The sequence below is a fragment of the Malus sylvestris genome, chromosome 15 (assembly GCF_916048215.2).
Source record: "Malus sylvestris chromosome 15, drMalSylv7.2, whole genome shotgun sequence".
NCBI lineage: Eukaryota > Viridiplantae > Streptophyta > Magnoliopsida > Rosales > Rosaceae > Malus > Malus sylvestris.
The window spans coordinates 48259131-48331219 of NC_062274.1; the positions used below are offsets into that span (position 1 = coordinate 48259131).

The 72089-nt window shown below is 38.4% G+C and overlaps 3 protein-coding genes across 3 annotated transcripts; 1 reads left to right on the top strand and 2 right to left on the bottom strand.

Moving 5' to 3' along the window:
• Positions 1-22783: 22783 nt before the first annotated feature.
• LOC126603047 (uncharacterized) lies at positions 22784-24444 on the top strand. Its single transcript, XM_050269810.1, has 6 exons — positions 22784-22834; positions 22908-23000; positions 23091-23234; positions 23305-23523; positions 23603-23736; positions 23886-24444. The coding sequence occupies exons 1-6, from the start codon at positions 22784-22786 to the stop codon at positions 24442-24444; spliced, it is 1200 nt and encodes a 399-aa protein (XP_050125767.1).
• Positions 24445-39552: 15108 nt separating this feature from the next.
• On the bottom strand, positions 39553-40840 carry LOC126603048 (uncharacterized). Its single transcript, XM_050269811.1, has 2 exons — positions 40474-40840; positions 39553-40395 (listed from the first exon to the last, which is right to left on the bottom strand). Exons 1-2 carry the CDS (start codon positions 40702-40704, stop codon positions 39553-39555), a joined length of 1074 nt encoding a protein of 357 aa, XP_050125768.1. The 5' UTR covers positions 40705-40840.
• Positions 40841-51041: 10201 nt separating this feature from the next.
• LOC126601780 (transcription factor bHLH93-like) lies at positions 51042-52949 on the bottom strand. The gene is made up of 4 exons (XM_050268536.1): positions 52182-52949; positions 51913-52080; positions 51537-51704; positions 51042-51366 (listed from the first exon to the last, which is right to left on the bottom strand). Exons 1-4 carry the CDS (start codon positions 52851-52853, stop codon positions 51280-51282), a joined length of 1095 nt encoding a protein of 364 aa, XP_050124493.1. The 5' UTR covers positions 52854-52949; the 3' UTR covers positions 51042-51279.
• Between the last annotated feature and the right edge of the window lie 19140 nt (positions 52950-72089).

Below are 72089 nucleotides of genomic sequence, written 5' to 3' on the forward strand. Positions count from 1 at the left end.
ACCTATTTGCTTGAACCCACCAAGTTGAATCATTGGCGGCTGAAGTGATAAGTCTCAAACAGGAGATTAGAGGGCTCAACCATGAGAATAAACAGTTGCACAGACTCACACATGACTATACTACAAACATAAAAAGGAAGCTTGACCAAATGCAAGAATCTGATGGTCAGATTTTACTGATCATCAGAGGTTTGTGGGTTTGTTCCAAAGGCATTTATTGCCTTCATCTTCTAGGGATGTACCACGTAATGAAGCTCCAAATGATGAACCTCTGATGCCTCATCTTTCTGGGGTTCTGTCCAGTACTGAGGCTCTGAATGATCACTCTCCGGTGCCTTCTCTTTCTAGGGCTCTGCTGACTGCTGAGACTTCTCCAGAGCAACCTTTGTGAAGGCTACCTTTTGTTTGTTTATTTTAACTCATGTATATGCACATATTTGTAACCTATTGGAGTTATCAATAAATAAGCTTTGTTTCATTTCAACGTATTGTGTTAAATACACCAAAGCCTTCTTCACTAAGTTCTTTGAATTTTTTATTTTATTGAAGCTTGTATGTTGAAGCTTTGTGAGTGAAGCATGTATGTTGAGGTAGTGCTCCCTTAATTTCCCGAGTGAGGAAAACTTTTCGATTGGAGACTTGAAAAATCCAAGTCACTGAGTGGTCGTGAGACTTCCGAGTATCACGGTGCAGTAGCATATGGTAGGAGCCCCCCAAGTCTCTGGTCGAGGGAGTTGACGAAGAAGGCATTTCCTTTCTAAGTGGTAGCCCAAAACTCCTCCTTCATATATACTTGTTATGAAAGTTGTTAGGCTCAAAGAAGAGGAAGCTTAGGCAAATTTTTTTTTTCGATTTTTTTTTTTTTGAATTTTCGAATTTCTGAATTTCCGAATTTTCGAATTTCCACATTCTGGAATTTTCGAATTTCCGCATTTTGGAATTTTCGAATTTTCGAAAAAATATATATATATATATTATAAACTTTGTAGGTGAAGCTTTGGTGTTGAAGCTTTGTAGTTGAAGCTTTGAGGTTGAAGCTTTGTTGGGTACCATGAATTGATTTTGCTTCACACTATCTTGATCAAGAGTGTGTGAGCTTTTGTAGGTGAAGCTTTTGTGTTGAAGCTTTGTAGGTAAAGCTTTTGTGGGTGAAGCTTTTGTGTGTGAAGCTTTGGAGTTGAAGCTTTTGTAGGTGAAGCTTCAGAGTTGAAGCTTTTGTTGGGTACCATGAATTGATTTTGCTTCACACTATCTTGATCAAGATAGTGTGAAGCTTTTGAGAATTTGTAGTTGCCCTCCATTTGTTAAAGCTTTTGTTGGTGAAGCTTTTGTTGGTGAGGCTTTTGTGGTGAAGCTTTTGAGTTGAAGCTTTGTAGGTAAAGCTTTGGAGTTGAAGCTTCTTTTGTAGGTGAAGCTTTAGAGTTGAAGCTTTTCTTGGGTAACATGAATTGATTTTGTTTCACACTATCTTGATCAAGATAGTGTGACGCTTTTGAGAATTTGTATTTGCCTTCCATTTGTTAAAACTTTTGTTGGTCAAGCTTTTGTGGTGAAGCTTTGTAGGTGAAGCTTTGTCGGGTATCATGAATTGATTTTGCTTCACACTATCTTGATCAAGATAGTGTGAAGCTTTTGAGAATTTGTAATTGTCCTCCATTGATGAAGCTTTGTTGAATTTCCCAATTTCCTTTGTTTTTTTTTTTTTTGGGAAACTAGAAATTTGAAATGTGGGAGAGACAACATATACAAATTTTACTTCCACACTGTTGAGCAAGAGATTGTGATACAAGCCACACCTTGTAGTAGTTGAAGGTTTGGATGAACCATATAAATTGAATTTGCTTCGAACAGGCTTGATCAAAAGTCTGTGAAGCTTTCCACGAGTTGTAGTTGCCCTTCATTGATGAAACTTTTGTTGGCACCATAAATTGGTTTTGCTTCACACTGTCTTGATCAAGAGTGTGTGAAGCTTTTGAGAATTGTGATTGAACTCCTTTGATGAAGCTCTTGTTAGCACCATAAATTGATTTTGCTTCACACTGTCTTGATTAAGAGTGTGTGAAGCTTTTGAGAATTGTGGTTGCCCTCCATTGATGAAGCTTTTGTTGGCACCATAAATTGGTTTTGCTTCACACTGTCTTGATCAAGAATGTGAAGCTTTTGAGAATTGTGGTTGAACTCCTTTGATGAAGCTCTTGTTGGCACCATAAATTGGTTTTGCTTCACACTGTCTTGATCAAGAGTGTGTGAAGCTTTTGAGAATTATGGTTGCCCTCCATTGATGAAGCTCTTGTTGGCACCATAAATTGGTTTTACTTCACACTGTGTTGATCAAGAGTGTGTGAAGCTTTTGAGAATTATGGTTGAACTCCTTTGATGAAGCTCTTATTGGCACCATAAATTGGTTTTGCTTCACACTGTGTTGATCAAGAGTGTGTGAAGCTTTTGAGAATTGTGGTTGAACTCCTTTGATGAAGCTCTTATTGGCACCATAAATTGGTTTTGCTTCACACTGTCTTGATTAAGAGTGTGTGAAGTTTTCTACGAGTTGTAGTGTTTGCATTGTTACAAAGGAGAAATGTCTGAAGCAGATGCAAAAGGGCTGAATAACTTGATCTTCGTATGCCATGCATTGAAGTTGTTGTTGGCTTGCAATAAGACTTTGTTGGTGATTATAAATCTTGTTGGGCATAAGTGCTTCCCTAGTTAAGTTGTCAAGCTTGAGGGTTTTTGATTATTTGTGAATGCTAGGAGTTCACATGTACAAGTTGTACCACTCGTCTTCTGGTAGGTGGAATGAATGGTGAGTTGCTTTCATCACTTGGTTGGTGGTACGAATGTGAGTTCCTTCATCACCTTTCATCACATTTCATCACCAGGTTGGTGACACGAAGATGAGTTCCTTATTCACTTGGTTAGTGGCATGAATGGCAAGTTACCAAATGATAATAGAGTACGGGTTGTACATTTCATCTCTTGGTTGGTGGCATAAGGGAGAGTACGGGTTGTACATTTCATCACCTGGTTGGTGGCATGAGTGGCAAGTTGCCAAATGATATTATAGTACGATTTGTACATTTCATCACCTAGTTGGTGGCATGAAGGAGAGTACGGGTTGTGCATTTCATCACTTGGTTGGTGAGAATAAGGGCAAGGTGTCCAGACACATTGTAGCAAGTGTTGAATGACACAAAGTATGTTGAACCCTTTCGAAGCACAGTTGACTTATTTATGAATGTGTTAGAATGTATGATTGAACGAATATATTGTGAAGCTGTTCGTTTATTTGTATAGTCTTATTGACATATACTTAGACTTTGTTTCATGTTGGAAGCATTCATGTTGAAGCTTTGAACCCAGGTGTTTCATTGCTAGGAATGTAAGAGGATTAGGACCGAGTTGTCTAAATCACCTCTTTATTGAATTCATGCCAAATAGTCTTCGTTACATAGGATGTTGAACGGCTGAAGCTTAACACTTGTACAATGTGAGTTTACTTGTAATAGTACTTCAAGTGATCAGCGTTCCATGGATGGCTAAGGGTTTTTCCATCGAAGCTTCTAAGCTTGTAAGAGCTAGGGCTACTGATGCCAACAACTTCCAACGGTCCATCCCAGTTTGGACTAAGTGTTCCTTCACTCGGGACTCTGTCGCAAAGTAATATTTTCTTCAATACCCAGTCCCCCACTTTGAAAGAACGAGGTTTGACCCTTGAGTCATAGTAGTTGGAGATGCGCTACTTGTAGGCGACATTCCTTAAGTGAGCCTGGTTTCTGTATTCCTCGACTTGATCTAAGTTGAGGGTAAGTTGTTTGTCATTTTCACTTTACATGTAGTTCTGGACTCGAAACGTTGCTTGCTCAAGCTTAACTGGGACAACTGCCTCTGTACCAAAGGCAAGTAAGAATGAGGTTTCTCCTGTTAATGTCCGATACGAAGTGCAGTATGACCAAAGAACTTGGGGTACAAATTCTGGCTAACAACCTTTAGCCTTGTCTAAGCTGGTTTTCAAAGTTCGCTTGATTATTTTGTTGATAGCTTTAACTTGTCTATTAGACTAGGGATGAGCTGGGGAGGTAAAACATAAGTTGATGTTGAACTTAGAGCAGAACATCATGAACTTATTGTAGTCAAACTGTCGCCCATTGTCAATGACTATCGTATTGGGAATGCCGAATCTACAAAGGATGTTCTTCCAAACGAAGTCTTCTATTTTTACCTCAGTAATGGTTGCCAAGGGTTCTACTACGGCCCACTTTGTGAAGTAGTCAACTGCAACGATTGCATAGCTAACCTTGCCCTTCCCTACAGGCATTGGGCCGATCAAATCAAGTCCCCATTGGGCCAAGGGAGTGAGGAATAGTTACGTAGCGTTGACACTTATCACATGAGCGGGATATTTTGATGGCATCTTGGTGGAATGTTAGCCAGTAAAGGCCTTGGCGAAAAGCCTTGTGTGCTAAGGATCGAGATCCAGCATGATCTCCGCAGACTCTTTCATGTTTTTTTCGAATGACAGTTTCCGCCTCTGTGGGCGTAAGGCATCTTAAGTATGGTAGGTTAAAACCCCGTTTGTAGAGTTGGTCATTAATGATCAAGTAACGGGTAGCTTTGTATCTAATATGCTTAGCTTGGACTTTATCAGTTGGGAGGGTACCATGCGCAAGGAATTTATAAATCGGGGTAATCCAACTATCCCTTTGTTGTAAGTTGCACACTTTTGCGGCCATGATGCTTGGTGTTGCCAATAATTCGACCTGAATTTTTCTCCCGATTTTATCTTCCACTGCTGAGGCGAGACGAGCCCAAGCGTCTGCATGACTGTTTGCCGCTCGAGGAATTTGGGTGATCTGGTAGTGGAAGTGCTTGAGCAACAATTGTGTTTGTGCCAAATATGCTGCCATGGAGCTATCCTTAGCGTCAAAGTTGTTGGTGACCTGATTAACCACTAATTGGGAGTCACTGAAGATATTAATTCGTTTAACCCCAAGGTGTTTGGCCAAATGTAAGCCTACTAGAAGAGCTTCATATTCGGCCTCATTATTCGATGCCTTGAATTTGAAACGAAGAGCATACTCCATTGCCACTTTGTCAGGAGTTATAAGGACTAGTCCTGCTCCACAACCCTATTAGTTGGACAAACCATCAACATATAGACAAAATGCTGGGGCTGTTGGTTCTATTTTCTAAGCTTTCGAGGGTAATGAAACCACTTCTTTAGGCGTAGAAACAATGTCAACAGGATATGCGAAGTCGGCGATGAAGTCTGCCACAGCTTGGCCCTTCTCAGCTAGCTTTTGTTGGTAGGAGATGTCAAACTCACCCAATGCTATCGCCCATTTAATCATTCTCCAAGAAGTGTCAGGACTTTGGAGTATCTTTCGAAGAGGATGATTGGTAAGCACGATGATGTAGTGTGCTTGGAAGTAAGGGTGAAGTTTTCGAGCAGACATGACCAATGCTAGAGCCAATTTCTCAATGTTTGAGTATCTTGTCTGCGCATCTGGTAAGGCCTTGCTAGCGTAGTAGACAGGTCGTTCGACATTACCATCCTATCGAATGAGAACGGAACTTGCTGCTGAAGCTGATACCGATAAATAGATAATGATAATGTCACCAACCTCAGGTTTGGAGAGCAGAGGGGCTTTACTCATGTAGTCCTTGAGGTTCTTGAATGCCTCGGCACATTCATCAGTCCATGTAATGTACTTTTTACTTCCCTTAAGTGCTTTGAAGAAATGAGCACATTTGTCTATGGCCTTAGAGATAAACCTAGTTAAGGCTGCCACATTGCCAGTAAGGCTCTGAATGTCTTTTGAAGTTACCAGTTCCTTCATGTCGAGGATTTCTTTGATCTTTTCAGGATTAGCCTTAATGCCTCGTTGGCTTATCATGAAACCTAAGAATTTGCTATAGCCTACGTCGAAGACACATTTGTTTGGGTTCAACCCCATTCGATACCTCTTCAGAATTGTGAAAGTTTCAGATAGGTTAGTGATGTGTTAGTCAACATGTTTGCTCTTGACTAGCATATCATCAACGTAAACTTCCATGCTCTTCCCAATCTGTTCAGCGAACATTGAATTGACTAGTTTCTGATAAGTCATTCCTGCATTCTTTAGGCTGAAAGGAATGACTTTATAGCAATATAGTCCCCTGTCCGTAGTGAAGGTTGTGTGTTCTTGGTTCGGAGGGTTCATGAAGATTTGGTTGTATCCTGAGTAAGCATCCATGAAGCTCAGGAGTTCACACCCTGCCGTAAAGTTTATAAGTCTGTCAATTAGAGGAAAAGGAAAGTTATCCTTCGAGCATCCTTTGTTTAGGTCGATGTAGTCGACACACATTCTCCACAAGACCATTTAGAGCATGAGACTTTCTTTGGTCGAATTTTTCTTAACAAGGACCACATTTGCTACCCATGTTGGGTAATTGACTTCGCGGACAAAGCCTATGCCTTTGAGTTTTTCAACTTCTGCCTTCATTGCTTCGTATCATTCAGCGTCATAAGATCTTTGTTTCTATCTCACCAACTTGGTCTTGGGGTCAATACTCAAGCGATGACATATGATATTGAGAGAGATGCCTGGCATGTCCTCGTAAGACCAGGCGAAGACCTCAATGTTCTCTTGCAAAAAAGAGATCAATGCCAACCGAATGGGTGGTGACAAGGTGGTGTCAATATTTACCACGCAATCTAGATAATCTTTTAAGATAGAAACCTTCTCCAACTCTTTAGCAGGTTGTGCTTGCTAGGTGAAAGAGTCGTCTCGAGGATCGTCGGGTTGACTGTTGCCACCATGAAGATCCAAGTTAACTTTGTCTGGGCTGGTCTTTATGACTTGGTCATGTATAGAAAGGGTTTTCTTGGGCACATGCAGGTGTTGTTGCTTGACTGAAGGGTTGTAACATGATCTCCTCTGATGTGACCATTGTCATAAGGAGTTGGAAATTTCATCGACAACATATGTATGGATACCATGGCCTTGAGATCATTGATGCATGTGCATCCGAAGATGACATTGTATGTCATTGGGCAATCAACTTGTAATACCCTGAAAATTTAAATATATGAATTATATATTCATAATTATGAATATGTGGAGAAAATCGAAAATAAATCGATTTATGATTATGAAGAATTTAATCGAGAAATTTTAAAGTTTTGTTTCCAGAAATTATAATAATCAACGTATTTGTATTATTGAGCTTTTATATGGTTTTTCAAGAATTTAAAATAAATTGTGCAAGTTTAGTTTTAAATTAAACTAGTTACGAGGTTTAAAGTTTGGACCTTAATTATTTAAAATACGTAGACCTTTAGAGATCAAAATTTATATTTTTGAATAGAGCTTGATCTCACGAACACGTAGGCGCAAACCGTTCGTGAAACGGAATTAGAACGAAGAAGTTATTAAGGTTTAAAGTTAGGGATAAAATTGTAAATTTATCATTTCTAGAATGTTCCAGATTTTTTGAGCCAAATCTAAAAGGCCACGTGTGTGGCCCAGATTAAAAGTAAGAAAAGTTAGGCGATGGAGATGGAAGATAAAGGAGAGAAAGGAGGGAGAGAGGAGCCAATCAGAAAAGGGGGAATGAGAGAGTGACCAATGAGAGAAGAGAGAAATGAGGGGAAAGGAGAGGAAGGAAGTGCACCGGATCCTTCAACCCGATTATACTTACGACCCGACCCGGTCATTCCCTCTCCCTCCGGCCACCTTAGACGACGGGAAGGGTGCCAAATTGATCCTTACTTCAAACTCAATCATTCCATCTTCCTAGTACACCTCAAAAATAATATATTTGGCCTTGAAATTAAGAAAAACGCACCGATGGGTGCGGCGGCCATTGCTCGGGATTCTCCAAAGTTTGAAATGTTTCCATCCAATTACTGCAACCAAAACTCTCCTTAAACCCAGGAACAAAGCCCATGATTTGGTGAGGGTGTCAGAGTGGTTTTGGAGTCAAATCAAGAACACCCAAAAATAAGGGTTCCGACGGTTCATGGACAATTTGAGGTGTTTCCCAGCCAAATTGGCTTTGGCCACAGGTATGGAAGTTGTTCTACTCATTAAGATCTACTTGGCTATAAAATTTGGAAATTTTTGGAAAAAGTTGAATTTTCCAGCGAGTCGGGACTGCCGACCACCACCCGCGACCGCGCGTGCTGCGGCGCTTGGCCAGTGGGCTGACTCTGCCATTTTTCATGCTAATTTTGATGTTTTGAATCCATATTTTGTATTCATATAGTGTGATGAAAATGTTTGGACCGAATTTGTGATTGTTGGTCACTAAAATGTTAAAGTTAATGAATTAGGAAGTGTATGTGAACTACGAAAGGCTTGATCCCGCTCAATGGTACGTAGGCAGTCTAACAGTGTTAGATGCAGCCTTAAATAATTGAGAATTTCATTGTAATTGAAAATTGTTCTTATTTTGAGAACATTGGTCAATTGAAAGAAAATGGAAATATCTTGAGTTTATAATTGGGTGGTTGATAAAATAGTAATGTTTATGAATCATATTGGAAATGAAGAAATTTTTATAAAGTATAGGAAATAAATTTTAGTACATAAATTTGGTAAGGTAACTATACGTTTTGATATTTAATTAATATTGATGGTTTCGTATGTGAAGGAGCTATTTAAATAAAGATTTGTGATTTAAAATTTGCTAAATAAAGTGGAGTTTAGTTTGGGCCTATCAGTAATAATAATATTATTTTTGGAATTAAAGAATTAATTCGGGGCGGGGTGTTACACAACTACTAGGAAGTTAGTAGTAATGGTAGCTGTGTAAGGGTCTGTACCAATGGTGAAAGGTAAGTGTATGCTCCCTAAAGGTTGCACGATATCACCGAAGAAGCTTATCAGAGGAGAAATCGAGCGATCGAGCAAGTGTTCAACTACATTAAGTGCCCTAAAAGCTTTAACAAACATGATATTTACCGAAGCCCTCGTGTCTACCAGGATTCGTCGTACTTCAAAGTTAGCTATGTGAGCTTCCACGATTAGTGGGTCGTTTGTGAGGGTAGATGATACCTTTTTCTTCCTCAGGGTAGAAACATATTGGATCCCAGTTAGGCTTTTAATACTTGCCTCCCCTGATGTCTTCCACGTGAAACACTTGGTGGCCAGGCCTTAAAGCTCGTTCGTTGTTTTTCATAGCCCTGTTGGAAGATTTAGATATGGGTGTGCTACCACTTGTGGAATATATCACATTCACCTGTCATTGGTTACGGTTACCCCTTGGAGGGTGAATGAGGAATTAATCAATTTTTCCTTCACGTGCCAAAGCTTTAATATGATCACGAAGGGTGATACACTTCTCGCCATCATGGCCGTTATGCTCGTGGTAGTAGCAAAACATGCCCGTGTTCTTTGTGGGTTTGTAATCCGGGTGCCTCAACTTTGGCTTTGGTATTAAATGTGTTATGCTGGGGTAAATGGCCACGCATGTGGCGTTCAAAGGTGTGTATGCCTCATACCTCGAGGTAAGGCCTGTCCTAATACATGCTTGACCTAATGTGTTGACTACTTGGGGTCGGGGATTATCGTGGTGATACCCTTGGTTATTGCGGTAGTGTCCCTTACTCTTTTTACTAAAATGAGACTCGTGAGGATGGAAATCTTTCCTTTTGCCCTGAGATTGATATGTTTGTTAACTTGGCAAAGTATTAAGTAAGGTAGGGGGAGGCACCGCTGCCGTTTGGAAGGTTGAGGTTTTCTCATTTGGGTGGGTCTGGCTTCCACTTTCCACTTGCTGATAGGGGATGGTTGTTGGGGGTTTCTCTTGATATGTCCTTGCCTCGGCGGAGGCATGGTTATAAGCATGCGCCATTACCTCAGAGTAAGTCTTCCAAGTGTTGGCATTGATCATGTACTTAAAGAAACAGTCACGTCAACCTGTCGTGAAGGCTTTGAAGGCAGTCTTGTCGTCTGCCTCGGCACAACGGGAATACTCATGGTTGAAAAATACATACGTAATGACTCGTCTGGCTTCTTGCGAATAGTATACAAGTCATCTGCAAAATGCAAGCGATCAGTCTGGAAAATGTGTTGAGAAACAAACAGTTTCCTCAATTCCTCAAATGAGTCTACCGTCTCAGGTGGAAGACGGTAATACCAGTTTAAAGCTTCGCCAGAGGTAGAGGGGAAGAGAAGACATCGCTCTTCGTCGGTGTGCATCCGGTATGCCATGGTGGACTCAAAGAGGTTAAGGTGTTCAATCGGGTCCTCTTTTCGAGTATAGAGTTGCAAGCCAAGCTTCTGTTTTGTCTTTGCTTGGATTGGGTGTTGAGGATCCTCCTTGTAAGAGGACCAGGCCTAGGTTGGTTCCAATCAGGTATCTCAGCTTGTCGTTCGGCCTTCAACTTGTTTACTTCCTTAAAGAGTTGTAGGACAAAAGGGTCCTGAGTGGAGTCATGTACCACTGGAGGTTTCTTTCGTAAATCTCCATCTTCTCTTGGAAGTAGGAAGGTTTGATCAAGAACATGTGATTTTTCCTTGGACTCGCAATACTAACTTCCAAGGTATGTCTGTCGGAACATCTTTAAGTCCCCTATACCTTCGTGTTTCTCTAGGACTTGTTGCCCCATCCCCAAATTAGTAGCTGGCCTGGGACATGGGAAGGGACCACGTCTTGCAGAGACCCTTGGGTCATTGATCTTCGAGCTTACATGGATGGGATTGTCTCAATGTTGCTTTAGGAAGTCTTGACAGTCGCGAAAGACGGCTTTCGATCCTTACACTCCTTCTGTAAGGAGGTGTCTTCCTCCACTCATCTTGCTTCTGGTTGAAGCAGCTGGGTTGAGAAAAGTCTCATGTTGGTCGCCATTTCGATGAGTAGCTCGCTCTTCAACAGGAATATCCATGTCGAGGGCAAATGACCCTCCATGTTGGAGGGCACCCAGTTGATGGTTGACTTCCACAAGGGTGATGAGCTCGTGTGTTTTAGTATATCTAACCTAGTGGAGCATCTCGAAGACCTTCTCATACTACTTTTAGAAGATCTCATTCTTCATCGTTATCTTGTTGTTCTGAGCCTCCAGCTCATCGACTTTAGCCTGAAAAGCAAACTTCTTTTGTTCATTCTTTCGTTGCTTCGCAACAGGTGCAAGAGAGGTGTCATTCTGTGTGTTATGGCTTCCTTCGCTCCCCATCTTGAAAATGGATGCCTGGTCAAAAGAGAGTGTACGAATCGTGGAAACCAGCTTAAAGAAGCTGAAGAGAATGGGAATAAGTGTCATTCCCACAGACGGCGCAAAATGTTGAGGCACAAAATCAGTGAGGACTTTGGTACAACAGAAAGTGTTAAGTTTATGACCTTCGCTAGTTTGCTCTGGTCACTAGTGTAGATAAGAATGTAAACGGATAGGGACAGGGAAGCAAACACAAGATGTACGTGGTTCACCCAGATTGGCTACGTCCACGGAGTAGAGGAGTTCTCATTAATTGCGAAGGGTTTACACAAGTACATAGGTTCAAGCTCTCCTTTAGTGAGTACTAGTGAATGATTTAGTACAAATGACATTCGAAAATATTGTGGGAGAATGGTCTCCTTTTATAGAAGAAAGTTTCTAGCTTTGTTCTGACATTGACACGTGTCGTGTTATGATTGGCTTCTGATGTTGACACGTGTCGCGCTACGATTGGCTTCTGATGTCGACATATGTCGCACTGTGATTGGTCTCCTGATTTGAGGGAAACTCTTCTGGGTCCTTGACAGTATAACGTTGACTGGTGCTCAGTAGTTTCGGGATTGGTCAAGTATGGTACAAACAATGCTCCCCTAAGTTCCCGAGTGGGGGAAACTCCTCGGTTGGGGACTTGCAAGATATCTTATATTGTATGTTAAATATGTATTATTGTATTTTTATTCTATATAAATTTAAAACATTTAAGTTTTATTTATTTATTTATTTTTATAGTATACTATAGGCAAAGAGTGAGATTAAAAAATTATAAAGCACATTAAAAATAAAAATATCAAGTAATTTAAAAATACCAAACTCACTAAAAAATTACAATAATTAATTTACTCGTATGAAAAATATGAAGAAAAAAAATGCAAACGCTCGTGATTGAATCCTCTACGCACTCTACGCTTTGAGGATGCGTACATCATTGTTTGAATTTTTAAAACCACACAAACCCTTATGAATAGTATTTTTAAGGGAGTTCAATAGACCTTTCTTACACGGCATGTTAACACGACCTGTAAACAACACGAAAATAATAGGTTTCAAGTCAATGTGATAACTAATCGGATCGTTATCTTGTCACACGATAAGAACCCAATAATAACAAGTCCTTAATTAATAGGTTTACACGTGGGTAACCTGTTTTGACACGTTAAGAAAAAAGTCTTTTGATGATTTTAATTTTTTAAACTATTAAAAAAACTTACAATAAAATACAATAGTCATAGTGTACATGTATATATTGTATAATATGTCTTATTGTATTATTTTTCTATATAAATTTAAAAAATTTAAGTTTTATTTATTTATTATTTATTTATTTTTATAGTATACTATAGGCAAAGAGTGAGATTAAAAAATTATAAAAAAAAAACATTAAAAATAAAAATATCAAGAAATTTAAAAATACCAAACACATTAAAAATAAAAATATCAAGTAAGTTAAAAATACCAAAAACATTTGAATGATTTTTAATGTTTGATTTTTTATGCTTAGTTTATGTGGAAGAGAGTGCTAATGTGGAAAGTATTAATGAAAACATTGTCAATATATCAAGCCAAAGTTCCAATACTATATCAACTGGTGATTGATAAAAAAAATTATTGTAAAAAACATGAAATGTTCCTACCATGAAGCGCAACTCCTTTTATTTTTGCATATCCTTGAACATTTGGTATTTTGTAATAATGTACTAAAGTTTTTTTCATTATGCTCTTATTTTGGGCATGTAATACTTGAAAGACAAATGATATTTTTATGTTTTGAAGTAATATTTATGTAACAACGTGGTATGCATATATTAATTTAGTATTATGTTTTGCATTTTTTGGGTCAAATTATGTTTTTCATTTTCATTAGTTATTGATTTAAAATATATTTTTTTAACGGATAATGGGTCGGGTCATATTACCCGTTTACTTAATGGGTGTTACACGACACGACAAGACCTGTTAAGATATCAGGTATGTCACGAAAATAACACGAACATGATCAAACACGAAACAGATGTCATGCCTAGAGTTTAAAATAAATAAAATTCATAATCATTAATGTACAAGTCTGAAAAATATGAAAACATATATAAACACTCATGATTGCATACTCTACATTTAGATGATGGTTACATGGTCGTTTAGATTTTTAAAACCCTCCAAATCTCATGAATAGTGTTTTTATTTGATTACAAAATTAAGAAAATAATTATTGTAGGATTGTGAAAAATGTAAATAAAAAAAATATACAACCACTCATAATAACAAGCTTTGCAACTTTTATGAAGGTGTCAACTCCAAAATCCAACACAATAATCCATAAACCTTAAATTAAATTTAATCATCCATTGTTGTTTACGCTTTATTACTCACCGAATTTCATTTTTTAAGATTTTACTTATTGATTTAAAATATATTTTCTTTAGTGGGTAATAGGTCCGGCCATATTACCTGATAATATTAACGGGTCGATTTAAGGTCGGGTCATATTACCCGTTTACTTTAATGAGTGTTACACAACACGACTTGTTAAGATATCGAGTATGTCACCAAAACTACACGAACTTGACACCAATGCCAGGTCTACTCTCAACCCCCATAATTTGAGCCACATCAAATTCATAAGTGAGAAAAATTTTATTTGAACTCATGTAACCTCTTTCTCTACACTCAACTTACTCTCTTCACCCATATTATTTTTTTTATTAAAGAGTTAATATATCTTTAAACCCAAATTTATTACCTAAACTACCATCTCAAATCCAATTCAAAATGTAAACTTATCTTTAGACCCATTCCTAAATAACATCTCTAATTGAATTTATTTTTTTCAAAGAGGCGACCTTTGCACCCCCTCTTCCCACTAGCATTTCCATGACTGCTTTTTTTTCTTTTTGCTACTAAACCCACATTTGCTTTTTTTTTTTTTTCTTCTTTCTACTGATGCGCATAAGCAACAAATCAAACAATTCATGCGCTTCTATTTATCAACAAGTAAGCAAGTTTATAATCTAAGAACATTGATAAGAAGTTTCTCCTTGGAATTTTTCCAATAACGAGGAGGATTGCAGAAGTGTTTCTAGCCAAGTTAGAGTCAGCTGATGCTGACCAAATAAATACTATCTTTCGCAATCTGTCCACCTATCCCATTGCTGATACTCTGTGATGACACATTCATTTGCTTAAAGTCTGGAGTAAGTCTGTCAATCATCCCATATACTTCGTCAGATTTAGGGGTGTAATTTGTCAAAAATAGTAAATTCATGGACCTCGTTGTCCACCTCGATGGAACTAGCCCCAGGAGGTTTCTGGACTCCGGTGCTCCTCATTTGCAACCTCACACTAGCAACATTGGCCCAATCACCAGCTGCAGCGTAGATATTTGACAACATGGAAAACCCTAAGATTTAAAAAACCAAAAAGATCCTGCAATTAAAAAAAAAAACCAAAAAGACCTGCAATTAAAAAAACTAGTGTTAAGGTGTAAAGATTATTAAGGTCCTTTTGATGTCTGCAAGTCTGCAAATGTGCTGCTTTGTGTTATAGGTAAACTAAAAATTCTTGTATAAGTCAAAAAATTGAAAGATCAAAAATCTTGGTTCTTGTATAAGTAGTATAGTTTCCTTTTATGTTGTGTTTTCATCTCGGAAAGAGAAATCTCATGAATAGATATCACCAGGTAGTTAGTTGTTAAAGTTGATGAGGTTGGGCAATCTTTATCGGCACCAAGAATCAAGTTAAATGTCTTTGCAGTATTAATCAAAAGTCCTTGCAATGGTGTTTTGGTGCGCAGGCAGACACCGACAGATCAAAACAAATACAATATAATATAAAAAGTATGAAATTTGACCCAAAGAAGAAGCAAACAAATAAAATATCCATAAATCGAGTCATACCTTAGTTGGAGGATTCAAAACTTCAAAATCATCATCCATCAATAGAAAATCTTGTTTTTCTCCATCAAACCTATTAGGGTTTTAGCTGGAATGAACGTAAGATAAACAAATGGTGATGCTGGAGTTTAATTATAATAGGTGGGTTTATTGATAAATTTGAGTTTTATTATTAATTTCATTTTGTACTTAATAGTAATTATGCAATAAAGTAAAATAGACAATTAACATTTAAAATTTAAATTAGGTGTAGAAATATGGGTTTATATAAAATGTCCCCTTTCATAATTTATAATCTGATCAAAACGCCTTGGAAGTTGACTTGCAGTTCAAGAGACGAGCAATTAACCCGCTGGGCTTACCCTACCAAGCCCTAAGTAACCAGTTCGAAGAAACGGGCTTTGTAACAATTTATTTTCATTTTTAGTTTTTATTAAGTTGTTTTTCTTTTCAAATTTATGTTTTTATATGACCTTAATTTCTTCTCAGTTCCCCACACCAGCTCCCTATTAGTATTGGAAATTAAAATTAAAAACTAAATGTAAAATAGTTATGTCGAAATGAGTTCTAACCCTTTACTTTCTAAGGAAAGAAGAAACAGATATATTTATTGTTGTTCTCTCTCTTCATTTTCCTAGCTATCAACACTAGAGGGGTGGGTTCTTGGCGGCAGGGGAGCAGCAGTTTTCAGGCGTCACTTCGGTGCCGCTCCTGGAGTTATTTGCTGTGAGGTATGGTTTGCAGGTGGCACAACAACAAGGTTTCAACAGAACGTGGTAGAGAGTGATTCCATGAAGGCTATTGCAGTGCTTAATGGGACCTGTCCGAACTCATCGGCTATAGGTATGATTGCGGAGAATGTGTTGCAGTTGGCTTCCACCTTTTCTATGGCGAGGTTTCTTCATGTCACGTTTATGTAATGGGGTTGCCCACCATCTTTCTAAGTTTGCTTTGTCTAGTAACAATAATTTAGTTTGGAATGAGGAGCCTCCTACTCTCATTCAAGAGCTCCTCTTCCAAGACATATGTAACTCTACATGAGTTTGATTAATCAATACAACGCTTTCCTTTTAGAAGAAAAAACAAACAACAGATCATATAAATAGAAGAGAAGGTTAAGCAAGGTCCTCCTTGAACTCTCTCTGCCTATGACCCCGTGCTCTATCACTCTCCCACAAAAAAGCCTACATCTGAGAGCCTCTGGCCGTTGGTCCTTTGCTCCGGCTTGGGGTCAACGCAGCCTAGTATCCACCCCACTCTAGCCCCTCATCCTCTTCCCCTTTCTTTCCCACCCTCTGATCCCTTTTCTCACCCACCCCAACCCTCCCCTCCCCCCCCCCCCCCCAACCCCCCCCAAAAAAAAAAAAAAAAAAAAAAAAAAAAAACCTTCCCTGGTCTCCACTCCTCTCTCCAAACCCCCTCTATTTTTTATTTTCCTTCCTTCCCTATCTTTCTAGGGATTTGCTTCCCAACTATATCCTTCTTCTCTCCTTCGCCAAGGTCCTCCTCTTCTTCCTTATTTTCTTTCCCTTTTCACTTCTGCTGACCCTGTATTTCTCTGTGTTCTTTCCTTACTTTACTTTCTAGCTTCCTTGAGCCTTGTCTCAACCTCCCTGAGCTTGTCTTAGATCTGGATTTTGAGCCCCTTTTTACCCTCGATGTTTCTCCCCATCGTCAATCCTCCACCGCCGACCTCTGTTACTCTGCCCGTTGCGTGTCTCCCTTCGGCGGCGCACCTTGGTGTTAGGTTCGCTTAGTACTATTTGGTAGGATTATGGGAGCACTTTTTCCAGGTGCCACGCTCACCCTCATTCTCCGTTCATATGGTTTGTTCATGGGTTCTTTCTCTTGGTAGTGGTGACGGATCAGCTATGGCGGCGCAACTGGCACAGTGGAGTGTGTACTCTTCCAGATCTAGGGTTTTTCTTGTTGTAGGCTTGCTCTTTTTGGGTTTTTCGTTTGTATTTACTTTTGACTTATTCTTGTATTTGGATTCTCTTTGGACTTTCAATTTCTTGTATTAGTTTTATTAATGGATTTTATTTGTTTGACCAAAAAAAAAAACAACAGATTATGTAAATGCAAATGAATCCTCCCTAAAGAAGCATAAAGAAGAATGCAGATTTAACAATTTAGAAAAAACATCAGCACTATAATTGCACACAATGACAATCACTTATTTTTTCAAGCTTTTAGGTAATAACAAGATAAGTTATCACCTATCTATCGGGCTATCACACACATATAGGCGACTCTTAAACTTAGATTATCCTATTCATCTTAAGCATTTAAATTAGAAAATGAGGGAAATACAAGTTTAGTTTTGGAAAATTGCACATTGCAAACCTATACACCTTTTGCACTTTTGCCATCTCTCTACTATAAAGGTTAAAACTGCAATTTGCTTTTAAGAAATAACGATATTCAAGAATAATAAATTTTAACAGTATATTAAAGACACATACAAAACATGAATTTCCACATAACTGTGAAAGTAACAATTCTTTTTTTGTTATCAAAAGATGATATTGTATTTCTTTAAAGGCTAAATGACTAGCTAGTACAAGGAAGGGATCGTTCCCCATCAAGGAGATCCCATATAACAATCGGAGGATCATCAATCCAAGTACAATCAACCCTTGAATGGAGCCCAAAACGAGTAAGCCTGTGAGCTACATTGTTGGCTTAACGACGAATGTAAGTAGCACTGACTTCAACGATCGACCACAGCAAAGTCTTGGCATCTTCTATAATAAGTCTCAAAGGAGACAAATCCATAGATGAACCATTCAAAGCTGTAATGAGCTGAAGCAAATCACTTTCAACAATAACATTATGAAAACCCCTTTCAACCGCCAATTCAAGCCTAGCACGAATAGCCAAAACCTCAACAAGCGTAAGAGAGAAAACATCAGTAAACATCTTGGAATGAGCCATAAGACAAAGGCCATCAGAGTCCCTTACCACAATCCCCACTCCACCCTGCTTGGAATTCATGGTCTAAACACCATCAACATTAATTTTGAGTCTCCCAGATGAAGGTTTGACCCATTTTGGCGTGATCAGTGGACCCTTAGAAGCAGTCGGAGTAAAATCAATGCTTAGGAATTCTTGCCACCAGTGGAATACCCGGTTTACAGCAACATGAGGCAGGGGATTAACAACATTACCCTAGAATTTTGAGTTTCTAGCAGTCCAAATAGCCTAAAACATCATAAGTACCCCGTCAACGTCTGCTTGCTTTAAATTTTGTGACAAAATGAGTGCCCATTCAAGCATAGAACCACCATCAACATGAAATGGTCGGACACCTAAAGGAGAACACAGCCAAAGGCATCGTGCAAAATGACAATCAAGCAAAAGATGAAAGGTGGTTTCAAGTTTAGCACCATAGAAAGTACATTAGGGTTCCACTAAGACCCTTTTGCTTTTCAAGTTTGCTCCCGTTGGGAAGATATTAGATATCAGACGCCAAGCCATCATTTTGACCTTAGGAGGTAAGCAAGTTTTCCATTGTTTATCCTAGAGCCCACCGAAAGAAAAAACCGAAGAGGAGGAATCTGACACTGAGGATGGGAGAATCTAAGTGCAGGTAATATAACAGTCATTTCTTGTCATAATGCCAAACAAGTTTATCTGTAGTGGGAAATTTACTCAATGGGAGAGATCAAACCATGGCCACTTCTTCCGACGATAATACTTAGTTTAAAAGGTCCCCATTCCACCTATACTCATCAGTAATAAAGTCCTAAACCACCAAGATAAAGATACCAAATGTTTTGGGAGAAAATACCTGGAACGAAGATGGTTAAGGAAGACAAGGATCCCCCCACATTGAGATAAACCGGCCATTCCCCACTTGCTATCGTGACCCCCGTTTGTTGATTCCCTAGCGGCACATATGCTTCTCCAAACGAACAAAGCATTACAGCGAACCTCCAAATCCTTAAAGGAGGAGTTCAGCAAATATTTTGCTTCAAGGAGCCTTGCAACAAGAGAAGTGGGGTTTTGAGATAATTCTCCAACCTTGCTTGGCTAGGAGACCAAAGTTAAAGGTATAGAGATTTCGGAACCCAAGACCACCTTCCGCTTTTGGCCGACACAATTTATCCCAAGACATGTAATGTATTCGCCTTTCATTCCCATTTCATTCCACCAAAATGAAGCCATGATTTGGTGTAGCTCATCACAGAAATACTTAAGCAGCAAGTAACAATACACCGAGTACAACAGAATAGCTTGGGCAACCACTTTCATCAATAGTTCCTTACCGGCGGCACTAAGACATTTTCCTTTCAACCCTTGTAATTTTTCCAAAGCCTTTCTTTAATGTAGCTAAAGCAGGCTCCATGGTTACGCCCCACGAAAGAGTCTTAGGTACTTCTCATGTCAGTCAACCATATTGACATAGAAGAGATCAACCAAGGCATTTTGGTTACAACGCTTTACATTTTGGCTGAAGCAAATTGCCTTTTTTTTTGTAGATTTACTTCTTGCTCCGATGCCAATTCATAGCTATGAAGAAAGGAGTTTAAAAAAAAGGTCGTACCCAGTGCACAAGGCTCCCGCTTTACGCAGGGTCTGGGAGAGGTGAATGTCGGGTAGCCTTACCCCCATTTATGGAGAGGCTGCTCCCAAGTCTCGAACCCGAGACCTACTGCTCATGGGCGAAGGCACTTACCATCGCACCAAGTGCGACCTCTACTCCTTAGGTGTAGGCCTTGAGGGCTTTTAGGGAGAGGTAAGGAAAGGAGTTTACAAAGAGAAATCGATACTACAGCAAGGTTGAACAGGGTAGCAGAGCTATTACAAGGGTTTGAGTGAAGGCTTGTCCCGAGAGGGATGGAGGCTTGGGCTGACTACAGCTTCGTTTTGAAGGCAAATCTGGCTTTGAGCAGAGTTTGTGCTTGCATTTGTTTGTTTGTTTGAGTGTCCTTAATCCTGACTTCTCTTTCTTCTTTTATAGACAACTCAGCTTGGCCTCTTGTAGCAGCAGCCTTGCCCGAATGCAACTTGAGAGACAGTGACTTATCAGCTATATTACTTGTTCTGCCATTATAAAGTACTTTATGGGCTGTATAGCTGGTTAGTCTATACCACTTGGCTTTTGGGTAGGAGAGCAAGTGGTCTTCATGAGCTGCACCAAGTCAGAAAAGCCCCTTTTCTGCTTTCTGGGTTTTGGCTGGGCTTAGGCCGGCTCTCCTTTAGGCATCGCTTTGGGCCAGCCCCTTTCCTGAGCCCAAAGTTCAAGTTTTGATCCAAACAGTGCCCCCTTCAATTGATATTTAGCCTAGAATTCCAGGCGCCAATATTGATTGAAAAGCTCCTTATTAAAACCCACGAATTCCTTGCAATCGAACCCTCCAACCCCCTGTGTTCACGGCAAGAAATCCCTCTGTAACTTAAACGTTTCCTAATTCTCCCAGCTATTTCTTTAAATCCTTCAGATTCTTTTTGGTATCCCCCTCTCAAACTTCATCAAATGGCTTCGGGATCTAGCCAAGCCCAACCATCCTACGTATCTGGCGAAGGAATCGTCACTCTGCGTCATCTACTCAACAGACTGCATCGCCCTCGAGCAGGCTTGCATTCCGAGCTCTTCTTTGAGGTGCATGGGGCACAATCATTGGGTCCCGCATGGATCTCTCGGGTCCCTTCAGTGGTAGAAAGCAACATGCCCAAGGATAATTGGTTTTCCCCAAATCCCTTTTCGGCTAGGTCGGGCATCTCCTCATCCAAATGGTCGTCATATCGTCGAGGCTTTCCTCTGATGAACGATCCTGCTTGGGCTCAATGGATTGATGAATTAGAGCCCATCTTTAAGCAGAAATGGATGAGTAATGGTATTTATGAATTAATCATGCTCTTGAAAATTTCCATTACGCCCAAGCTCGAATTGCTTGCTTCTGCCCTCCTTTTTCTGGAATTCGGGCACGAATACTTTCGACTTCTGCATGGGCCCCATGTCACCAACCATTCTTGACATGGCCCAGGTCTTCGGTTTAAGGCCATCGGGCAGGATAGTGGACGTTACTCAAGATTGGGTTCCTTCCTCCACCACTGGAAGCTCAGACTCATCCACTACTTTCCTTTCTTTGAACTATAACTCTGCTACTTTCAAGAGTTATGGGACCTCCTTCAAAGGCTTCATTCCTTTCGTAAAGGAAAATTTTGGGGCAAGCTCTCCTCGGGTTGATAAAGATCAAGAGCACATGTATTTCCTCTTATATTGGCTCAACAAACATATCTTCCCTAACAAGTCTAAAGGGGTGAGGGTTGAATAGATCCCCTTAGTAGAAGTTCTTCATAATTTCAATGATGTAGCTACAGGCCCATTCCTCCTTTCTCATCTTTATCATCTCCTTTTCGAAATGACTCAAGGCGAGCCATTTGAGACCAACTTGAATGGGCCTATCTGGATGATACAAATTTGGCTTCAATGGTACTTCCCAGAGTTTCGGGCTGCCAACTTGGAGTTCCCGGAGGGTGTGGCCCCTGCCCGAATCTTGGCTGAAGCTGCCCCTATAGACCACTCCACCTTTGCCTGCTTCTACTTCTTCAGAGTTTGTAGGACTCGATCAGATTTAGAATGGGGTGCGTCGGTCTTGAGGAGATACCCTTGGTTCTCTGACCAAGTCTTTCAAGATGCTCCTGGTGAAGATGCTACCCCTTCTTGTAGGGAGAAATTCATTAGCTGCATTCAACCGAGAGACCTGGCCTGGGGAGTTCGGGGTAATAGATATGACCGAGGTTTGGAGGTGTATCATCCTAACTTTTGTAGCAGGCAGTTAGGATTTAGGCAGGCTATTCCCGTCCCGTTCTTTGATTCTATCCATTGTGGCACTTCATTTCGACTACCAAATCCCTCTGAGGTGATCTTCCGAGCTGCCCGGCGCAGTCTTGACGTAATGAGTCAGGCCACCCGAAAGTCCATCATCCTCAACTTTGAATGTACCTCGCTCTTCTCTTCTCTTCTTGGTGGGAAGACAGATGGACCAAGAAGTATGGAGGAGACTTGAAAGAGACTCATAACCGCCTTTTCAGTCAACTTTCTCTTAAGTCATACCCCGACTCAGGCGAGCTTGAAAATTGGAAGGAGATGATCCAAGAGAAGAATCGGTCACTTCTGATAGGTACTTCTCTTTTTATCCTGATTATGTTTCCCTTCTGAAGTCCTTCTAACCTTAATTTTGCTTGCCCCCGCGGCCCTAGTGGATGTTGAATCAGAAACCATTGAGTCCAAGGATGACTCAGCTGATGCTGCAGTTCTCCATGGCGCTGCAGCAGAGGCTGAAAGACAAAAAGCTGGGGAAGGTGTGGATGTTTCGAAATCCTTTGGAGATTCAGAAGCTAAAGAAACACCCGAGGCAATTATTAAAGCACCCAAGCAAAAGAAAACGGCTGTGATCGACGCGTCAGACCCTGATCCTATACTTCTACCCAAAACCACACGACCAACTTTTACTAGAAAGAGTAAGAGAGCAAGAACTGTTGCTCCTCCTAAGTCATCAGCCCCATCTGCTCCAGTCCCCGAGGCAGGCAAAAAGAAGCAACAATCTTTAAGTAAGTTTCTGTTCTTCTTTACCAAACTGTTACCTTTCTCCTTTATCTAATTGCTTCTTGTTTTCTTTGAAAAACAGGATCTCAAGCATCTAAAAGACCAATCACTGCTTCTAAGGAGGAACCATTAAGAGTTGCCATGCTCAAAAAGGATGAAGAACTGCAAAATACCGTTATCAAAGAACTCGAGGTATGATTTATATTTTTTATCTGCACATCCCTTCTCGCTTTCACAGAACTCAAAATCTGATTATTCGAATCAGGCCGCAAGAGATGAAAAGCTTCTTCCGCCCGAGGCCTCCCCACCATTTGCCCAAGAAACCAGCCTTTCTCCTCCTCAAGTCAACCCTTCAGAGGTACCCTTTTCTTCCTTTTCAACCCTTAAGTAACTCTATAGTTTCTGGCCTTAATGCCTGAATCTTTCTTCTTCTTCTATCTGTTTTTAGGCTGGGGCATCTGCCTCCTTGCCTAGTCATGGCCCTCCTATGAAGTTTGTGATTTCTTCTCCTGCCCTGGATGCAACTCCTTCCTCTCAGTTTGACCCTTCTACAGAAGTTATGTTGCACTTCGTGGATGAGGGCAGTAACTTGGTGAGCCATTATTCCCAAATTGATTTCCTGAATTGAATTCCTAATTAACTCCTACTCATGTTTTCTGCAGCCTTCTCCGGTATATGAGCCACCTCTTCCATCAGTGGTATCAGATAATGAACCCATAGTCCCTGAGATTCCTGTAACCTCAGAGGTAATAGTCTCATGGGCGCATGCGTGCCCGATAGTTGATATTGATGAACCTCCATTTTCTCTTGCTGGTGGTGGAAAGTCTTCCCCTCAACGAGGATTTAATACTATTCCTGGTGAAACCCCAGGGCTAAGTCAGGTACATTTCTTCTCTCCAAAGCCTATTTTTGCCTCAAACTGTATTCTTGTCTTGACCTGGTCATTTTGGCTTTTCGCAGCAAGTTCTGAAAGAGACTTCCCCCCCTCGTTTGGTCCGTAAGTCAAAGTGCTCCCATCCTCATTTATCTTCTAGAGGTACAGAGATTCCCCCATCTGGAATTGAGAAGATCAGGCAGACAGAGATTGCCCCCCAGTGGGCATTGCTCGATTAGAAGGGGCTGCAGTGCAGGATCCTCCTCATTTTCCATCCCCAACCCCTACTAAGTTGCCCCAACTTTTTGAAGCACTTGGGCGGCTTGAGACGAGGTTGAGATCTTCAAGACATACTTCAACAACCTCCAGTTCTTCAGAGCAACAACGAGTCTTCCAAGAATGGGCGAGGAAGGACTTCAATGCATTATTCAGCCTCAAAACTCTTTGTGATTTAGAAAAGGTCACAATTGAGTCTTTCAAAACTGGTCGGCTATCAAAACCTCAACACGATGCCTTTCTCTCTTTCTTTGAGAATTTAAGGGCTCTTAGGGAGCAATACCAGATAGCTGATAGACAAGCTAATCGGGCAAGATGCTTTATGGAGAAAGAGTCAAGCATCTCCGCTCAAGTTGATCGGTTGATGGATGAAAGCTTGCGGACAAAAGAAAGGGTTAAAGTTGTTACTTCTGAAATTCAAAAGCTGGAGGAACAACTGGTTGCTCTTAAAGCTGAACAAGCAACTCTTCTGGATACCCTCGAAAACCAAATTGAGGGAGTAGAGAAGTCAAACTCGGAGTTAGAGCATACTAGGTCCCAACTTGTAAATAGCCATACCGTTTTGGCCGAACCTAGTAGGATATTTGCCATTATGCAGACATACCATTCTCGAATAGGGACCCTGAGTGAAGATGTTAATTTTTTAGAATAGGATGATTTGTAACCCTTTTCTTATTGGAATGAACATGTGTTTTGTCCCCTGCTCTGCTCTTGCTAATGTTTGAATTGACTTCGGGCAACTCTTCCCCCCCATGATTACTTTCTTCTTTCTTCTACTTCCCTCGTTAGCAACAATCTTAGGGCATGATCTTGATTCCTTGGTCCTCTTCATGGTACTTTTATTCATGCAGGGGTGTTAGGACAACCCGAGATCTTTTCTTTCCTCTGCTGTACCAACTGGTGACCCCGGCTCTTCTTTTTTAAATAAGGTTGATCATACTGATAGGAGCCTTCGGGAAAGGGTTTGTATCCACCATCATACCGGCTTGGGGCTTGTCAAGTAACAATTTTCCCTTCACTATCAGGTCTTGTATCCAATCTCTAAACTGGACACAATTGACTATGGAATGGTTGAAGGTATAGTGTAGCTTACAATACTTCTTCTCTCTGAGTTCTTCTGGTTTGGGCATCTTTTTGGTATTGTCGGGCAAAATTACTCTTGCCCGCACCAGTTCTTCATCGATCTCAGGTGCCTTGGCCAGATCAAACGAATAACTCTGGTATTTGGGTGGTTTCATGGGGACGAAACCACCATCGTTCATTACGATCTTCTGATCTTTGACAGGTTGGACTAGCCCTTTTACCGTCAGTGGTTTGAAATGTGGGGTCATTTCAGCGGCACATACGTCAATGTCTTCTTCATCATGGCCACCCTCATGCTCTGGCCTGGTTTCTCCTACTTCCACACGATGAATTGCAGCTTTGTTTTTGTAGAAGGGAGGGACCTTGGAAGTGTGCTTCACTTGTTGCTCTTCTTGCAACAGCCTCTCATACTTAGTGGCAGCAATTACCAATTCTTGCAGCTCGTTGAATTGTGTATCATAAAATCTCTTCCTCAAAGGTAATTTCAGAGCCCTTTGAGCAATTGATATGAGCTGCGCTTGGTTAACGGGGAATTGGCATCTCATCCTTGTTTTCCTTAACCTCATCATGAAGTCCTCAGTAGATTCATGATCGTATTGTTTGACTTCAACAAGGTCATTGATAGTCAATTCTGGCTCTATTCTGTAAAACTGTTCATGGAAAGCCATCTCCATTTGCCCCTAGTTGGCAATAGAGTTAGGGGATAATAGAGAGTACCACTGAGATGCTAAACCAGCCAATGAATTCCCAAACAACCTCAATTTATAATTTGGGTTGCCTTCATATGCCACACAATGATTGGAGAATTTGAAAATGTGGTCTCTGGAGGACACGCTACTGTCTTCACCTGTGAACGTTGGGAATGCAGGCATCTTGAAGTTGAGAGGGAATGGATTTAGCTCGTCAATATATTCAGGATAAGGCTTTTGGTAAGTGACCATGAACACTGGGCAGGTCCTCGGTTGAGCATTTTGAGCTACTGTCATTCTTAGCTCAGCCAATTCTTCCCTCCGCTGTTGAGTAGCTGAATTATCATTATGACCGATGAGAGCAGTGTCGATCTTTGGGCTCCGGTCGTTGCCCGTACCTGCTTCTCTCCTTGGTTCGGGCTTCCTCCAGTTAGTTCCCCCTCCCCTATTAGCCAACGGGGGTGGCCTTTAAGGTGGAGGTTTATCTGAAGTAGTGGTGCCTTCCTTTCTGCTAGTCTCCCCTATCATTACAGGCATTCCATACTTCGTTCTCTCTTGCTCGCTCTGCCTCCTATTATTAAATGATAATAAGGGGAAGTTGGGAGGCTCTTTTTCCAAAACTAGCTCTATCACAGGTTGACTCCCTTCAGGAACCACTTTATTCTTTCCCTTATCCTTTTCTTCTTCTAATAGTGGGAATAAGGGAATGATTGGTTCACTTCTCATGGTGACTTGGCTCATCCCACTTTCCTGAGCCCCTTTTGGAGTAGAAAACTCCAGATCAAGTCTTCTCTGTAGATTTCCTGTTAATGTACAGAGTCTACTCACTTCTCCCTTGGTTTCCAAGGAGATTCTTTCCATGCTTTTTAGTACTTAGATCATAGTAGCTTGTAGTTCACTAGTTCCCTTCCCTTCCGATCTCTCAGATGAAGTTGGGCTTTCTAGGACCACTTGTCCTGATGGGGAAGAAGGATCTCCTGATTGATCTGCCATTTGTAGGAGAAAAGGGTGAGAGAAACCTTTTGTCGGGCAAGATCACAAAGTGTATGATCCCACCGGGCGTGCCAAAACTATGTTCGCGTCAGGAATTTCCGTGAGGGACGTTTCCTGGCCGGCGAGCGCACAGCTCCCCAGGAGGTTGGCGCCGGTTGAGGGCTGCTGTCGGGCTTCTGCTTCACCATCGGGCTTTGTCGGGCAAGGCTCGTCGAGCACGGTCTATCGGGCAAGACTCGTCGGGCACTGCTTATCGGGCAAGGCTGGAAGAGAAGGACAGCGTTAACTTTGAGAGGTGCCTTTGTGGGGCCTTAGGTGTAGGCCTTGAGGGCTTTTAGGGAGAGGTAAGGAGAGGAGTTTACAAAGAGAAATCGATACTACAGCAAGGTTGAACAGGGTAGCAGAGCTATTACAAGGGTTTGAGTGAAGGCTTGTCCCTAGAGGGATTGAGGCTTGGGCTGACTACAGCTTCGTTTTGAAGGTAAATCTGGCTTTAAGCAGAGTTTGTGCTTGCATTTGTTTGTTTGTTTGAGTGTCCTTAATCCTGACTTCTCTTTCTTCTTTTTTAGACAACTCAGCTTGGCCTCTTGTAGCAGCAGCCTTGCTCGAATGCAACTTGAGAGACAGTGACTCATCAGCTATATTACTTGTTCTGCCATTATAAAGTACTTTATGGGATGTATAGCTGGTTAGTATATACCACTTGGCTTTTGGGTAGGTGAGCAAATGGTCTTCATGAGCCGTACCAAGTCAGAAAAGCCTATTTTCTGCTTTCTGGGTTTTGGCTGGGCTTAGGCCGGCTCTCCTTTAGGCATCCCTTTGGGCCAGCCCCTTTCCTGAGCCCAAAGTTCAAGTTTTGATCCAAACAGGTGTTGTTCGAAATGGTCATTCTTGGCACGAACGCATTTTGGTCTTGCGAGATAATATGGGGTAGCAAAATCTTAATCCTATAGGCCAGAACTTTGGAGATAACTTTGTACACCACATTGCAAAGACTAATGGGGCAAAGTTGAGACATATCGCGAGGGTCCTACTGCTTAGCAATTAGTGCCATGTGTGACAACCCGTTCCTAATTTTATGATTTTATTAAATTTTAAAAAGTGAATTGACAAAAATGCCCTTAAAAGAGAGATTATTGACTTTCATTATTGACAGTTATTTCGTGAGGCATATGAGCTTTATTTTATCTTATTCTTGAAGTACTTGACAGTACAGACACATGGGTACAAGCGAAATTGAATTCGGAGTTACAACGAAGATTTTATGAATTACGAAGCGTGATGGGCGTTTTGGTAAATTCATGTTTACGGGAGATATTTTTCTATATTGTCTTTTGTGACTTTGTGTTAAGTGCCAAGTGGGGCCCACACCACTCCTTCCCCACACTTTCATGTTTTCTCTCACTGTATCAACCTCTCACTTTCTCTCTAACTCTCTCAAATCACTCTCTCACTAACTATCATCTTTCTCACTCTCTCATTTCCCCTCATTATTTATGTCATCTCTCAAACTCACCATTCCCTCTTAACTTTTGTCTCTCTCTGTAAGTGCAGATTTCCACCCTAACACCATCAACCCTCACCATATTCTCTAGCCACCCATAATAAGTCACCATCTTCACTTTTTTTTTTTTGTGAAAACACAAAGGAATCCAAGGCCACACCTTGGACCCTCCGTCTTAGCTTCCTATCTCCTTCACTGCACAGACACAGGTAAGGTGACACCGTCGCCCTTTTACACGGCAACATTCCACAATCCACAATCAAGGTAATCATTAGGACCTTAAACCTCAAATCCTTCTTATTTTGAACTCCCAGTGATGTTTTTAACCTTAAATATGAGATTTAGGGGTGATCTAATGCAGAAAGCATCTCAAGGAAGGATTTCCCCAGATTTCTGGAAAATGAACCATGGTCGTCAAGCCATATTTAGGCCATTTTTCTAGCCAACTCCAACTATAACTCAGTAAGACTTTGGTATAGATCTATTCCCTGCATTTCCTAGTTCATTTAGGTCTTTGAATCATTGATTTTTGTTAAGTATCGAGCTAGAAATGGGCTTTGGAAGTCAGACAAAAAACTTGCAAAACCAGGGCCTTCGAGAGGAAGACAAGTATGCTAGTACTCGCGCGCGCATGAGGGTGCGTGTGGGCTCCCCTGTCCTTGGTGCCTAGCTACCTGTGCAGCCACCTTGTGGTGGTGCGTAGAGGAACTTGAGGTGCCTCCTTAGGTTTCTCGATGTACCAAACTTAAAGCCGCCCTACGTTTTTTGAAATTCGATTGTTTTAAAATAATTCTTTTATTAGCCAAACTTTGTACAAAAATATGTATTTACATTAGTACGTTATGTATTTATGTAAATGGTTTCATTTTTAGGTGAAATGAATCGCAAGGATTTTCAGTGCCGGCAAGGCGGGTTCGACCCGACGACATGATTTGTGAATGGGTCTTTGTTTTTAAATATTATATTTTATTTAGTTTCCATATATGCTTAATAAATAATTTTCTACGTTATACCTTGATTAGACCAATGTTTTAAGAATCAGCATATTGACAGAATTTATGAAATTATGCTACATCCTGCAGAATGCATAAGTATGCGTATTATTATGGGATGCCTTAATCATATTTGTGGACATGAATAGTATTTTGTCGACTAGAATTATCAATTTAATTTTGCATGATCATATATACTTTATCTACTCATCTTTTACTACACTAGTGTTAGTATTCACCCAGGCCAAGGCTAGTCTTCACGTATATGTTCACATCACATCGTACACTCACTTGTGATTCATTGTAAGTGTCAGCCATGTCCTAGATTGCTATAGGCAATTAGGACTCGTATGTAATGCACATAGCACCAGTTTTCAAGTGGTTGTAGTACTAGAGCATAAATCATTTCTTTACACCCAATCATGTTCATGTTAGAATACCTCTGCATGAACTCGTGTGTCAGCATCTATCGATGAACATTGAATATGATATGTTTGTTTATATATATTGTGACTATTGAGTGTTATGTGTTTATTTACAAATTATTATGAAGTATGGCGTTGTTAGGATATTGCTGCTTACGGTAAGTATTTTCATACTATATGTAGTATGTTATATGTGGAAACTGTACTTATTTTATGCGAGGGGTTAATATGTTTTCGAAAAGGTTTTTACAAAGCTTTATTTTTAGGCCCACTCACCCTTATTTTTCACCCCTCTAGGTTTTAGTAGCAGAGCTTTCATGTCAACAAGGAGTCTTGGCAAATCTTGGTATAGCTGATTACCTTCGATGGTATAATTTTTATCCTACCTTTATTCTACTTTACTTATGCTTTGAGATCACGTGTGAATTGGGTTCAATTCTTCTCACATGCACACTCTTGCATTTAGACACTTTAGGTTTAAATTTATTCACATTTTCCACATCACTACACTTTATGGCTTCGTCACCTTTTCAGTGTCAGCCAGCACAACTCAATTCGGAATCTAGGTGGACCTTCCGGGATGAAATGTGTCACAGCGTGAAATTAGTTTTTCCTCAACATTTGGTCGGCTGACATAATAGAAAGCACCGCCTTATTCACATCCACACCAGTAATAGGCCAATATTACTAAAAGAAAAGCATAGACATTCTGTCCAAAGCAGGTGATTTGCTATGGTGCATCTGGAATATAGCAACCTTGACCTCTTATGTCGTGACTGGCAAATTGATATTACAGATCATATCCTCCGTAACTCGAGTCTCAAAGGCCTCAACCACCTCATCAGTCGAGGAAGGATAAGACTGAGAGCGAAAAAAAGACTCAAAGTAATTAATTGCAACCCTTTCAATCTCATAATCATTGTTCTGCCAATCCTCATTCTTATCCATCAGGGCCACTATTCTATTTTTTCGTTGCCTAATATTCGCTCGCTAGTGAAAAAAACAATGGGTGTTCCTACCACCCACTTTCATCCATATCACATTTGACCGCTATTTCCATAAGTCTCTTCAACAAGGTGAAAGAATCAAGTCGCTGCATAAGACCAAACGCTCCAAGATCGAAGAAGTTGAGTAGGGCTAAGCATCAATCGAGCAAAGATGATCCCGCACTTGCTCAATCTCATTTTCACAAGCCCTAAATTTCACCTATTGCCATTCAAGGAAGGTCGCCCTAGTCGCCTTAATCTTTTCATAAACTTGAAACATAGGATACTCAACCACATTTAAGCTCCAAGCCTTTCTAATAACCTCCTCACAATTTTCATGATGAGTTCAAGCCTCTTCGAATCTGAATACATGATGATTTCGTTTGACATGAGACTGAGCAAGCTCTAACAGAACCGGTATATGGTCTGATTTGTCAAATTTAAGTTAGCTCACCTTCAAAATATGGAACATACCCTTCCAAGAAGTTAAAGCACAATATCGATCAAGATGCTCTTTGATGCCTCCCCCACGAGTCGTCTTCCATGTGGAGGGGTTCCTCAAAAATCCTAAATTCGTAAGTTGGCAATCCGTAATTGCTCCTCTGAAGGCGAACATGTCTCAAAGGGCAAGGAAGCCAACCCTCCTTCTTTGAATAGTGGAGAATTTCATTAAAATCCTTGCACAAACCCAAGAAAGAGAGCTAATGGATGCAAATTAACGGAGTAATGACCAAGACTGATGGCGTTCAAAAGTGTTTAGGGCACCATAGAAGCCTGTGAAATGCCAGTGGTTTAAGTCACCGATGCCCTTAATTTCCACATCAATATGGTGAGAAGATAAGGACAGGACTCGCAAGTTAATATCCTCCTTCTACAGAATACCTAAACCCCCATATTTGCCTATAGAATCCACACCCCAGAAACTAGAAAAACCCCAAGTCAATTGCACTTTCTTCAAAGAACTAACGTTACATTTGGTTTTGCATAGGAAAATCATAATAGGAGCTTGCTATTTAATGAAACTCAGCAGATCTTGAACTTTCCAAGGGTTTCTAAGCCCTCGGCAGTTGATTTTCATTGGACTCGGTAAGGCTGGTGAAGCCAGTCTTCACCGATAAAACATGAGAATTGTCTCTACTCTTCTTCCTTTCAAGCCAACCTTAAAGTTTAACATCTTTGAATTCCTTATAAGGGCTAATGGGTACCTCCTTGATATCCTCATCAGCTACCTCGACCAAAAGTTTATTGTTGCCCCTTCCACCACGCCTACCACGGCCTCCATGTTTCTTAGATCCCCTATTGCATAAAATGGATTAGCGGGAGAGTTTTCCGCCCAACAGAGTTTTGTGGCATTTCTCAGAGGAATAGGTGGGTGAAACCTCACACGCTTTCCTCTTTTGAAGCAGTGTCATGCCATGTTTTAAAGAAATCTAGGAGGATGATGAGGATGCAGTCTCACCACTCATAAGAGGATTGGTCACCGAAGTCGACAGACCAGGTAGGGTTTCATTCCTTTCCAGTTTAATTATTTTCAATAGGCCTACTGACCCAGTCATTTCAGTAGTCTCCAAATTCTTTTCAAATGGGCTTACTAATAAACCCTTTGAGTTGGTAAAAGTCCAATAGAGGGATCTTACAAGGACCAAACCAGCTTTTATCCAATAAAAGTCCATTAACCGCAAGGGTAATAGCCATGTTGTGGTGGTAGGTCCCAAGGTTATCAAGGTGGTCCATGTTTCCCCAATCGAGCAATGACGTCTTCCTCGAATAACGTCCCGGCACGTCAGCTACATCAGTACAACTCTATGATGTCTCTTCTGCAGAGTTTGTCGCCATAATACCATAGCCAGCACACAGCAGGGTACCACGAGTATCCGTCCTACACATGATCGTGGCATTATCCCTAAGATGCTCTCGTACCTTATTGACTGCATATGCACCCTCCATGTGACAATCTAGTTCTCATCTCTTTCGCCAAAGGTTGTTATTTTTCTGGGCTGAGGACACCAAAAAATCCATCTCTAGGAACAAGTTCATGGAAGCTTTAGAAATGGCCACCGTACGAAGCTCCGCATTATACCTGTTTGCACCGTCCCTTCTTGTAGAAACCTTCCAATTGCAATTTTGGATATGACCCAAGTGTTTGCAAGTGTAGCAGCAATCCCTCAAATCTTCATATTTCAATAGGAGAGTTATGTTACCATTGTAGGGGCAGGGCATCGAAAAATTGGTAATGAGGGGTTTAGTAGCATCAGTATCAACCTAGATGCGAAGAATGCCCCGGAACCCAATAAAGGCTGGGTCTTCCACCTCAAGAATCGGACCATACTTTTAATACCCTGAAAATTTTAAATATATGAATATGGGGAGGAAATCAAAAATAAATCGATTTATGATTATGAAGAATTTAACCGGGAACTTTTAAAGTTTTGTTCCCATAAATTATAATAATCAATGTATTTATATTATTGAGCTTTTATATGATTTTTCAAGAATTTATAATAATGTGGGTAAGTTTAGTTTTAAATTAAACTAGTTACGAGGTTTAAAGTTTGGACCTTAATTATTTAAAATAGGTAGACCTTTCGAGGTCAAAATTTATATTTTTGAATAGAGTTTGACCTCACAAACGCGTAGGCGCAAACCGTTCGTGAAACGGAGTTAGAACGAATAAGTTATTAACGTTTAAAGTCGGGGATAAAATTGTAAATTTATCATTTCTAGAAGACTTGAGATTTTTGGAGCCAAATCTGGAAGGCCACGTGTGTGGCCCAGATTAAAAGTAAGAAAAGTTAGGCGGTGGAGATGGAAAATAAATGAGAGAAAGGAGGGAGAGAGGAGCCAATCAGGAAAGAGGGAGTAAAAGGTGACCAATGGGAAGAGAGAACCGGGAGGGGAAAGGAGAGAATGGGCGAGTGGAGGATTCGCGACCCATGTAAGGGTGACCCAACCCGATCGGGTTTTGCTCAGTTTTCCGAAGAAATTTCACCATTTTTCAGGAAAAATTCACCAATCCAACTATTGTAAAACCCTCCATGGCCTTTCCTCTTCCTATTACACCCCAAAACCCTGTAATTTGGCCTTGAATTTGGTAAAACCTCACCGGTGGGTGCGGTGAACCCGTGCCTTTGTTTCCCCAATTCTGAAACGATTTCATCAAATTAATACCACCATTAGACTCTTCTTGAGGTCTGGAACAAAGCCCATTCATTGGTAGGGGCGTCGGAATTATTTTGGAGACGAATCAATAACACCCAAAAACAAAGGTTTCCAACAGTTCGTTGCCATTTTGAGGTATTTCTCGGCCAAATTGGCCTTGGTTGCAGGTATGAAAGTTGCTTTTCTCATTGAGATCTTCATTTCTGTAATTTTTGCGAATTTTTAGAAATAATTGAAATTTTCGGCGAGTCGGGGTGGCGGGTGCGGCGGCGCACGGCCAGGGAGCCGACAATTGTTCTTTATGCGAATTTCGTTATCCTAATTATGTTTTTGAGATCAAATTGATGTGGTTTGAATATTAATACAATTTTGATATATGTTGGATTAATGGAATATATTCCGGTTTTATTTAATTTTGGAATATGTGAACTATGAAAGGCTTGATCCCGTTACAGGGTACGTAGGCAGTCTAACAGTATTAGATGCAGCCTTAAATAATCGAGAATTTCACTTTAATTGAGAATTATTCTTATTTTGAGAACTTTGGTCAATTGAAAGAAAATGGAAATATTTTGAGATTATAATTGTGTGGTTGATAAAATAATAATGTTTATGAATCATATTGGAAATGAAGAAATTTTTATAAAGTTTAAGAAATAAATTTTAGTACATAAATTTAGTAAGTTAACTATACGTTTTGATATATAATTAATATTGATGGTGTTGTATGTGAATGAGTTAGTTAAATAAAGGCTTGTGATTTAAAAATTTTGCTAAATAAAGTGGAGTTTAGTTGGGCCTATCAATGTTAATAATATTATTTCTGGAACTAAAGAATTAATTCGGGGCGGGGTGTTACAATACTTCGCATTGAGCATCTGAGCATTGTTTGTAGTACAAGAATTCCTCGGAATTTCATGGACTTGGATCCAGAAAACAGGTATATTGGCACAAATCTCATCCAGCGATTGATACAGATGCCAAAATTTAAGGGTAAAAGGCACACATTTGATAAACCAAAGGTTTCCCTATAGGATTCTTCGTGCTACCTTTTCGTCACCCACTTCAATTGAGTAGACGTTTGGTTTGGCCTTAGAAACCTTAATATTGCCCATTTTTCTCCAAATACTTCAAGAACATCATTCACAATCAGTTGGGAAAGCTCCTAATCCACAATGAGAAGGCCTACTAGATGCATCGATTCCTTTTTTCTTTCCTAATCAAGACTATCCTCGAAGTTCACAAAAAGGAAGTCAACATATTCTTCATCAATGGGTAAGTCTGAGTTCGCCATACTAGGAATACAAAATCACCTAAAAGCTTGAATCTTACACAGAACAACAAATGGTCACCAGAACTCCAAATAGGAGACAACAGTATTCAGATTCTTCTCACGATAGAGGGAGGCAGATGAATTCGCTTTCAAGTATAGTTTTTGGCTTCTAAGTTCTACAAAGAATTTCCTCCTATCTGATATATTATAGTCAATGGCAAACCAAAGTTTAAAGACAAAATGACGTCGTTCCCAAACACCAAAACCTCAAAATTAAGCAGTAAGGGCATGAATTAGAAGATGTACAGATAGGTGAAAGAGATTGGCTAGACGAAGAGCATGCAACTCGCTATGTTGATTGGGTTGTTGTGGTAAGCTTTGTAGAAAGCAAAGTGCTTTTTGGGATTAAAAAAAACCCGGTCTTCCCCATTTGAGAATTTCTGAGAAAATTAGGACTTTCTGTTCCGAATTTTATCGGGAATTTTTTTGTGGTTGAAGGGCGATGGAATTTCTTTGGCTGGAAGAAATTGGGTTCTGGGATTTCACTAAACTAACAATTAAAAAACTCATAATAGAAAAATCTAGCATAACTCACATTCGAGCCCACACAACCCAAAACAACCAAAACCCGAAGTGAATCCATAACCTAAATCATAACTATCACTACGAATCTAAGCCACACCTCTAACAAGGGGAAGATTTGGAGAATAGTAATCATTAATGTTTCAACTATGCATAATAGCAGAAAGTGCGTAATAGTGACCATGAGTCATCATTAGACAAAGTTGACCAAAATTAAATGGGCAAATCGCACTGAAGTCCTTCAAATTGACGATAGAATTGGTTAGCGAAAATGGAAAAATTTAGAGAGGGCGTTCTTGGGGAAAGATTGAAACGAGGGATAAGCAAAACAGAGGTGATTATTGGTTACTAAAATTAAGTATAGTCACTGTTTGGAATAAAATCTGAACTTTGGACCAGAGAGAAAGCCGGCCCAAACCCAAGGCCCAGAGGAAAACTTAGGAGGCAGGAAAGAGGCTTTCGGCTGGGCACAAGTTACAAAGGCCACCTGCTTACCTACTCAAAGACCACAGGGGGTAGGTCATTCAGTCACTGCACAGCCCAATAAAGTACTTTATTGGTGGCATTCATGTAAAAAAGCTAGTGAGTCATCACCAAACCGCATTCGGGCACCGCTATTTGCTACAGGAACCCAAGCTGAAGTCGTCTATAAAAGGAGGAAGAGAAGACAGAATTAAGGACACTCAAACAAACAAACAAAAGCCAAAACTCTGCTCAAGCCAGATTTGCCTTCAACGAAGCTGTAGTCAGCACAAGCCTTCATCCCATTCGGGATAAACCTTCCCAAACCCCTGTAATAGCTCTGCTACCTTGTTCATGGTGGTATCGATTCATTTTGTATCCTCTTCTCCCCCGTCAACCCCTCTAAAAGCTTTCAGACCTCTGACAGAACCACAAAGATAGATTTTGTAAGAAGTTCAGCCTTGGCCGATAAGGTTCAAACTTACCCGACTATCTTTGCTCTGTCTTTGTCTTTTCTTTCTTTTAAAAGCACAATAACATGTTATATATTCCCAATTATATACAAGTTATTTCTAGCAAAGTCATAATGAAAATGAGTCTTCAGCACTTGGATCCGATCTGAATCGCGTCAGAGTTCAAATCAGATCTAAGTCTTAAGCCCGGCGGGCATGTAATTTAAAGATCAGTTTAAAAGTCCTTGGCCTCAAGGCATAAAAAAGAACTCTATGTGGACTCAACCCATCCACGACAATCCTTGATAAGCGAGAAGTCCGAAGTTACTTGGGGCGCAAGTAATCAATCTATTTCTCCGTTTTGTTGCTATTATATCTTGATTCGTAGAAAAGGCTTAAGCATGGAGTGAATTCTGATAGAAAGCCTCAAGGCCTACACCTAAGGCCCCACGAAGGCATCTATTTAGCTTCATTTCATGTTGTGGTCTAGTTGGTCCGAGTATAAGGATTAACTCTGATGGGAAGCCTCAAGGCCTATACCTAAGGCCCTACAAAGGCACTCATTTGGGTTCGTCCTACCTCTTGGATTCAGATAATCAAAAGTATAATAGTGATAAGACTCTGGCAACCATAAAAGACCAAATATGATACATCCAAGCGCTGGTTTAGTTTGAAAGGAAGCCTCAAGGCCTATACCTAAGGCCTCACAAAGGCACCTGTTATATCTAACTTGGTTTCTCGGGCGTATACATATTCAATCAAAGCTTAACACCCATTCAACATCTGCCATACTGAATATGGCAGTGGCACGCCTGAGCACGACAAAGTTAATCTTGATTGTGAGCCTTAAGGCCTACATCTAAGGCCCCACAAAGGCACCCTTTCAAATTAACTCTGTCCTTCTCTTTCAGAACTGTCCGACGAGCCTTGCCCGAAGTGTGTCTTGCCCGACCAAGATCTGCCCGACAAAGGCTTGCCCGAGCAAGCCCAAGAAGAAAGCAGAAGTACGACAGATACCCTCAACCGACGCCATTCTCCCAAGGGAGCTGTGTGCTCGTCCGCCAGGAGATTCCTGCGACGAACATAGTTTTGGCACGCCCAGTGGGACAAGAAACAGCTGCACTTCTAAGATCTTACATGTCCAAAAAGAGAAGCTATAAACTTGCCAAAAAAGAAGCCAAGAAGGATCTTTTCCAGATGACAGAACAATCAGAAAATCCTTTATCCCCATCCGGACAGGTGGTCTCAGGTAGTTCGACTACATCTGAGAAATCACAGGGGAAAGGGATTAATGAAGAACTGCAAGCTACAACGATCCAAGTGTTGAAAAGCATGGAAAGAATTTCCTTGGAGACTAAGGGAGAAGTAAGCAGACTCTGTATTTGGAGTTCTCTACTCCAAAGGGTGCTCAAGGAAGTGGAATGAGTCCAGTTGTTATAAGAAGTGATCCAATCATTCCTTTGTTTCCACTACTAGAAGAAGAAAAGGATAGGGGAAAGAAGAAGGTGATACCTGAAGGAAGTCAAGCAGTGATGGAGTCAGCTTCAGAAAAGGAGTTTCCCAGCTTCCCATTATTATCATTTAATAATAGGAGGCAGAGCGAACAAGAAAGAATGAAGTTTGGACTGCCAGCCACGGCTGGAGAAACTAGCGGGAAAGAAACAACCATTACTACGTCAGATAAACCTCTACCTTACAGGCCACCCCCGATGGTCAACAAAGGTGGAGGATCTAACTGGAGAAAATCTGAAACCAGGAGGGAAGCAAACGCGGGCAATGACCGGAGTCCGAAGATTGAGTTAGCTATCCATGGCCAGAATGATAATTTAGCTACTCAGCAACTAAGAGAAGAATTGGCTGAGTTAAGAAGAACGGTGATTCAAAACGTCCAGCCTCGAGTTCGTCCAGTATTCAGGGTTACCTACCAGAAGCCATATCCTGAATATATCGATGAGTTAAATCCATTCCCTCTTAATTTCAAGATGCCCGCATTCCCGATTTTCACAGGGGAAGATAGCAGTGTGTCCTCCAGAGATCATATTTTCAAATTTTCTAATCACTGTGTGGCGTATGAGGACAATCCAAACTACAAATTGAGGTTGTTTGGAAATTCACTAGCAGGATTGGCATCTCAATGGTATTCTCTATTACCCCCCAATTCCATTGCTAACTGGGGGCAAATGGAGATGGCTTTCCATGAACAGTTCTACAGGATAGAGCCAGAGCTCACCATTAATGATCTGGTAGAAGTGAAACAATATGATCATGAGTCCACCGAAGATTTTATGATGAGGTTTAGAAGGACAAGGATGAGATGTCAGTTCCCTGTCAACCAGGCACAGCTCATATCCATTGCTCAAAGGGCTTTAAAATTACCTTTGAGAAAAAGGTTCTATGATGCACAGTTTAATGAGCTACAAGAGTTGGTGATTGCTGCTACTAAGTATGAGAGGCTGTTACAGGAGGAACAGCAGGTAAAACATACTTCCAAAACTCCTCCGTTCTACAAAAATAAAGCTACTATTCACCATGTAGAGGTAGGGGAAGCCGGACCCGAATGCAAAGATGATCATGAGGAGAAGAGTATAGATGTGTGTGCTGCTGAGATGACCACACCCTTCAAGCCATTGACGATCAAAGGGTTAGTCCAACCAGTCAAGGACCAGAAGATCGTGATGAATGATGGTGGGTTCGTACCCATGAAACCCCCAAAGTATCAAAGTTATTCTTTCGATCTAACCAAGGCGCCAGAAATCTATGAAGAACTTGTGCGGGCAAGAGTCATTTTGCCCGACAACACCAAAAAGATGCCCAAGCCCGAGGAACTCAGGGGGAAGAAGTATTGTAAGTTGCATTATACCTTCAACCACTCTATAGTCAATTGTGTCCAGTTTAGGGACTGGGTACAGGATCTTATAGTGAAGGGGAAGTTACTACTCGATTCACCTCAGGCTAGTATGATGGTGGATACTAACCCTTTCCCCGAAGCTCCTATTAGCATGATCGACCTCGTTTTCAAGGAGTCGGGGTTATCAACAGAGTAAAATGCCATTGAAAGGACCCGGGGGCAGGGGCTAAGATTGCTAACAATAAAAAATGGAGCAGAACAGGAGGAATGTTACATATCCATTCTAAAACAAAAAGAGATTACAAAGTAATTCTATTCCAAAAACTTTACATCTTCACATAAGGTGATTATTCTAGAATGGTATGTTCGCATGATGGTAAAAATCCTATTTGGTTCAGCCAAGACAGTATGGCTGTTTACAAGTTCAGACTTGGTTTGCTCTAACTCTGAAGTCGCTTTTTCCACCCCTTCGATCTGTTGCTCAAGGTTATCCAGAAGAGTTGTTTGCTCCGCCTTAAGGATCATCAGTTGTCTCTCCAACTTCTGAATTTCAGAAGAAACAACTTCAATCCGTTCTTTGGTCTGCATACTCTCTTCCATCAGCCGACTAACTTGGGTAGAGGAGCTCGATTCTCTCTCTATGAAGCATTTTGCCCGGTTAGCCAGCCGGTCTGCTCTCTGATGTTGCTCCCTGAGGGCCCCCAAGTTTTCAAAGAAAGAAAGGAAAGAATCATACTGAGGCTTGGATAAGCGATCGTTTTTAAAGAACTCAGTAATGACTCTCTCGAGGTCACAGAGAGCCTTGAGGCTAAATGATGCAGTGAATTCTTTCTTTGCCCATGTTTGAAAGATTTGTTGCTGCTCCGAAGACATAGATTTTGTTGAAGCCTGCTTTGAAGACTTCAACCGCGTCTCAAGTCGCCCGAGTGCTTCGAAGAGTTTGGGCAACTTGGCAGGATCAGAGGAGGAAGGAGAAGGGTCCGGCATAACAGTTTCTTCTGGTGAGATAATGCCTATGGAAGGGGCAATTTCTGTTTGTTCAATCGGTTCATCTCTAGACAGGGAGGTGTCAACATCTCCAGAGGAAGAGGGAGGTTGAAAGCACCTTGGGTTACGGGCCATTGGAGGAGGGGAAGTTTCTTTTGGGGAAGCTCGCTACAAAACTTCAGGATCAGGACAAGATGAACTATGCACAAGTCAAAGCAAAAGAGGCTTTGGATAGAAGAGAGTTACCTGACTTAACCCCGGGGTTTCACCAGAGAATGCACTAACTCCTTGTCGAGGTGAAGATTTTTCACCACCAGCGACAGATGGGAAAGTTGTGCCTGAACCTGTGCCTACATCCTGGTTGTATCCGAAGAAAGTAGTGATGATCAGCAAAAGGTCACCAGAGGAAGAAACAAGAAGAAAATATTCCAGCACCTGAGGTTGATCTTGAGGAGAAGAAGGAGGTTCATCGACCATCTGGCGAGTAAGCGCTTGCGAAATAGTTGTGTCTAAAGCTACAGGGATCTCAGGGACTATGGGTTCTTTATCCAAGGCCACTGACGGGGGAAGGGGTTCATATCCCGAAGATGGCTGCAAAAAACATGGATAGGAGTTACTTGGGTAGCAATGTGCAAAGTTGAAATGAAAAGAAAGAGTAACTCACCAAAGTATCATCCTCATCCACAAAATGCAACATGATTCCTGTGGAATGATCAAATTGAGAAGAAGGGGTTGCATCTAGGGTAGGTTGCGGAGAAAGACTTTCTTTCCTTGTAGCCTAAGCCAAATTATTCAAAATTCAGGAAGGTTTGAAAATAAGAAAGTATAAAGATAGAAGTCATACCTCTTTAGGTGTAGCAGCCCTTCGAGATTCCTTCTTAGAAGCAAGGGTTGACCTTTTAGAAGCTTGAGGTCCTGTTGAGTGATAAAGGGATAATCAGATAAGGGAGAAAGGTAGCCATTTGATCCAGAAGAGGAGAGACTCACTGGAAGATTGTTCTGTCTCTTTACCCGCTTCAGAAACAGGAGCAGATGGGGCTGCTGGTTTAGGAGGCATGGTGACTCTTGCCCGCTTACTCTTTCGGGTGAGAATTGGTCGTGTGGTTGCTGAAGGAAGTGCCGGATCAGAGATTGTGGTTTTAGTTATGGCCACCCTCTTTCGTTTTGATGCTTTGATCGTATCCTTGGCTATTTCTTTAATTGTTTCTTCGGCTCCTGAATCCCCAAGAGATTCTGAGACGTCTGTCCCTTCCCCGGCTTCCCGCCTTTCAGCTTCTGCTGCAGCACCATGAAGAACTGCGGCATCAGCAGAATCATTCTCTGATTCGATGGCTTCGGATTCAGTATCAACTGAAGCTGCAGAAACAAGTAAGAGTGAGGAAAGTAAACAACAAGGAAAGCAAAATCGGATGGGAAGAAAGTCACCTATTAGGAGTAATCGGTTTTTCTCTTGGATCATATCTTTCCAATTTGCAAGCTCGCCCGAGCTAGGATATGATTTAAGAGAAAGCTGGCTAAAAATGCGATCGTGGTTCACTTTCAAATCTCCTCCGTATTTTCGAGTCCACCTTTCCTCCCACCAAGAGGAAAACAGCGAGGTACATTCGAAATTAAGAACAACGGAATGTCGGGCTCCTTGGCTCATCACGTCCAAACTACGGCGGGCAGCTCGAAATATCGCTTCAGAAGGAGTCTGTAACCGAAATGAAGTGCCACAATGGATGGAGTCGAAGAATGGGACAGGTATGGATTGCCTAAATCCTAATTGCCTACTGCAGAAGTTAGGATGATACACCTCCAAGCCTCGATCATACCGATTTCCCCGGACCCCCCAGGCCAAGTCTCTTGGCTGAATACAGCTGATAAACTTTTCCCTGCAGAGGGGAGCAGCATCCTCACCAGGGGCATCTTGGAAGGCTTGGTCAGAAAACCAAGGATATCTCCTCAAGACCGATGCACCCCATTCCAAGTCTGATCGAGTCCTGCAGACTCGGAAAAAGTAGAAGCATGCAAAGGTGGAATGATCTACAGGAGGAGCTTCAGCCAGGATTCGGGCAGGAGCCACACCCTCTGGAAACTCTAGATTAATAGCCCGAAATTCTGGAAAATACCATTGTAGCCAAATCTGTATCATCCAGATGGGGCCGTTCAAATTGGTCTCAAAGGGCTCATCCCGGGTCATGTCAAAAAGAATGTGATAGAGATGGGAGAGAAGGAATGGACCTGTGGCAACGTCATCAAAATTGTGAAGAACCTCTACCAAGGGGATCCATTCTACCCGTACCCCCTTGGATTTGTTGGGGAAGACGTGCTTGTTAAGCCAGTAAAGAAGAAAGTACATATGCTCTTGATCTTTGTCGGCTTGAGGAGAGCCTGCCCCGAAGTTCTTCTTGACAAAAGGGATGAATCCTTTAAAGGAGGTCCCATAACTTTTGAAAGTAACTGAGTTATAGCTGAGAGGAAGGAAGTAGGTGGAAGAACTTGAGCCCCCGGTGGTAGAGGATGGAATCCAATCTTGAGTAACATCTATCACCCTGCCCGATGGCCTCAACCCGAAGACTTGGGCCATATCAAGAATGGTGGGAGACATGGGACCCATACGGAAATCGAAGGTGTTTGTGCCCGTATTCCAAAAGAGGAGGGCAGAAGCAAGCAATTCGAGCTTAGGGGTAATTGAAATCTTCGAAAGCATAATCAGTTCGTAGATGCCGTTACTCATCCATTTCTGCTTGAAGGAAGGTTCCAATTCGTCAATCCACTGGGCCCAGGCAAGATCATTCATCAAGGGAAAGCCTCGACGATGAAAAGACCACTTAGAAGAAGAAATGCCCGAGTCGGCCAAATAAGGATTTGGGGTAAACCAGTTTCCCCTAGGCATATTACTTTCTACTACTAAGGGAACCCGAGAAATCCAGGCAGGACCCAAAGATTGAACCCTATGCATTTCAAAGAAGAGTTCAGAATGCAGACCTGCCCGTGGACGATGCAGCCCGTTGAGCAGACGGCGTAGAGTGGCAATTCCTTCACCAGACTCGTAGGATGGTAGGGTTTGGCCGGATCCTGAGGCCATTTAATGAAGGCCGTGGGGAAGAAAAACAAGGAGAACGGTAAAGATGCAACCTCGTCGGACAACGAGAAAGAAATGATGGAAGAATTGGGGAAGTTTTGTTGTATCAGAGAAGGTTTTCTTTTTACGAAACACAGAGAACGGAGAAGTTCACTCACAAGGGTTTTAAGAGTTCTAAGGGTTTAAAACAGGGGTCTCTTTCAATTAATGTTGGCGCTTGGGATCCCAACCTTAACATCAATTGAAGGGGGCACTGTTTGGAATAAAATCTGAACTTTGGGCCAGAGAGAAAGCCGGCCCAAACCCAAGGCCCAGAGGAAAACTTAGGAGGCAGGAAAGAGGCTTTCGGCTGGGCACAAGTTACAAAGGCCACCTGCTTACCTGCTCAAAGACCACAGGGGGTAGGTCATTCAGTCACTGCACAGCCCAATAAAGTACTTTATTGGTGGCATTCATGTAAAAAAGCTAGTGAGTCATCACCAAACCGCATTCGGGCACCGCTATTTGCTACAGGAACCCAAGCTGAAGTCGTCTATAAAAGGAGGAAGAGAAGACAGAATTAAGGACACTCAAACAAACAAACAAAAGCCAAAACTCTACTCAAGCCAGATTTGCCTTCAACGAAACTGTAGTCAGCACAAGCCTTCATCCCATTCGGGATAAACCTTCCCAAACCCCTGTAATAGCTCTGCTACCTTGTTCATGGTGGTATCGATTCATTTTGTATCCTCTTCTCCCCCGTCAACCCCTCTAAAAGCTTTCAGACCTCTGACAGAACCACAAAGATAGATTTTGTAAGAAGTTCAGCCTTGGCCGATAAGGTTCAAACTTACCCGACTATCTTTGCTCTGTCTTTGTCTTTTCTTTCTTTTAAAAGCACAATAACATGTTATATATTCCCAGTTATATACAAGTTATTTCTAGCAAAGTCATAATGAAAATGAGTCTTCAGCACTTGGATCCGATCTGAATCGCGTCAGAGTTCAAATCAGATCTAAGTCTTAAGCCCGGCGGGCATGTAATTTAAAGATCAGTTTAAAAGTCCTTGGCCTCAAGGCATAAAAAAGAACTCTATGTGGACTCAACCCATCCACGACAATCCTTGATAAGCGAGAAGTCCGAAGTTACTTGGGGCGCAAGTAATCAATCTATTTCTCCGTTTTGTTGCTATTATATCTTGATTCGTAGAAAAGGCTTAAGCATGGAGTGAATTCTGATAGAAAGCCTCAAGGCCTACACCTAAGGCCCCACGAAGGCATCTATTTAGCTTCATTTCATGTTGTGGTCTAGTTGGTCCGAGTATAAGGATTAACTCTGATGGGAAGCCTCAAGGCTTATACCTAAGGCCCTACAAAGGCACTCATTTGGGTTCGTCCTACCTCTTGGATTCAGATAATCAAAAGTATAATAGTGATAAGACTCTGGCAACCATAAAAGACCAAATATGATACATCCAAGCGCTGGTTTAGTTTGACAGGAAGCCTCAAGGCCTATACCTAAGGCCTCACAAAGGCACCTGTTATATCTAACTTGGTTTCTCGGGCGTATACATATTCAATCAAAGCTTAACACCCATTCAACATCTGCCATACTGAAGATGGCAGTGGCACGCCTGAGCACGACAAAGTTAATCTTGATTGTGAGCCTTAAGGCCTACATCTAAGGCCCCACAAAGGCACCCTTTCAAATTAACTCTGTCCTTCTCTTTCAGAACTGTCCGACGAGCCTTGCCCGAAGTGTGTCTTGCCCGACCAAGATCTGCCCGACAAAGGCTTGCCCGAGCGAGCCCAAGAAGAAAGCAGAAGTACGACAGATACCCTCAACCGACGCCATTCTCCCAGGGGAGCTGTGTGCTTGTCCGCCAGGAGATTCCTGCGACGAACAGTCACCCCCCGAACTGTACAAGATAGTTTTTTTTAATCAAGAAAAATATATTAAAGGGAAAACCCACGAGTACAACCGTTCTCTACGAAATCAAACTGAAGAGCATGAAGAGCAAATGAAGAAATACAATGATCCCAAATATGACAATCAGCAATAAGAAGGCCTTGGCGAGCGAAGGCATCCGCCATAAAGTTAGCCTCTCGATAAATATGTTTCTAGTCAATGGTCTCCGTCCACCTGATATCTTCAATAATAGGTACCAGATTCCATGGTGTTGCACCCCGGTCCAATACTGACTGAATGACCAACTTAGAGTCACCTTCAATCATAATCTTTGTATAGCCCTTCCTCTAAGCAAAAAGAAGGCCCTCTCTGAGAGACATAGCCTCCACTTCAGAAATAGTGGCACCATCCAAATTTAAAGATCCACCTCTAAATCTGCCCATTATGATTCCTTAAGACAAATCCCACCGCAGTCTTGCCCCTAGCCACCGAACCTTCAAAATTTAGCTTAACAAATAAATGCATTTGGTCCTCATCTAAAGAATTACAAAAAGGATACATCTTATCACTATTAATTACAATATGAGTTAATCTTTTTCTAGTTTGAAGTCTATCACGAATGAACAACCACGCAAACATCTTAACTTTAGGAGGAATATTAAGTTTCCAAATCTTATTAATTAACTTATGTTTTGTAGATTGAGTCAACGTTCCTTTCTGGATCCAAGTAGCTGATTTAACAGAGCACTTACCATTTGTATTTGGGCCCCAAACTAGAACATCTTTGGAATCCTACAAATGAATTGTAATATTACAAATTTTCCTCACAATCTCATTACTAACCACTTGCGAAAGCTTTCTCCTATAACAACAATAATCATCAATAAATTCATTAACTTTCAAGTCCCAATTAATGTTTTGGTTGTCAATATTGGGTAAGAGATGGAACAACAGGTAAGGAAAACCCCAATTGTGGGACCAAAACAAAATGTCCTTACCATTACCCACTCTCCATCTCATACCTTTAAGAATAACATCCCTACTTTTCAAGATACCTTTCCAAGCAAAAGAATGATTTTGTCTAATTTTATTATCTAGAAAATTTTCCTTTCTAAGATACTTACTTTTTGCTAACTTCACCCACCGGTTATCCTCCTCAATCATTACCTTCCAACCCAACTTAGTGAGACAAGCATTATAAAATGATCAAGTCTTATAACTCCCAAACCTCCCATTTTCTTAGGAGCACAAACCAAGTCCCAAGCCACTAGAAAGATTTTCTTGTCCCTACCCAAGAACAAATCCCTACACTCTTTATTAATCTTATTGACAATCTTGTCAAGACACTTAAAGCAAGACATAACATGATTAGGCATACCCGTTAGATTAGAGTTAATTAAAGTAAGCCTCCCCACTCTTGAAAGAATGCTTGCTTTCCAACCAGCTAATTTTTGCTTAACCCTCTTAAGTAACTCGTTACCATTAACTTGGTCTTTCCAGAAAACAATATTATGAAGTCCTAGATACTTACCAATAGTAGTTTTATGTTGAATATGTAAAATATCAACAATATCAATTCTAGTTGGAGAAGTGGTATTCTTGAAAAAAAAAATACAAGGATGACTTATGAAAGTTTATTTGTTGGCATGCCGCTTTAGAAAACATATTAAGGATTTGAAGAATATTCCTCGCTTAGCAAATAGGAGACAGTCATCAGCAAACACTAGATTTGAGATTTTAAATCCTCTAGGTGAGGAAAAAATACCAATATGAGATTTCGGATTATTTGTTAGGTTATTGAGGTGTCTAATTAACAGTTCCATACAAATGATGAATATATAAGGGGACAAGGGGTCCCCTTGTCTAATTCTCCGTTTCGGATAAAAATAACCATGAGGCGGCATTTATAAGCACAGAGAATGAAGGAGAAGTAATAAACTCAATAACTAATTCAACCCAACGATTATCAAAACCAAATCTAAGAAGAACATACCGAATGTAATCCCAGTTTAAGTAATTATATGCCTTTTCCAGATCCAATTTGACACCCATAGATCCAGTTCTTCCTTTCATGATCCTATTGAAACCAGCAAACATTTCGTGAGCAATAAGAATATTATCCTGAATTGCTCAACTTGGAGCAAAAGCACCTTGATTTTGAGAGATGCAAAGATCCAACAAAGGTTTTAGTCGCTTAATGATGATCTTTGTGATAATTTTATAACTAACATTACACAAACTAATAAGCCTATAGTCACTAACAGTTTCCGAATTATCTATTTTAGAAACTAAAGCGATGTCAGTATGATTTATGAGTCTTAAGCTGGAACCATTTTGAAAAAAATCTTTGACCAAATAGGAAACATAGTCCCTAATTTGGTCCCAGCAACCATGAAAAAAGGCCATACTTAAACCATCAGGACTCAGGGCTTTAAGAGCTCTAATACTACTCACAGCATCCCAAATTTCCTCATCTGTAACAAGAGACAACAAACTTTCATTATGATGATTAAAAACACAAGGTTTAATGATAACCGCTAAATTACTTAGGTCAACACCCGAGGGAAGACAGTCACAAGAAAAGTGCTTTTTAAAATCATGTACAAAAACCCATTCAAGGCCCTGACCAACAGACCACCAAAAACCATTCTCATCTTTAACTTTTGTAATTTCATTCATTTTCTTACGAATAGTAGCCACAATTTGAAGGAATTTAGTATTCTTATCCCCAAGTTGCAGCCAATTAGTTTTAGCTCTCTGTGTCACATCCCGACCCCGGCCCCCACCACATCCCGGGCTCTACTCCACCGTAACACGATATTGTCCGCTTTGGGTCTCAACCACGCCGTCACGATTTTGTTTCTGGGAACTCACGCGAGCAGAACTTCCCAGTGGGTCACCCATCTTGGGAATGCTATGGGCCCGTTCTCGCATAACTATGGAGTTCCTACGAAACCCAAAGTCAGTGAGGTCCCGAAAAGCCTTGTGCTAGGTAGAGATGGGAATATACATATAACGCTTACAAGATCCACTCCCCTGGGCGATGTGGGATGTTACAATCCACCCCCCTTAAGGGCCCGACGTCCTCATCTGCACACTTGCACTGAACGACAGAGTGGCTTTGATACCAAATTGTCACATCCCGGCCCGGGATTAGCTCCCACCACATTTCGGGCTCAACTCTACCGTAGCACGATATTGTCCGTTTTGGGCCCTAACCACACCCTCACGGTTTTGTTTCTGGGAACTCACGCGAGCAGAACTTCCTAATGGGTTACCCATCCTGGGAATGCTATGGCCCCGTTCTCGCTTAACTTCGGAGGGCCTTGTGCTAGGTAGAGATGGGAATATACATATAAGGCTTACAGGATCCACTACCCTGGGCAATGTGGTATGTTACACTCTGGGTCCACATAATTTCTTCACAAAGTAACACATGATTCAATTCATCTTAAAGAGATTTTTCCGTCATCAAATGAACAAAGTTGTTACTCATAATTTTCTTTTGAAGCTCATCAATTTCATTTAACAATTCTTTCTTTTTCTCCTTTAAATTGCCAAAAGTGTCCTTGTTCCATTTACAAACGAAAAATTTAAACTTACCAGCACACACTCTGAATTTATCTTTAGGATTAATAGTAGGATCACAATGCCAAGAATTTTGCACAAACGTTTTAAACTAAGGATGATTAAGCCACATAGCCTCAAATTTAAACAAGAAGTAGTTATTCTTCTCCTCACTAGAATTTAGAGATAATAAAATATGACTATGATTAGAACCAAAAATAGGATAGTTATGCAAATGATAACTAGCGAACATATTTAACCATAAAGGGTTAGCCACCACCCTATCCAATCTCTCAAAAACAACGTATGACAATTAGTCCAAGTAAAAGGAACTCCAGATGCACTTAAAGACAAAAGGTTGCCAAGATTAAGAAAATTGATAAAATTGTTCATGTATGTGGTATGGGTTTGATTACCTCCAACCTTCTCTGAAAGATCAACAATATTGTTAAAATCTCCAACTAAGCACCAAGGACAATGAATTGGATCTCACTTGAGGACTTTCTCCCACAAGTCACACTGCATATGTTTTTTAGAAAAGGCATAAACGAAAGTAACTAATTGCTCTAAATTCGTAACTAAGCCCTTCACAGAACAATGGGTACTCAGACTAGTTCCCGAAAAGAGACTTGTTAGAAGTTGTTATGTAGACCCGCTTATGTATTTATAGGATTTGAGTTTAATGTTTGGACTTACAAGTCATGGTGGTTATTTTAAGGCCTTGATTTTTTCTTCCCGTAACTGGACCATTTAAATCGTTTTAAGCGTGCAAATTTAGTTAATTATAAGTATTTGGAGTAATCCACTTAAGCCCAAGTGGTGTTGGGCTAGGATTTAAGGGGACTGTTAAGAAAGTATACGACTTTAAGGATTTAAATTTACAATTTGAGTCGCAAACGTTACTTTTTACTGGTTAGTGTTATCTTTACATCTATTTTATTTTTTTACACACTTCTTCTCAATTTTCGATTGTCAAATTAAATGAATTGAAGAAGATCAATAATAAAAAATTAACAAAAATATGTGGGAGGTAAAAATAGGTTTCTGAATAGCACTATCCAATAGTTGTTTTAAAGATGTGATCAAAACCATATGAAACAAACATGGATCGATGCAAATTTCGGATATGTTGTAAATATACATGTCTAGCAAACATCAGTAAAATATTATGGCCAGATCATGTGTGATTTATTTATGATGAGGTGTAACTACGTCTACATTAGGGTTTCCCTGGCCTAATATTGGAGGTTTGGTAACGCGATGTTTTGGATAATTGTTTGAGGGAAGAGATGGCTTTGTCATCATTAACTGTGATCAATATATCGTCAACATAACTAAGAAGAGCAGTAAGAGGCTTTCCACGTTTACGAGTGAAGAGGGAGTAGTTTGCTTTAGACTAAACATAACCAACTGGGTGAACAGCTTCCATGAACTTTGCAAACCATTGGTGAGAGGCTTGTTTGAGGCCATACAGTGATTTGTTAAGGTGACACACTAAGTTCTCCTTCTGTCGTTGAAAATTAGGTGGAGAAGACCAGTGGTGTAGCCAGAGTTTTCAAATAATGGGGTCTTAATATCAACTACAAAAACTTTATTAGGTCATTTCGTCAAGCACCTAGTTGGCTCCTGCCAATTCGTGCCAACATATGCCGAAAAACTTATGCTAACAAATGTCAAAAACTACTATTATTTGTAAAGGTTTGTCGAGGGTGGATGCATGATATTGTGGAGTAGTGTTGAAGACTGCTAAGACTTTTCAACTAAGGTGTTTCATCGAGCTCATGGTGCGTAGAATAGAGTTGCACACAAGAAAAGAGAAAAGGAAGACAAATATGATAGAAGATATAAGAAGTAGTAGGAGGAAGCTGTAACTTAGTTTGTCTTAGCTGTTTATGGGTCAAATACAATACATAAACAAATATATTTTGATGTTGTTAGGGTCAAGGGCAACCAATGACCCAATGCTGGCTCCGCCACTAAAGAAGACATGTAAATCTCTTTATGAAGATCACCATGAAAGAATGTGTTATTGACATCAAGCTGATTAAGTGACATATTATGTGCAGCGGCAAGCGCAAACAAGCAACAAACTACATCCACCTCATTCTTATGTGGATATCCACATAAGAATCAGCAGGCGACAAACAACATCCATAGAAAGGCTTTCTTACATCATTATATCCTTTTCTCCATCTAATTTTATTTGCAATCAACAACCAACATTTCGCGTCAATTCAATTCCACGTAGCATTTAAACCCTAATTTGAGTTTTTTTTTTTTTCAGCACTTCAAATGTAGAAGACACTCTTTTACTCTTGGAGAAGAAAATAGAAAATACATTGTACATGAATTAACATCTCCTACTACTGAAGCAAATGCTACTCCATGAAATGACACCAATTATTTAATAAAATACCAAAAAAAGAAAGAGCATTATAAACTCTCAGTTGCAACTGTCACTGAAATTCCAGAGATTACATAAAAAACCATCTCTTCCAAAAATTTACCGCAAAGTTCTTACTTTCTTGCAATTAGAAGCATCTTCCTCCATATCCTGCATTTCTATATAGTGCTTGCTTTATGTCTTCAGAAGTTACCATTGTTCTCTGATCAAAATCCTGTTTCCATAACATCAATGAATCACCAGACAATAAAAAACATTAATTTAATACTTTTCCAACTACGCAAGCCACAAACAGATTCTATAAATATATATTATTGGAAAGCCAAAAAACCCAGTGCCATTGTGGCATCAGAAAGCAAGAAAAAAAAAAGGCAATTCACATACCTCTGAACAAGCAGCTTGCATTGCAAAGTCATTGAAGCAGCTAATAACACACTGTTGAATCTCAAGGCCTAAGGCTTCCAAGGTAGATACTGTTGATAACAACAGCCCTGGCTTTCCTGTACAGCATATGTCAATCTTGGTGTCCACATTCCTCCTTTGCACATCAAACTGCAAATCAGTACCACAGCAATGTCAATTCAGGATTGCTTTTTTTTTAGCAATATTCTAATTTAATCTAAATTGCGGGGCAGGGGACTTAAAATTGGGTGCAGAAAGAAGAACACAAAGTGCTCTAGTCAACTCGGCTACGTCATTTTGAGATTTAAATTTGAGGATTTAAGAAGTGCTTGAAGTTGATGCGTTGCAGAGTACATACCTTAGGTGAGTTCCTGACTAGCATTTCATTTGGTTTTATATCCTTGAAAAGGCTCATCACATTTAACTGATCTGGATCTGCTTCAATTTCTTGTTGCAAATTGTTGATTCTCTCTAGGAGCTCCTTCATGTAATCTATAGTGTCTCCAAGTATAGATGTTCTATCCATCTACAAACCATTTTAATAAATTAAGCAAGAAAATTAGTCTCTGTATTCAACGTTAATCATATCTACATGCATTCTGAAAAAATGGGGTTAAACTTAATTACCTTACTTATCTTGGGCACAATTGATCTTAGCATCGAAAGCCGGTCGTTCAATCGCTTTCTTCTTCTTCTCTCAGCCATTAGATTCTTTGATGGCTGCCCCTGCAACTTCTTATTATTAGCTCTGGTATTTCTCTCCACACACATTCCAATGTTGAAAGCTGGGACTTGGTCAGGGGACTGAGTTGGCTCCACTTTGCAGCCAGCAGCTTCAGCTTGAGTCTCCAAGTTGTGCATTTCATCACCAAGGAAACCCAACTCTTCTTCTTCAAGCATGGACCACGGATTGTCTTCCGGGACCGGAAACGGTGGTGTGTCGAGGGTGTTGTAGGATGAGTCAGTGACCTGCTGGTGAGCTGAGAGCAGTGCTTCATCAGTAATGCCAAAGCCTAAGGGATAATAGACTTCTTGATTGACGGTGGTGTTACTGTTGAAGTTGCTGCTGTTAAAGTTGGGTTCAAATGAAGGTGAGAAATCATGGATGCAGGAAGAAATTGGGAGGAAAGAAGATGAAGGGTTTTGTTGATCAAAGTAATCAAAATTTCCCCAGCTACCACTACTAGACAACAATTCATTCATTTCTGTTGGAATATTGGTTTCCCATGTACTGCTACTACTACTGTCTCTTCTTAGAGCTAATAACTCCTCTAAGAAACCATGTTCATTCAACTCCATCTCTCTCTCTCTCTCTCTCTCTCTCTCTCTCTCTCTCTCTCTCTCTCGGGAATGTTGATGTTGCTAATTAGGTTAGTGCCCTGATAACAAGATGCACCAAGTGGAATATTTATATAGGAACAAGTTTTCAAAAGGCTTCCATTATTATAATACGTTTCACTTCTATTATTTTATTTATTTATTTTAGGACCCTCAAACCTAAGATTAATATGGAATCTCTCTCAGGTAATACTGCTTCTTGCTATACTGTTTTAACTCCTTACATTACATAGATGAGAATTCTTCTTTATTTGCAAACCACGCGTGTGTAGAAATGGCTAAGCATATTTGATGTACTCAAACGGTTCGAGCAGCATGCTTTTCTTTTTATACGCAAGTTTGAATTTTTTTTAACATGTCAAATTGTAATTTACATGAAAAAGCAGTTGAACTAAGAAGACAAATATCCTTCGTCTAAAGGAGGGATTTCAAGTCTTTTTCACCGAAATCTCTGCAATCAAAACAACACACAATATAAAATTGATATGCTCGGAAAACTTTGACCCACACTTTCAAAGGATGGGGTTAGCATTATAGACCCTGTCCGGTTCCTTGTATGCTTGAGCTCAGTAATATTACCTGGACACGAGAGATTTTCAGTGTGTTGGAATTCTACTCGGTACAATAAGTATCATAGTATAAGCAGTTTGATATTTTAAAAAAAAAATTCAATTACTTGTATTATAATATTTGGTGTATTAATCTATGTTTTCGGCATACTGAAAAAAAAAATTTCATGATCATAAATTTTCTCTGTTGAGAAAAATGGCTGAGTTGGGTCCCATGCAACAATGCCTCCAAAATTTGGGTGAGCTCACAAATTCAAATGAGTTGGTGGGCCTCGTTTGTTTTCTTTCTGCCTCTTATTGCTAAAGTTATAATTATTCGTCGACATTTGTTTTTAATCAGCCTGTGCAACTAATAACTTGATTATTCTCTTCTTTTTCGTTTTGAGATTTAGTAGATAGATGGTGGGTTTTTCATTCTGTCCTCACCTATGTACATGAATCAAGAGTGTAGAACATTTATTGATCATTTTGATGACGGTCTCTTTAACAAAGATGAACATCATTTTGGTTAGCAGTCATTAAAAGTGGTCTACATAACACCGCTCAAAATAAAACTTTAATGGTAACTTCCCAGAACTACTAGGTGAAGTACTTTTGTAGGTACCAAATCGAGTTACACTTTGCCAAGTATTTAAAGTTTTTGTTTACAATTAAAATTTTGGCATCCAAGAGAAATTTTAACTAGATGGTAATTACTAATCAACCAGCATCTCATATCGCAAGAAAGTCTTCATTGAATAATTGTAAGAGTAATTGCTAAGAAAATTGTATCGTACCACCTTTTAATATGGTTAGAATTTAAAAATATAAGTAGTGGTATCCTTAAGGTTTTCTCAATTGTAAATACCATTGTATATTAAAATAGTGGTTAGCTAAAGACCTATTTTGGCATTGTGTTTGTGTGTGTTTTCTAGTATTTCATGAATATGTATAGAGGCTATAGAGTCTATCATGTGTGGCTGTTAACGTTTGGTTCATACCACCAATGTACTAATTGACATTAAACATATGGGGCAATTTGTGTTGCATATATGAATCCTTAGTACTAGTATACTCCTATCAAAACAACGGTTCTTTGGTAGCTTGTGGATTTACCGAGTCGACAATATCACTATCGTTTACGTTAGCAATTTTCTTGGTCAGTAAGCTGGGAATCTGAATAAAAACTGTAATTTGAGAGTGGCGACATAGAGCCCCATCCAAATGCTGGTACAGGGTGTTTGACTTCGCAGCTTTTATGAGATATTGTATCCTTGTCCAAGTGTAGTAATGGATTGGTGCCACACAATGTGTAAGACACAAGGCCGCAAAGTACTCCGTTAGCGTTATATATATATATATATATATTTAACAATACAAGCAATTATACAGGGTTTAGTATTATCTGGTGAAGGAGAAACATGATTTTAACAATAAATGTTTATGTTGCGAAACTATAAACTTAAACTGTAGTATATTCAAGTGAAGATCAAACGACTTAGTGATATTAAGATCAGTGTATTGACATTATAAGCATATGTCATTTTGTTATCAAACAGAATGATACTATGATAAAATAACATTTTTCTTTAATTGTGTATAGGTAGGTATGATACTTTCGCTAGATTAGGCTCTAGCTTCCTCATTACAAAGTTGGATTGCATCCACACCATGTGTAGCTCTAACTTTTTTCTCGGTGGAGTTCTTACAATTTTGCAGACGGGTAGTACGTCCATGCAGGGGTACATTATATATCCTTCATTTTGTTATTAATTTTTAGAGTCTTATAAAAATACCCTCCACTATCAGAGTATTTTGCAAGGAATCTAATATTATATATAATTCTATATACAGCAGCTGTTTTAAGGGATAAACAATGGAGATAAGCCTAATTACGTTAGCCACAAGACAAAGGTGGGATCTATAAACCTAAAATTGAGTCTGGTTTATGGGTAGAATTGTTGAGCTGTATGGAAACGTGAGCTAGAAACTAAAATTGATTCTGGTTTATTTAGCCAAGGGCAGACAAATTGTGTGTTTTGCTACTAATTAAGTTTAAAGACTATAAGTACTTACTTATGAACGAATCTGAGCCACATGCTATTCAAGAAAAAAAAAAAAAAACAAGCAACAGTGAACAGATAGTTGTTGACATGTGGTGAAGAGTCCAGCGAGCTAGCTACTTAACCTAGTAATTATGCAGCTGGGTGCATGTTATGCACAAACGCGCTAAAGATTAGTTATGATTCATTAAATGAAACACCAGTTCCCTCGATCATAAGAAATTAGGGGGAAAAAAAAAGAAGGCAAGTAATTCTCTTTGAAAACATTGTACCGAGATAAAAACATATAAATATTCAGGTGGCAAGAGAAAAGGTTGCATTTGGTTTCGATTGAAGTTTGAGTTTCAATTTGATAGTGTTGACTCTTTGCTATTTTCTTAGCAGCCTAGCTGCCATTCTAGGTATGAAATGATGAAACATCTAACAAATGATTAAAACTTGTTAGAAACTAAGGGAAAAGGATCATCGTCGTGATCTCATCCGTTCATCGTACATCATGTGATCAGAAATTATTTCAAAATTTAAAATTTAAAATTAAATATGAATAATATCTAATGAAAACTGACTGCACAATATAACGGATGAGATCACTGGATCCCTAGAAAAAGAATTCGGATCCTTTTCCGAAACTAAGAACCATTACAATAATGGTAAAGGCAATTTATAATTTAATATACGTTTCGTACTCGAGGCTATTTGTTTGATGTTAATCCTAAGGGTTATATTACTGGATTGAAATCCTCAAAAATAAAATGATGAAATTAGACATAAAAGAAAGATATATAAGGTAAACAATTGTTTTTTTTTTTTTTAATAAAGAAGATATATCACTACACATTCATAGCAAATTAGTCGATCATCCTCCCATGCAGTTGCACTAAACAACATTTTCTTTTTTTAATTGTTGATAAACAGTTTTCAAGCATATACATTAAGAATAATTTGTGTTCCACTTTGGGAATGAGCTCGCTCGTCTTTTTGATATAGATCAATCATATCTTAACACGTGTTCAATATTTTAAAACGAAACAAAATAGATAGATCCAAATTAGGAGTTTGAGTATGATTAAGAGTTTATTTTTTTAAAAAGATAAACACGTGCCAATATATGATTAGTTTATATCAAATGCAAGAACGAGCTCATCCCCAAAAAGGAATTCAAATATTATCGTTACACAATTGCCAAATCACGTTGTAATGTACGTGTCAAGTGCACGGATCAGAAAACATGAGGTAGAATATGTAGAATTATCAAAGAGGCGTGCCAAAGGTCCATTTCCAATATTGTTCCCAACTTAATAACTACCACATGCCCAATCCATCAGGTGGTCACAGGTGGGAGATCCACACATCGACAATCAAGTGGAGCTAAGGGGACTCATCCTACACGCAGGGTCAAGGGACCGACCATCATTGCGCGAGGCCAAGGGAATCCACCCATACCCATCACTTGGCAATACAGGTTGGCTCCCTAGTTCTGATACCGTATAGAATTATCAGAGAGATGGGCCAAATGTCCACTTTCAACGACACCAATACGGTCCCCAACTTGATAATTACCATCTGCCCAATCCGTCAGGTGTAGAGTTTTATCACAAAAGATATGATCGATCTGGATATTTCAACATAATATATTTTCATAAATCGTGTGCATATCTCAATTATCGCACGAGTTTTTTTTTTTTTTTTTTTTTTGGGGAAACAAAATTAGATGGCTGATTTCCAAACCGTCCCCAATATCAACCCAAAAATAGCGGACTATTCCTATCTCCCCAACACATGCATTAGAATTAGTCTTAGCCTAATAATTAGTTAACCATATGTTTTAGTTTCTTGTTTATGATTACTCGTGTACAGTATGTTCAATATATTTGTAACTAAATATATGTATGTATATGTCGAGCCATATATCCTCACTCATCTTGTTAACCGTACTTTTATGCACAACACACCAATAATATTTTTATTGTTACATGACTAAACCATGCCATTGGGCAAAGAAGATCCTTTTACTTACATGCTTATATACCACATTATTTGTACTTTTCACTATAATTAAGTCCACTGGTCCATATTGCATATAAGGTTAATTCGTCCAGCTAGATATGTATTATGTAATCCAAAAAAAAAATCTAGATTTTTGTTTTGTTTGCTATAATTTTGTCTTGATTGTTTATATTTAAATGATATAACTAGATCAGTTTTGCTATCTATATAATATTTCTAAGGCATGATTGGATAAATGATCTTCTTAGTGATAAAGTAGTCAGAAAATAGCTCATGTGGTAAGAATTCGTATTTATAATCATTGTAGTGAAGTCCGTTAGGATTTAAACACAAAAAAAAAAAAAAAAAAAAAAAAAACTTCCATTTTTTTCTCCGTTAAATGCATTAGTCATGGCTTCACACTCAACAACCAAACTTCTTCCACTGCCATTGCCAGTTCCGGCCTACGATACCTTGGAATCAACTTGCTTGTTGCCTCCATGTCTTGCACTTGGGATGCTAACGTCTGGAGGAAAACACAAGGAAAGAGAATTCATCTCTTTGTACATCTTTACTCTATCTTTGCTATGAAATTCTAACTTTTATTTATAGAAAAAGCAAGAAAAAAATCAAATGGATAGAGCAACACACGGAGCCGTGGGATAGGAACTGAGGAGGAACTGATCAATGGGAAATTCAATGACCAATAGTGTCTCGATTTTATTGAGCAACTAGATTTAGGGCTCGTTTGTCAAGTTCTTTTAAATAACTGAAAACGTTTTTAATGGAAATATTTTTAAAACTAATTCTTAGTAAAATGCAAATTAATCATGGGAAAGCACTTGAAGTGCTTCCTACAAGTGCTTTTGGAACTCAAAAATATTTTCTCTAAAAACGTTTATCATTTAATGCACTTTCCAAAGAGTCCTTATCGTAAATTATTTAAATTAATATTTGTAGTTGTAGCTGTGAATTTTCCAATCGGAAATTTTTTGAAGTACAAATATCTCCGACTGGAAAATTCATAGCTACAACTACAAATATTACATTAAAATAATCTACAAGAAGGACTCGTTTGTAAAGACGGTATCTGGATTCAATTCATGTATTTATCAAAGAAGGTTTGCTTAATTAATAAAGAAAAATGACAAATTTATCAAAATCAGTGCTCAATGATTTTGATTCACTGTTGCTCATGTAGGATTGCTGAAATTCAAACTTGTTCTTGGTTAGATTGAGCTAGTAACTTTTAGAATATTGATGAGAAACTTGTTGAAAAAGTTGCACTAGATAGTTATCTAAGAAGCTTAACGGAGAAATTAATGGAAATTTTGATTTTAAGCTTAATTTCTAACGGATTTCACCATAAATATGTTTAAATTCAATTTTTTTTTTTTACCACAAGGATTATCTTCCGAATAACCTATCACCATAAAGACTATTTATATATCCAATTATGCCTATTTCTAATTTCATAGACAGTATTAGTATGCCATCACAGGCTAGGTATGAGCTAAAGATGAAGATATATGTATTATTTATATATACACACACACAAAAGTATATATGTTATTACCCATCAGTTGATGGATTTTTAGATAAGCTTATTTGAGAGATTACTTATCCGACCCACTTCTTATTGTATTTTGATGATTCAACTGTTTATTTTTTACGTTTTCTCAAAATTATCTGTACTAATTAAAAATCACTCAAAGCCAAAACTATATTATGTTAGATGCAATACATCTGCCAATTTGAAAAATATAATTAACGTGCTACGGACCTCACTTTGATCTTAGATTTCTAGTATCGTATTGTTCGCTTGGGTGTTAAGTTTTAAGTATCATAATTAACATTATAACTACGATAACCTTCGGATCGAAAATCCATTGATATCACTGTTCATCTAGAAAAAAAAATAATTTGGTACATCAATATTTTAACACTAGGGGGAGGGGGAACTATGCTACACAATGGATAGCCTAATTTGGTATCAAATTCGCCATCCACGAGATTTGAACCTTAAGACCTCTTACTTCTAAGCGAAGAGGAATACCACCAGACCGTATTACTGAGTGGTAATTTAACTAGAAATATAAGTAGTAGCTGGAAATTACAAGACCAAACACAAAATTGAAGTAATAGTGTCAAATAAAAACAGCAAAATTAAACTATTCATAGCCTCTCCGGGCTCGGAAATGGTGGATAACCGTGACTTGTCATCAGTTGTCCCCATTTAAAATAAAAATAAATAAATAAATAAAGAGAAAAACTATCCATCACCATGGTTATGATAATTATGATGAATAGAAACTTCGAGGAATTTGAAAAGAAAAAGGAAGGTTATATTTTATTTCTATGTTTAAGAAAAAAAACAAATTTTATTTATCAATAGGGAGAAGGAGAATGTACAATCAAGATTTAAAGAAAATTTTAATTTCCACGGCATTTACACATAAATGTGACATTTAAGATATGGTCCTTACATGATTGATTATACAAAAAAGTGTACGTAGAACTAAAATTAAGTTTCATTTTATTTGATTTTTATTATTAGCATTTTCTACTCAAGTATACACTAAAAAGGAAAAAGGTTTGAACCAGATTGTAATAAGAATACATTAAACAATAGAGCAATTCACAACTTGTAAAGAAAATTAAATTTTTATTTAAGAAAATTTGTAGTTCAAGTGTTTAAACCATGCATATAAAGTCCTAAGTTTTTGTTCAAGTAGTTTATAGTTCAACGGCATCAACTATAACATATTATCTGGGTGTGCGTTATTCATATTATTACTATTAGCATCAGCTATAACATATTATCTGGGTGTGCGTTATTCATATTACTATTAGCTATCAATAATAAAGATGTGACAAACAAAAACATATTAACATCGTAGTAGTGAACATTTGATAAGGATGGACTTCTTTTGATTTTAATTCACTACATACCGATTGAATGAAGTTGAGATTTTACTATAAAATTAATTAATATGGAGAATAGTCCAATTTTTTATAAATCTTAGCTAAATTTCTTATTTCAACAATTCAGAACTCTTTTACCTTTACATCTTCACACGGTACCATTAAAAATATATATATATATATATATATATATATTTATTTATTTATATTTAATATTGAGCTAATTATGTAGTTGTTAGTGTCATTACATCTGTGGATGCATATTGAACAAATCAAAAAACATAAAATCAAAGAAATAAGTCATGAGATTCGAGGGATTAATTAACAACAACTGGAGATCAAACTATAATTAAGCTAATCAAACTCTAAATGACAAGACTGGTACGACCACGAGAGGCACAGGGCACCGTTGTTATATGGCTCCTATGGGTGGTGTGAGAGAAAACCGCGGCTTCATCCCCCTACCACCCCGACACTAAGCGGTTTTTCAAAGCGGTTTCATTTGCATAATGCATGCACGCACATCACACAGAATTCAATACAACTTTTGACAGCCCACAATATCGGAATGGGGTGGTGAGGTCGTCTCCAAAAACTACTACTGGTTTTCTCTCCCTCTCTCTCTGTCTAAGTTTTTGTCTTTTTATGGGTTGTTTGTTAGCACCATTCACAGTGGGTAGGGGGTCCAAAGGGGGCGTAGCGGCCAAAATGCTACAGTGCTATAGCTCTGCGTACTCGGCCATTTTCTATAGAAGAGTAGTAGGTCGTCATTTTTTGCCTTTTTGGAAACAGAAGTTGCTTCCTTGTGTCTATGTGTATAGCCGTATGTGGTAGTGTGTGAGTTGCAAAACTTACCATTATACACATATAGGTCGCTTCTGTTTCACCTTCTTACATCATCTCTAACTCTTGGATTATAATATAAAAATTTAGGTTTTAACCAAAAATCAGTTTTTCTACTCCAACCCTTCTAGGTTGAATTTTTATCTCTAGATTATTAAAGAATGAATATAGTTTAATTTTTTTCTAAAAGTAACTTTTAAAAGAAAAAATTATGTAAACTATCCTAATTTAATTCTATGAACATTTTAACCTAATAATATTTAGATTTCGATCAATATTGAAAAATTACTAAACCGACACCATAAAACTCATGGAACACTATGAAATAATATAAAACGCATGAAAGAATTTTTCTAAAATTATTTTAACCTTTAGATTTAAATTTAGACCGTTAGATCTTTTTTTTTTATAAATATAAAACTAAATAAAATACACATATACGCCCACTAACCTGGGGGCAGAGGGTTCTAGCCTAAATTTACCCAAAAAATGAGTTTTTGGTTCAAACTTATATTTTGCCTAGAGGTTGGAGCAAGTTGGGATAGGCGGGATTACTGGTCCGAGGTAAGTCTTAGGTGAAAGTCGACTAGCTAGGATTACTAGTTCCGTATTTAGTATGACTAAGAATTAACTTAAATGAAATTAATCCAGACTCGCTTGGACTGCTGACCTTACTAACGCGTTATCTGATCCCGAGCAACTTATTAGGCGGGAGAGAGGAGGAGGCCGAATCTGTTTCCTTGTGTCTATGTGCATGGCTGTCTGCGGTAGCATGTGAGTTACAAAACTTACCATTACACGTATAGAGGCCCTTTAAAGGAAAGGATCCCCTATTTTATTTCAAAATTAGGGATTAGTTGTGGGACATACTTCACATTGAACTTCAATGATCTGAGCTGTTTATTTTGTAAGTCTCGATTCATAGATCATCTTTACAAAAATTCAATTCAATCCGAAACCATTTTCCTATTTAATTATCACGTTGAAATTTCAATGTTTTCCTAAAACAAAGTGTTCGTCAATTTCTTTGAACTCAATTAGATGTCTCAAATATTTTCAATTTGGCTAATATTTTACAAGGATAACCTATGAGGTGCAACTTGAAAAATAGACCGCTCGTTAAAGTTTGATATGGTGTTGACCATACAACTAATTTCCATTTATATATATAAAATAAAAAAATAAAAATAAAAAAGTGGAAATCCTTTCTCTTAAAAGCCTCATGTATATATATATATATGCCCATGTGAAATTAGAGATTAGTTACTCCTAAGTGTTTATAATCGACACCCTTGCATTATATTTCTTTCTATTACCTAAAAGATATCACTCAAACATGGACCGAACATCAACAATGTATCATATAAATACAATATTATATAAAGGTGATAATAATCATTGTCCTTATCACTATTTTTTATGTTTAAGCCTGAATTTATACCCTAAGTTGTGCCCAAAAGATTAGTGAACAATATAATGAGATACGGACTAAAGCTGAGACCACACAGAGCCACACAGAGCAAAAAAATAGTGAACAATATAATGAGATTCATAACCACACAGAGTCACTGCTAAAGCTGAGACCACAAACCGCTAGACGTTAAAAACATACACAAAACACAATTAAATGGAAAGAACAAACCCTCGGCTTATTTTCACAGCTGACCAATATCATTTATATACAAAGTACTACAAATCGGTACCCGGTTACACGTAACCAATCAGTGCACTTGATATTATCATTATTGCAGTGTAAAAGTTGATGCACTGCAAAAATGAGCTTTTACTTGGATGTTGGGTTGGCCCTATGAAATTTTGTGTACGTTTCCATGGGTGGGAAATCCTTGAGTCCTCCTTCACGAGTCCTTTACGGGCAAGAAAACGAGATGCATGGCAACCCCACCACATATTCATATTTTCACTCAGATCCTCCGCAGATTCACTGATTCACTCATCATCATCATCAAAAGGCGTGTCAATTCAAATAATGAAATATCCAGATCTTTCTCTGCCGTCCGGTCGCTCTGCTTATGTAATGTTAAATTACATGCATGTACCAATTTGGTTGCTACTTCATTTGATTTTATATATGAAAGTCATACAAAAAACATAAGTGATGCTTCTGCGCCTTTCTTCCATATGTCCACACTTCATTCGCTTGTGTGTAAAGTTTGTTTCCTCACAACCCTAGCTAGTCTAATTTATTAATGACATTCTCTTTTGTTTTTTTTAACTTTCTTTTCTTGGTTAAAAGAACACTATTACATATTAGGTTTTTTTTTTTTATCGAAATCTATAGAATTAGATAAAAAGCAGATTACACAGCCCTTATGACCCACCACAACTGCGACTTAAAAAGTGTCTACATTCTTATTTGTCACCTAGTAAAAATTATTGACGCTGTTGTAAAAAGAGGAAAAATTATTGACCCTGGTACGTAATAAAGTTAGTAAATTTCACACCATTCAATAAGAAATTGTGTAAACAGAAAAAATGATAAAAAAAGGAGAAGTAAATTGAACACATCACAAATTTTTACATATAGGAAAGAGAAATTTCGACAGATAAGGAGCTCCTTTATAAATGATGTTAAATGTAACAGTACTGCTTGTTAGTAAACCATCTCATAACTTTCTGCAAATTTCGTGTTCACCAACTTAATTGTTGGATTTTATATTTTATTATACACGTGCAACACATTTTATATTTTATTCATACTTAACAATTCCTGATATGAAATTTTACATTGATAATTCCAATTATTTTGTAACAAGATGAAATTAAAGTCGCAGATCTTCGCTCATTATGAACTCATTTATGTGAATTGGATGCTCTTAACTTTTTTAAAGAAATTTGTTTCTCCATCCTACTGAAAAATTTGGATCGTATTAAATTTGGGTCGTAGAACCATGTGCATAACCTTTTGCTGAACTCAACAGTTAATCGATGGATTGGGAAATAAAAATTAAACTATAAAACATTGAAATTATGAGATGGTGTTAATTTTACAGCACTGGTGCGTCTGATCATTATGCATATTATTCCTGGTTTCTCTTGTTAGGGTTTGGTAAGGTTAAATACTAAAATAGAGCACGCAAAGTGCTACGTACCTATTGAATAACATCAATAGAAGTGCACGGAAGCTCATAACAACATGGCAAAGATCAAATGAATTGCAATATTGTCTGGAACAAGCATCTTTTTGTGTAATGCTTTAAGAAAATATATATCAGGACTATGCTTAATTATTGGAACAAAAACATGAAACCGTGTTGATATCCTCAAAAGAGAATGCTTCTAGGAGCAAAAACAATGAAATCGTGTTGAGGGGGACGTTATTGCTAAACATCAAAATATTCACACAGAGTCCATTTTAAAACTTTAATTAATAAGTTTTTTTTTTTCGCAAATGGTTTGACGTTTAGGCAACTAATCACTACCGTCCTTCACATTTCAAATTGATAAATATCGTCCCCACGCCTATTATTTCGTCGGCAATTTCGTCAAATCCTCGACCCACGACTTGCGTGACCTAATTTGTCAGTCATTTGCCTCTCTTCACCTTCAGTTTGACGTCAAATTGTCCATTTTAAAGCAGAAGAACAATATTGGGTTGGCGGTTACAACTCTGAAACTTTTCAATCATTGTCAGCCTTTGGTTGAATTCATTGAGGGAAGAGGATGTGGTCCGGATCTCTCACATCAAAGACTCAGGATCAAGTGATCCGGACTGTTGAAATTTGATCCAATGTTTACAATTATTATAATTTTTAGAAAAGTTCTTTATTTGTAACCGTTGGATTAAATTTTAAATGTCCGAATCACTTGATCCTGAACCTTTAATGGGAAGGATCGGGACCGGATCCTCTTCCTTCATGGAGTTGTTATTACATATGATATTATATTTTGTCAGATTGCGCCGGCCTTTGAGCAAGACTTGAAACAAATTACAGAGCACTCATTTCTCAGGTAGGATATTAAGCGAGCTAGAGTACTAATGTTGAAGGATACATTGTATGGAAAGCGTTTTCTGTCTACGTTTACAAGGGATTAGTTAAACTTAACCCTAGCTATATATATTGGTTATTATAAACATTTAACGGTCACCTTGAGATGGAAATATATAAGATTGTTTATAAAATAACCCCACTAGTTAGTAAAAGACACAAACAACATATATATTTTTAAATATGGGCTAGAAACTTGAGTAATATAAATACATAAAACCTGTTCTAGCTAGCTAGGTTAATGGAGTATAAAAGATTGTGTGCAAAGATTTAGTTGTTGAAGTACTTGAACTGAAAATTAAATGCATGGCGATGAATGAAGATAAGCGAATCAAATCCCCACTTGTGGCAGCACATCAGATGTCTAGCTATGTTTTTTAAGTTTGAGTTCAACAGATTAGTTGGAAGCGCAATAATATTTGTCAATGGCGGGGGCAGCTCTAAGGAAAATTAATTGGAAAATTAATTTGTCAATGGCGGGGGCAGCTCTAAGGAAAATTAATTGGAAAATTAATTTGTCAATGGCGGGGGCAGCTCTAAGCTCTAAGGAAATTTAATTTGTCAATGGCGGGGGCAGCTCTAAGGAAAATTTAAAGTCCCGACATATAAATTTGTACGTAAATCCAACTGTCTTCCTTCAACGTATATTGATCTAACATCTATACCCGGTTCCTTCAACATATATCAATCCAACATCTATACCCGGTTCACTGAAAATAAACCAATACATGTCGACAACAAGATCTCACGCTCACCATTCTTCCCCGATATATTATAACGACTCAAATCATTTAGTTAAAGTTTAGGCTCACACTTGTTAGACATATTTTTTAGTGCACATGAATTTTACACATTTTGTTCAAATCTGAAGTCGTGGTTTTGTAGTTTGTGCGCTTGTGCGCATGGCAAAGATGCATGAGAAGAAAGCTCATCATAGGATGGTGCGACCTTTTCTTGTGGTGCCGTTGTGATGGTTTGAGGGGATTCATAGCCAGTTTTTTGTCGTTTGTCTTTGTAGGGTCTTCAAGTGATGGTATGGTGTTCACTATCATCTTGCTGTTTGGTTGGATGTGGTTATGTGGTGAGGTTTTGTATTGATTTTCTATTGTGTTTGTAATTATGGAATTGTATTCTTTATTGGTTTTTAATAAAAACGATATTCTTACTCTAAACTACACTAAGTGAAGATGGAGATTTTGAACCTAAGACAAAGTAGATAGAAGAAAAAACCCTAACTACCAGAACAAATGAGCAATCCACCACTTGCATATTCTTTATTGACGATGTTTCTCGTTTTGTTTCATTAATGGAATGTTCCTTATCTTAAAACCAAAGAAGAAAAAAAAAAGTAACCACTAATAAAGAAACACAACCCATGCTATAAACCAAATTTGAGTGCAGTACTAGGGTTTAACTAGACATGACATTCGTGTTGTATAACACCCGTCAAAATAAATGGGTATATTGACCCAATCCGAACTCGAACTGTTAATATTAACGGATAATATGACTCAACCCGTTACTCGTTAAAGAAACTATATTTAAAACCAATAAATAATCAAATGAAAAATATAATACTAAATTAGTATATACATGCCACATTTTCACATAAATATTACTTCAAAACATAAAAACACATTTGTCTTCCATTCCATGTATCACATAAATATTAATTAATATAGAAGTGTGAATAATATAAAATAGGAAAAATTAGGTTCTCATCCCTATTTTTCCTACTCCATTGATTAAAAACCTTATTCCTTTTCAATTTTTGATCAAGGCCCCCAGATTTTAATAAACGTCATTAATTATTTCAATAATTAAATATTTTATTTCTAAATATATTCATTTAGTGTTAGAAACGTTACATTTGGTATTATATTTATGGCTAAATTTTTTATAATATATTTTTATTTTTAGTTTGTACCTATTTTTAATTTGCGACCTTTTTTTAATTTGTATCAATTTTCTTTTCAGTTTTAATTTGTACCCATATATTAATTCCTTTTTGTGCCCATATTTTTTAAACTTTTATTTGTATTTGTACCCATATTTTTTAATTTATTTGTACCCATTTTTAATTTTTCTAAATGTACCCATGCTAATTATATGTATTTATTTTATGTTTAAAGTATATCAATAGTTAATTTTTAAAATATGTTAATAATTATGAGAGTACATTATTTTTTTTTTGCTATAATCTTTGTGAAGAACAATATTACTCTAAAATTGATTTTTAAGTATTTATTATATTTTAAAATATTAATTGAATTTGTTTAAATTTCATAATTTGTGGGACATTAAATATATGAATGCATGAATTAAATCTCTTAAATGATGCTAAGGACGTCAATCAAAATATTTAAACAAATAAGGTTTCAGTCTAACAATTAGGTTGATTAGGGACCGAAACCAAAATGCCCCTGGGAAAATTAGGTTCACATCCTTCTTTTTGTTACTCCATTGATTAAAATCCTATTCACTTTCAATTTTTGATCAAGGTCCTTGGTATTAATAACATCATTAATTATTTGAATAATAAAATATTTTTATTTTTAAATATATTCCTTTAGTGTTAAAAATGTTACAATTAGTATATTTATATTTATGGCTAAATTTTTTATCATATATTTTTATTTTTAGTTTGTACCAATTTTTAATTTGCAAATATTTTTTTAATTTGTACCAATTTTCTTTTCATTTTTAATTTGTACCCATATATTAGTTTCTTTTTGTGCCCATATTTTTTAAAGTTTTATTTGTGTTTGTACCCATGTGTATACCATCACGTGACATTGTATATTTAATCAATGATAGAAAAATTACATATGGTATATTTATGTTTTATGCCTAAACTTTGTACCATATATTTATATTTTTAGTTTGTACCCACTTTTAATTTGCAAATTTTTTTTTTAAATTTGTAGTATTTTCTTTTTAGTTTTATTTTGTACCCATTTATTAATTTCTTTTAGCACCTATATTTTTAAAAATTCATTTGTACTCATAATTTTTAATCTTTTATTTGTACCCTAATTTATTTATGATGTATCCATTCTTCTTTATTAATGTACCACTTTGTTATATGTGAAATGTACCAATTTTTTTGTAAAATGTACCAATTTTTTTAACACTATGGATACATTCTTTTGCCATTTATTATTTCTTATTTTTACATAATTTTTATCCATTTATTCAATTAAAATGTTTGAATTTTTTTTTATTATAACCGTTTCTAATAGTATTATAATGAAGGATTTTAAATTTATAGGATTATAAATCTCATAAAATATCAAACAATTAATTGCAAAACTATAAGAATATAAATATTAATAGTAATATAATGAGGTGTACAAAGTCAAGGGACCTTGATCAAACTTTGAATACTATTAAGGTTTTAATCAAAGAATGTTAAAGATTAGGGACCGCAATCAAATTATCCCAAAAAAAAATCTAAAAAAAAAAAAAAAAATTTGTCAAACGATAGATTTTGTTAAATTAGATATTAGAATAGTCACCGACAGAGTTTGAACTCTTGCCATCATGCAAGCATAGTATTAAAAGGCCTATATGTGGGTTCTGCAATTCGAGAAGCTCTGTGGATTTGCAGAAAGGAAGGGTTCAGTAACCTGATTGTGGAGTATGATGCACGTGATATGATTCGCATGGTAAATAAGGAGATTGTCGTCGATGCATCTTTGGAAAGTATCATGCATAATATTTGGTCTATAGTAAACGCTGTGAGGGCTGTTTCGTTCGAGTTTACTCGTTCGTGGGGATGGAAATCGAGTGACACATTCTGTGACAACGTTTGTCCAAAAAGGTTGGGGGTCGTTTAGCTGGGATTGTATCAGTTCATAATTTCTTTTTAATATCTTAGCTAAAAATGTAAACATTTCAATTAGAATCTAATAAGCTCTATCTTTGGATAAAAAAAAATTGCTTACCAACCCAAGTTTTCCTAAATATGCCTTGTGTACAGTGCAGAGCATAAAATTAATTAGAACATTTGGAATATATTAGAGTTTCTCTAAAAACTTGCATACGTTCTTGGTTTTTCTTGACGACTCCCCTCGTACTTTTTAAGAACATATAAAACATTTACTAAGCCAGTGAGTCACATCCAGATGGATCATAATCATCGAAGGTGATTAAATATTGATCTGTTAATAAGATCATTCCACAGTGACTGTTGACCATAAACTCTGTCCTTAAAATGGTGGGTCGCCTTAGCTTAACATGCTTATTGCGTGATTGAGCATTGTCCAGACCAGTATCTTGCTCTAATATTATTGAACACCGTACGTTTTTAATTAATTTTCTTGCTAAGTAAAGTTGGTGTATGCTAATCATACATAATAAGACTAGTTTATGCCCAAATTGTCACATCCCGACCCAGGTTCCCACCACATCCTGAGCTCGACTCCACCGTAACACGATATTGTCCGCTTTGAGCCCCGACCACGCCCTCACGGTTTTGTTTCTAGGAACTCACACTAGAATTTCCCAATGGGTCACCCATCTGGGTCCCAACCACGCCCTCACGGTTTTGTTTCTGTGAACTCACACTAAAACTTCCCAATGGGTCACCCATCCTAGGAACTCGCTTAATTTCGGAGTTCTGATGGAACCCGAAGCCAATGAGCTCCCAAAAGGCCTCATGCTAGGTAGAGATGGGAATATACATATAAGGCTTACAAGATTCACTCCCTTGGGCAATGTGGGATGTAACACAAACCGCACATATATGGACTAGCTAATAATTATAACGGGATTATTTTCAACCAGCTCTAATTTTCTAAATTAAGCATTAACAATTGCACAACAAAAATTATCGCGATGATAAAATATTGTGTGGTCCTGGTCCCGGTCCTGGACATGCATGCATATTAAAAATTCGTTAAGAACAATACCATACCGACCAATATCATTATATACATTCATCAATTTACTAATATAATTTCCAAATTAAAGGGTCTTCTCTCCATGAACAATACTCCCAAATTGAGCGGTTGTCTGCTGGGTGGTCACACTACACTCAAATCTAATTTGTTTTCTTACAAAGATTGAGAGTGCATTTTATGTTATTAAAGCAGCAAGTGTAAACAATTTCAAAGTTGTACATATATATATATATATATATATATATATATATATATATATATATTTCTTAAAAGAAAATTATAATATATACAGCAACAAAAGGAAACTCTATGCATTATATATAAAGGTATATAAAGTTTTTTTTTTTATATATATAGTTCTTATAATTTTCTAACTTAGAGACTAATCTACTATAATTATTAAGTATAGCAGTCCTCACGTTTTGACAATACCAGCCGGTTGGCTAGCTGATGTTCACTTGAGGACTAAACTCATCTTCCTTCCTTCTTACAACAAGCGCTTCACACAGCTAAGGTTAGGTTTATGGTTCCTTAAGGGTCATGTCGTGGCTCCGACTCTGCATTTTAACTCAATCAAGGATAATTCTTGCAGAAAGTGGGTTAAATGGAAAATCACTGAGCCATTTATGTCAAGTAAATAGATAAATATAGTTTTGTGGCTGGATTTTTATGAAGTTTATCATTAAATTGAGACTTGAAAAATAAACAACTCGAATGATTCAACTATAACCAAAATGAGACTCCACATTGTGCGAATCTCTTGAGTTCTGTATTTTCAACAGAAGAGGGATAACTCAGCTCTATCTTCATTAAGAAATAACAACTGGAGACATGATGAGTTTGAAAATCCATAACAAACATTAGAAAAACAAAATATTTGAAAACTGGCATTTATGAATTCATTCCCAGTGATATTCTCATTGAACCATATTTTGTCTCTTATATGTATTTCAAGCATCTTAGAGCAGTGTTTAGCAAGCTATCATCAGTCAAATTATAAGGTGTGGCCTACCAAAATAAATAAATCCTTAATCAAGATTATAGGTTGATTAAGGATCCACTTTGATATTGAATAAGATTAGAAATTTGACATAATTAAACATATGTAACCAACTTGGTCATTTTACTGAATACATGAAGAAAAATTGCTACGCGTTGAATTAAACATGCATTGCCAGAAAATCATTTTGCCTAAGCTAGAAACATACGTAATTAAACTATTAGCTGTCTAAGAATAATATAGAAGTGGTAACCCAATTATTTGGGAAATTTTAATCATAGTAGACGACTTAGTCATTGAATTTATATATTAAGGCCACGAGCTCTGTTTTGTCGTATTTTTTGTAATCTCTATAAATGCCTCTACTTTGGAGGAGGGAGGGTTTGAACTTGGTAGGTTGATAATGAATGGTAAGAATCAAGACAATCCACTACTTGCAAGGTAAGAGTTAATTGGTTACAAGCATATAGTCTGTTGTGTTGATAAACATAAACACATAATTAACTTGGTTTTATTTGAGTTTTAATGGAGATCATCAAATTAAAAATTCTTATGTTGTCCACTTCGTTCCATTTCAGAATCAGAATACAAGGTACTAGGTTATTACACAAAATAAGACATTTGTCAAACTAAACCCATGTTTTTTAAAATATATACACAATTGTCCCAAAATGCTTTAGATTTGAGAGTGGGCTGGGCACCTTACCAAAACCGTTGGGGTTCAAAACTTTCTCTAAAGTCCAATATTCAACATGCAGAGCGTCGGACCTCGATTTGAAATAAAGCCCACCTCCTGTTTTCAAACAAAACTCTCTTCCCTACCGCTCACACCCCTCACTCATATAAGCATTCCAGATCAAAATTGAGTAATGATAAGAAGACTAACTATTTAAACTAAATTTTATAAACCATATGATTTGA

Excerpts from the sequence above, each read along its gene's own strand:
- LOC126603047 (XM_050269810.1), top strand. The coding sequence starts at position 22,784 with ATGCTCAAAAAGGATGAAGAACTGCAAAATACCGTTATCAAAGAACTC. Across the intron at positions 23,001-23,090 it reads CTCAAGTCAACCCTTCAGAG|GCTGGGGCATCTGCCTCCTT; the intron begins GTACCCTTTTCT and ends ATCTGTTTTTAG. Across the intron at positions 23,524-23,602 it reads AAACCCCAGGGCTAAGTCAG|CAAGTTCTGAAAGAGACTTC; the intron begins GTACATTTCTTC and ends GGCTTTTCGCAG.
- LOC126601780 (XM_050268536.1), bottom strand. The coding sequence starts at position 52,853 with ATGGAGTTGAATGAACATGGTTTCTTAGAGGAGTTATTAGCTCTAAGA. Across the intron at positions 51,705-51,912 it reads TAGTCAGGAACTCACCTAAG|TTTGATGTGCAAAGGAGGAA; the intron begins GTATGTACTCTG and ends ACTGATTTGCAG. Across the intron at positions 51,367-51,536 it reads TGCAAGCTGCTTGTTCAGAG|GATTTTGATCAGAGAACAAT; the intron begins GTATGTGAATTG and ends TTATGGAAACAG.
- LOC126603048 (XM_050269811.1), bottom strand. The coding sequence starts at position 40,704 with ATGGTCGATGAACCTCCTTCTTCTCCTCAAGATCAACCTCAGGTGCTG. Across the intron at positions 40,396-40,473 it reads AAACCCCGGGGTTAAGTCAG|CGAGCTTCCCCAAAAGAAAC; the intron begins GTAACTCTCTTC and ends GAAGTTTTGTAG.